General features: G+C 36.1%; 1 protein-coding gene and 1 pseudogene across 2 annotated transcripts; both read left to right on the plus strand.

The window, feature by feature from the left end:
* The first annotated feature begins 18,306 nt into the window (after nt 1-18,306).
* Nucleotides 18,307-42,232, plus strand: LOC138329065 (cytochrome P450 3A11-like). Of its 2 annotated transcripts, XM_069275789.1 has the most exons (14): nt 18,307-18,486; nt 21,969-22,065; nt 22,277-22,329; nt 23,424-23,520; nt 23,874-23,990; nt 24,338-24,432; nt 25,205-25,353; nt 27,085-27,209; nt 28,296-28,401; nt 35,003-35,160; nt 35,795-35,883; nt 36,305-36,442; nt 41,167-41,329; nt 41,454-42,232. In XM_069275789.1, the coding sequence occupies exons 1-14, from the start codon at nt 18,416-18,418 to the stop codon at nt 41,529-41,531; spliced, it is 1,536 nt and encodes a 511-aa protein (XP_069131890.1). In that variant the 5' UTR covers nt 18,307-18,415; the 3' UTR covers nt 41,532-42,232. The 2 variants fall into 2 exon arrangements, with proteins under 2 accessions (XP_069131890.1, XP_069131891.1); XM_069275790.1 differs by lacking the exons at nt 18,307-18,486; nt 21,969-22,065; nt 22,277-22,329 and adding an exon at nt 22,427-22,567.
* Nucleotides 42,233-45,000: 2,768 nt separating this feature from the next.
* Nucleotides 45,001-60,029, plus strand: LOC138329064 (cytochrome P450 3A5-like; annotated as a pseudogene).
* Nucleotides 60,030-62,668: the final 2,639 nt, after the last annotated feature.

Genomic DNA, 62,668 nt, shown 5'->3' on the forward strand with positions numbered 1-62,668 from the left:
AAACAAAGCCTGGTAATAGACTCAAGCTTGTTAATTTCTGAATCAAAGCCTGTAAAAGTCCTTCGTATTAATTCTGACAAAGTCCTGGTGGGGGTACCTCAAGTCCTTGGATCTTCTGAACAAAGCCTGGTGACAGAATACCTCTAGTAATTGGATCTTCTGAACAAAGCCTGGTAATACCTCAAGTTCTTGAATCTTACTGAAAAAGTACCTGGTGGTACCCTCATGTGTTGGATCTAGTGAACAAAGTCCTGTGGTACTGACAAGTCCAATCTTCTGAACAAAGCCTGTGATAATACCTCAATTCTATAAACTTGGATCTTCTGAACAAAGTCCTGGTGGTAATCAAGTCTTGTTGAATGAAAAAGCCTCTATAACACCTCAAGTTTTGGATCTTCTGAACAAAGCCTGGTAATACCTCATGTTCTTGGATCTTCTGACAACAAAAGTAAAATGTCAGAATCCATGTCAATCTTCTGAACAAAGCCTGTAATAGACAAATCTTCTATAAGTTCTTCTGAACAAAACCTGGAATACCACTTCTATCCTTGGATCTTCTGAACAAAGCCTGGTAATAGACTTACCAATTCTTGATCTTCTAACAAAGTCCTGGTGGTACCTCAAGTCCTTTGGATCTTCTGGCAAAACAAAGCCTGGTAATACCTCTGTACCTTCTCTTGAACTTGTTCAAGAACAAAGCCTGGTAGGTACCTCATGTCCTTAATCTTAGTTGAACAAAGTCCTGGCAAGTACAAAGTCCTGGATCTTCTAGACAAAGCCTGGTAATACCTCAAGTCCTTTCTATCTTCTGAACAAACAAAGCCTGGTGGTACCTCACCCAGTCCTTGAATCTTCTGAACAAAGCATTCTAGTACCTCAAGCAATTGGATGTTCTGAAAAAAGACCTGTGGTAACCTCATGTCCTTGAATCTCTTCTGAAACTAAGTACAGGTGGTACCTCAAGTCATGTCCTGGGATCTTCTGACTCAAATGCCTGATGGTAACCGAACATGATCTTTAGATCTTCCTGATCAAAGCATGGTTAAGACCTCAATTTCTTGAATCTTCTGGGTAAAAGTTACTGGTGGGTATCTCATGTTCTTGGGATCTTCGTAACAAAGTCCTGGCGGTGTCCTCCAAGTCCTGGGAGATCTATCTGAACAATGTCCCTAGTGGTATCCACATGGTCCTTGGATCTATGAAAAAGTCTGCCGGTACCTCAGTCCTTGGATCTCTAACAAAGTCCTGATGGGTTCCACTTGTCCAAGGATTCTTCGTAACAAAAGCCTGATAATTCCTCCAAGTCTTTAGGATCTGATGAACAAAGCCTGGTAATACCCTCAAGTTCTTGAAATCTTCTGAACTAAAGTCCCTGGTTTGGTAACACATGTCCTTGGTTCTTTCGGTAACTAAGTCCGGGTGGTACCACAAAGTCCCTTGGAGATCCCCTCTGAAACAAAAATCCTGTTGTTATACCTCAATGTCCCTTGTATCTTCTGAAAAAAAGCGCTGTGGTATACCGTCAAGTTCTTGGATCTTCTGAAACAACGTCCTCCTGGTGGGTCACCTCATTGTCCCTTGGATCTTCATGAACAAGAAGTCTGGTCGGTACAACAAGTTCTTGGTTTCCTATGACAAAAGTCTTGGTGGTATACTTCATGTCCTTCTGGATCTTCGTAACAAAAGCCTGTGGGAGTAACCTCAAGACCTAGGCATCTTCTGACAAGCATGAAAATTACCTCAAGGTTTTGGATCTACTGAACAAAGCCTGGTAATATTTGGATCATCTGAAAAATCTTCCGAAAAGTACTGGTGGTCCCTCATGTTTTTTGAATCTTCGTTACAACACAGCCTGTGGGTACCTCAAGTCTTTTAGATCTTCTGATACAAGTACTCAGTGGTTAGGTCAAGTCTTAATTTCCATAGAACTTCTATAATAGGTACCTCAGGTTCTTAAAAGACCTGAAAAAAAGTCCAGTGGTACCTCATGTCCTTGGATCTTTGAACAAAGCCTGGTGGTAACTTCAACTAGTTGGATCTTCTGAACAAAGCCTGGTAATACCTCATGTTTTGGATCTTCTGAACAAAGCCTGGTGGTAGACATCCTTATAATCTTCTTGAAAACAAAGTCCTGTGGTACCTCAATGACTTGGATCTTCTGTAAAAGTCCAGAATGGTGGCCACTCTATTGTCCTTGGATCTTCTGAACAAAGCCTGTGGTAATCAGTACCACTTCTTGGATCTTCTGAACAAAGCCTGGTAATATACAGAATACCCTCAAGTCTTGGATGTTCTGAAAAAGACCTGTAATACTCAAGTTCTGAATTCTTGGCAATACAAAGCCTGGTGGTAGACAGAATGTCCCTTGGATCTATTCTGGCAAACAAAGTCCTGTGGTACCTCAAGTCCTTAGACTGAATAATACCACAAGTACCTGAGTCTGGATCTTCTGGCAAAAAAGTCCTGGTAATGACAGAACCTTCATCTATCTTGGGCTGAAAAAGTCCTGGTGGTACCTTCAAAGTCCCTTCTGGATCTTCTGAACAAAGGTGGTACCCAAGTTTTGTTAATAGAACAGAATACTACCACTTCTATCCTGAACAAAGCCTGGTGGTACTCAAGTCCTTGGTCTATCTGAACAAAGCCTGGTAATACCTCAGTCCTTGGATCTTCTATAACAAAGTCCTGGCAAGTCAAAGCCTGGTATAAGATCACAAGTTGTTGGATCTTCTGAACAAAGCCTGGTGGTACAGAAATCAAGTCCTTCTTACTTAATCTTCCCTGGCAATACAAAGCCTTGAGACAGAATACCCACTTCTGATAATTAGGTTGGCAAGACAAAGCCTGTAATACTGTAGAATACCCACTTCTATAAGTCCTTGGTTCAAGACAAAGCCTGTAATAGACAGAATACCCTGTAACTAGTTGGCCCAGATAAAAAATTGACTTGGATCAAGAACAAAGCCTGGAAAAGATTCAGAATAAGCCTGGACTAATACAACCTTCTAGTCTTTGGATTTCTGAACAAAGCCTGGTAATAGACCACTTTTCTTGAATTAATTACTGAACAAAGTCTGATAATCAGAATGTCCTTGGATCTTCTGAGAACAAAGCCTGGTAGACAGAATACTCCATTTCTTGGATTAAGTCTGCAAGACAAAGCCTGGTAATAGACAGAATAGTCCTAGTTGGGTACCTCAAAGTCCTTGATGAAAAAAAATACCTGCGGTACCTTCAAGTCTTGGATCTTCTGCCAAACAAAGTCCTGTGGTGACAAATACCTATAATACTGTTAAATAAGTCCTTGATCTTAGCTAAGAACAAAGCCTGGTAATAGATATTCCCACTTCTATAATACCTGGCAAGACAAAGCCTGGTAATAGACAGTCCCACTTCTAAAAAAGTCCAAAGCCTGGTAATATACCTCAAGTCCTTATAATAGTCTGTAACAAGCCTGTCCTAGTGAATACCTCACTTGTCCTTGGATCTTCGTAACAAAGTCCTGGTAATAGACAGAATCAAGTCCTCTGGATCTTCTGCAAGACAAAGTCCTGGTAATAGACAAATACCATCTTCTATAACAAGTTGTGGACCAAGTCCTTGGTCTTCTGAACAAAGTACCTGGGTACCTCAAGTTGGATCAAGACAAAGCCTGGTAATACTCAACTTCTTAATTTTCTGACCAGACAAAGCCTGGTAATACCTCAGAATAACCACTTGTTATAAAATATGTTGGCTTCTGAACAAAGCCTGGTGGTAACCTCAAACTTCTTGGATTAGTTGGCTGGAAACAAAGCCTGGTAATAGACAGAATAACCTCAAGTCCTTATATCTTAGTTAGACAAAGCCTGGCATAGACAAAGCCTGGTGGTACTATGACAGAATCTTCTATAATAAAGACCTGTGGTACCTCAAGTCCTTGGATAATAGACAAATACCCTACTTCTATAACCTCATGTTGATCTTCTGAACAAAGCCTGGTAATAGACAGAATACCCTCAAGTTCTTGGATCTTCTGAACAAAGCCTGGTGGTAGACAGAAGTACCACTGGTAATTAGTTGGGCTCAGAAACAAAGAATATTCTAGTTGGCCAGACAAAGCCTGGTAATAGACAGGAATCCTTGGATCTTCTGCAACAAAGCCTGGTGGTAATAGACAGAATTAGCCACTTCTATAAACAAAGCCTGGTAATAGACAGAATAGCCCTCAATAACATAGCCACTTCTATGCAACTTCAAACAAAGTGTAATGACAGAATACCTCAAGTTCTTAATTTGTGAACAAAGCCTGGATAATAGAGTCCCAGAATACTTCTGAACTTCTGATAATACTCAAGTTTTGGATCAGAAACAAAGCCTGGTAATAGACTCAACTTCCTATGGCCATTAGTTCTGTAAACAGAAACTTCTATAATTTTGGGAACACAAAGCCTGGTAATAGACAGAATACCCAAATAATTTCTGACAAGACAAAGGCCCTGGTAATAACAAATACCCAACTTCTATATTAATCTTGGCTAGACAAAGCCTGGTAATAGACAGAATACCCACTTCTTCTAATAAGCTGGAAGAACAAAGTCCTGGTAATAGACAGAATACCCACTTCTATAATTATTCAAGACAGAAAGCCTGGTACTAAGACAGAATACCCAACTTCTATAATTAGTTGGCAAGAAAAGCCTACCAGAATACCCTTTGATCTTCTGCAACAAAGCCTGGTAAAGACCTCACAGAATAGCCCTTGAATTCTTCTGAACAAAGCCTGGTAGGTACCTCAAGTTCTTGGATCTTCTGAACAAAGCCTGGTAATAGACAGAATAAGTCCCTTATAATCTTAGCTTCTGGTAATATACATTAGTTCCCACTTCTAAGAAAGCTGGAGGTGTTCAAAGCCTGGTAATGACAGAATCAACTTCTGGAATTTCTGGAACAAAGCCTGTAATGACAGAATATTCCATAAGTCCTTGATCTTCTGAACAAAGCCTGATGGTACCTCAAATCATTTGGATCTTCTAGAGTTGGCAAACAAAGCCTGGTAGACAGAATACCTTCATAATTCTTGGAATCTTTAGTTCTGGCAAGACAAAGCCTGGTAATAGACAGAATACCCACTTCTAAATTAGTTGGGCAAGACAAAGCCTGTAATATGACAGAATACCCACTTCTATAATTGGATCTTCTGAACAAAGCCTGGTAATAGACAGAATACCTTAGGAACTTCTCTGGATCTTTGAACAAAGTCCAGTACCAAGTCCTTGGATCTTCTGATCAACAGAATACCCACTTCCACAAGTCCTATAATTTCTGAACAAACAAGCCTGGTGGTAGAAAGTCCTCAGAATAACTTCCTGGCAAGACATAATGAGACAGAAAACCCACTTCTAATTAGTCAAAGCCTAATAGATCTTCTGAACAAAGCCTGGATAATAGACAGAATACCCACTTCTATAACTATAGTTGGAAAGACAAGCCTGGTAATAGACAGAATACCCACTTCTGTACTAGTTGGCCTAGACAAAGCCTGTGGTAATAGTAGACAGAATACCAACTTCTATAGACAAGCTCTGAACTTACCAGAATAACCACTTCTAATCTTCTGCAACAAAGTCCTGGTAATAGACAAAAAATACCCCTTTATAATTAGTTCTGAACAAAGCCTGATAATAGACAGAATACCCACTTCTTAAGATTACTTCTATAATTAGTTGCCTCCTAGGATTTCTGGTAATTGACAGGATCTTCTGAGTTGGCAAGACAAAGCCTGGTAATAGACAGAATCCTTGGACTTCTACTAAAGTGCCCTGTTGGCCAGACAAAGCCTGGATCCTTATGAACAGAACAGCCTTATTCTATATTCCTTGGATCTTCTGACAAAGCCTGGTAATACCTCAGAAACCAACTTTCTATAATTTGGTTGACCAGACAATAAGCTGGTAGAATAGACAGAATAGACCAATTCGTATAATTAGCAAGACAGAAAGCCTGAGTAAATAAAGACAGAGTAAACGCAGTTTATCTATAAGTTTGTTGAGCAAGAGACAAAGCTGGTAATAGAGACAGAAAGGCAGACTTTCTATAACTAGTGGCCCGTACAATCCCTGGTATTAGGACAGTGGATTACCTACTCTTTGTTAGCTGGCGATAGTCAAAGTCCTTGTTATAGAACAGAAGTACCAAACTTCATGATAATTAGTTGGCATGACAAGGGCCGGTGTAATAGCACAGAATACAAACTTCTATTACTTTGTTGACAGGACAACAGCTGGTACAAGACAGATTAAAACCACCTCTATAATTTAATAGTGCCAGACATAGCCTGGTAATAGACAGAATACACCAAATTCGTATAATTAGTTGGCAAGAGACCAAAGCCATTGTAAATAAACTGATTGTATAACCAATTTCTATAGATTTGTTGGCAAGACAAGGCCTGGTAATAAATACAGTATTAATCCATTTTCTATAATTAGCGTGGCATAGGGTCAAAGTCGTCGATATATACTGACAGATATAACATACTTCTATAACCTATGTTTGGCCCAGACAAAGCCGGGTAATAGAACAGAATAGCTCAACTTCTCTATACTTAGCTAACATGTCGCAAAGCCCTGTTAATTAGATAGGATATCCCACTTTCTATAAATAATGTTGCTAGACTCAATAGCCTGGTATTAGGACATGAATTTACCCACTTCTTTTATTTGAGTTGGACACAATAACACAGAGGCCCTTGGTAAGTAGACAGGAATACCGCAATTCTGTGTATTTATTTGTGGGCAAGACAGAAAGCCTTTGATAGTAGAACTAGAATAACCCATTTCGATTATAATTTGTTGGCAAGTACTCAAAGCCTGGTAATAGACAGAGAATTCCACTTCATGTAACTAGTTGGCCAGACATATAGCCTTTGGGTAATAGAACAGAATTCCAGCACTTCTTATACATTAGTAACAAGCTTAAGCCTGGTTATAAGTCAGAACCCACCGTGTCTTTTATAATAAGCTGGCTATAGTCACGATAGCCTGGGTAATAGGGAGCGACTAACCTCACACTTCTATGTATTTGTTGGTTTATAGTCAAAGGTATGATAAAATAGACCAGTGATATCCACCCATTTCCATAACTCTGTTTGGCTAGACAAATGCCGCGGATAATTGACAGAATAAAGCCAATTCTATATTTTAGCTGGCAAGGTCATGAGCCTGGTAAATAGACACAGAATAGCCACGTTCTTTATAAGTTGTTGGATAGGACAAAGCCATGGGTTTTAGACAGAGAACAGCCACTCTCTATAATCCCTAGCTGGCAAGTCAACAGCCTGTGTAAATGATGATACATGTAGGCGCCCACTTCACTTATTAAAATGTTGGAAGCAGAATCAGACAGCGCTGGGTAATAGGACAAGGAATACCCTCTTCTGTACATGAGCTAGCTAAGTCAAGAGAAGCCTGATTATCAGACAGAATAGCCTCTTCTATGAAATGGTTGACCAGACCATAGCCTGCGTACAAGCGTCAGAATAGCGCACTTTCATATGTAATGCGAGTTGGCATAGACAAAGCCTGAGATAATAGCACATGGAATAAATCAATTCTGTAATTTGTATGGCAGAGACAAAGCCTGATTAGATAGACTAGATATACCATCTTCTAATAAACTAGTTGGCCGAGTTACCAATAAGCCTGGTAATGTAGACTGAATCGTACCTCCCATTCTTTAACTAGTTGGCCACAGCAATAACCAACTTCTATTAAATTTGTGGTCCAGTCGTCATGCCTGGTTAATAGACAGAGAATACCAACTTCTGATTAATTAAGGGGGAGGGGGGGGGGGGGAGGGGGGGGTGGGGAGTTGGCATAGATACAAAGACCTGTGTAATAGATCCAGAACTGTGCCTTCTTCTATAATTTGTTGACAAGACCAGCAGCAGCCTGGTAATAGACATAGAATAGCTATTTCTTATAATTAGATGGCGCAAGACAAAAGCTTCTTGGTTACATTGACGGGTAATTACCTCCAAATTCTGTAATTTGGTGACTCCAGACAAAGCTTGCTGGCTATTTTGACAGTAGACACAATTCTATTAAACTTGTTGGCCCAGGACAATAAGGCTTGTTAATAGTCAGGAATACCCAATTCTATAATTTGTTGACATGATCCAACGTCTTGGTTTATATGACAGAATAGCTCTACGCTTCTATAATTTGTTGAACAAGCACAGAGCATTGAGTAATTGACAGAGAATCGAGCCACTTGTCTATACATTAGGTTGGGGAAGGATTCAAAGCCTGGTATGTAGACAGAATAGGCACTTCTACTAATTCTCGTTAGGCTCAGACAAAAGCCTGGTAACATGGAAGAATACACAATTTCTTGTATTTGTTGGCAAGACAAAGCTGATAATAGACAGATAGGCACTTTCTATGATATTAGTTTGCAAGACAAAGCCTGGTAATAGACAGAAAAGACCCAATTCACGCGTAATTTGTTGGAGCAAGACAATAAGCCTGATAATGAGACAGAACATACCCACTTCTATAACTAGTTGGACAGACAAAGCCCTGGGTATTACGCACAGCAATACCAACTCTACCTATTAACTTGCTGAAACAAGACAAAAGTGGTAATAGACAGAATACACCTACTTCTTATTGATTTGCTGGCAAGTCAAAGCTGGTAACTAGACCAGCTAGATAAGCCACTTGCTATAATTAGTTGGCCAGACAAAGCACTGGTAGTAGACTAGAATAGCAACGTCTCTAATTAGCTGGCATGTCATAAGCCTGGTTAATAGACAGAATAGCCCACGTTCTATAATTAGTTGGGGGGGAACCCCTGACTCAGGAAACCTTGCGTAGATGAGACAGAGATAGAACCACTTTCCATAGATTAATGTTGGCCAGCACAAAGCTGGTCGGTAGTATAGACATGAATACCAGACTTCTTTGTATTAGTTGGCAAAGGACACAAAGGCCTTGTTTAATGTTAACTAGTATAGACCCATTTATTATAAGACTTGTTGCCCGCAAGACAAGAAGCATGGTTATAATAGACATATATACCTACAACTTCTTGAGTTTTATAGCTGGCCAGTCACTCTCTCACACTGTTATAGACAGAATAGCTCACTTGTTCCATGTTATTTGTTGGCCAGTAAAAGTGTCCTTAGGTAATAGACAGAATAGCCAGACTTTTGATACTTAGTTAACAAGACAAAGCCTGGTAATAGAACAGCAATACCTACTTCTATAATTAGCTGGCAAGTCAAAGCTGGGTAATAGACAGAATACCACTTCCTATAATCTTGTTTGCACAGACAAAGCTGGTAATCAGTGGACAGAATGTCACTGTTCTATAATTAGTTGCAAGACAAAGCATGGTAAGAGACCGAATACCCAATTTCTGTAATTTGTTGGCAAGACAGAAGCTGATAATTTAGTTGGGGCCAAGGACAAGCCTTTAGGTAATGTAGAACAGAATACCCAATTTCTGTAACTTGTTGCACAGGACAAAGCATGATAAATAGACAGAATACGCCGCCACTTATATTAACTTAGCCGCCGTAGCCAGACAAAGCCTTCGGTAATGAGACAGATTACCCACTTCTGTAACTAGTTGGCCAGGACTAAAAACCTGGTAATAGTGACTGATACCCAACTTCGTATACTTAGTTAACTAGATATTAACTCCGCTTGCGCTAAAAGGACAGTAATATGTCTACTTCGATAAAAATAATTGGTCTTGGACATAGCCTGTTATGTATATGACCAGCAATAACCCTCTTCTATTATTTAGTTGGGAAGGACAAGTGCCTGGTAAATAGGACAGATTATACCCAACTTATTTGAATTAGTTGGCAAAGACTCATAAGCTCTGGTTAAATAGTCTGACATGAGTTACCCAATTTCTATGAAATTATGTTGGGCCAATGCCCCTCAAAGCATCGGCTAATAGACAGGGAATTACCCATTTCTTTAATTAGTAGCCTAGACAAAATTTCTGGTAATAGTGACAGGTATTACCACTTCTACTATTTTAGTGTGGCCTAAGGACAATAGGCACTGGTAATTAGATCAGAATAGCTTACTTCGCTGTATAGATTCGTTGGCATAGGAACAAAAGCGCTGGTTTATGGACAGAATTTACACACTTGTCTTTTAATTATGCTGGCTATGACAATGCCTTGGGTAATGAGACAGCAGAGATTACGCGCAGCTTCTATAATTAGTTGGCAAGACTAAAAGCACTTTGTTTGGTAAACTAGACTGATCATACCCGCTCTTTTCTATAACGTTAGTTAGCACTGAAGATAAAGCCTTAGGTTGGTGTGCACAGGTGAATACACCCACTTCTATTTTTTAGTTCTCGCGCGCCGACAAGATCAAGCCTGGGTGAGTAATAGCTATCGAGAATACCTCACTGACTAATATTTTTAGTTTAGCAAGCCAATTGCCTGAGTACTTAGATAGGCCCTCTCCCGCTCTGCCATTGGCAAGACAAAGCATGGTTATGTGACTAGAATTTACTCACTTCTTGTAATCAATTAGGATGGCAAGGACTCAAAGTCCTCGGTAAAAGGACAGGAGATACCCACTTCTATAATTAGTTGGCAAGACATAGCGCTGGTAGATAGGACCAGAATACCAACATTATATATTTTAGTTTGCTAAGACCAAAGCCTGTTGTATTAGGACTTCTAGAATACCCACTTCTATAATTAGGTGTGTCATTACAAAGGCTGCGGTAATAGACTAGAATACCCGCTTGTCTATATTTGATCCGTATGGCGGCTTCCAGTGGTAAGTATCGTCGCTACGGTGGCGTCTGATTCTTATCTGGTATGTGTTTGAGTTGTCTTTTATACTGTGAATGTTTTGAATATAGAATTTCTGCATGTATGAATTGTGCTGATTTGTAGTGAATTGAAGTTTCCTTACTCTGTTTATCGATACTATGCCGCTCTTTTGATATTGTAGATTATCGAACGCAGTTGATTAGAAACTGTATAGGTGGTATCCTCGTTGAACTTTGATCGCCTCACCAATCACTGCACACTGAGTCGAAAAGTTTTACAGCGTGCGGACCTCACGACACCTAATCGTTCTACGCTTACTGGACGCTGCTGCTATCTACTCGAATATGGCTGAATAAACAGACTCATCTAATGTTATCACGGCTCGATGCCCATACAGGTTTTGTTGTGGAGGGAGGAACTTTCAAGATTGAGTAGTCACGTGTGTGATTGTAATATTGGACATTGCTTACGTTTATGGCACGAATAGAAAATAGACTCTGAAGCACAATGTAGGAACAGAAGTTCGATAGAAAATAGAACAAAGTAGTTCAAAACATGACTCTTCCCTCATTATTTTCATCCCGCGCGTGCGTGATATTGAAGAGAAAGAAAGTTTGGGAACTTTAAGTTTGGTAGAAAACTCTGAGTTCGTAGAGCACAGTGTCTTGAAGCGATTGGGTCAAAATGTTATGTAGATTCTAGTGTAGGGCTAGGGACGGATTAGAAGCTCATAGTAATGATCATTTCAGTGTTGCTCAATAATACAGAAGTAGAGATGGTCGGATTCTGTGGTCCAATGGCTTTTGTATTAGACAAGGAGGTGCATTGATAAGTGAGGAGAATGAACTGAGGTCAATAGTAACGGACCTCAATGTCGCTCCAATTTGGAAGGCCTACCTCGTCTTCACCGGATTGTTTTAGGGGAGTTGCCTCCATTAGCTCCCTGCTATTCTTCCCCACGCATAAGCTTATATCGCTAATGTTATTGTTCTATGATGTACTAACACCACTGATGTACATGGGGGCGGATGGGATGTGAACCTAATAAAAACCTACACTAGGTTATAGACCGCACAATGTTACAAACAACAACCACCGGGACAATGAGAGGAAGGATCCGAGGAGAAACGTGCATGAGGACACTAGTACGGCACACTAATTCGATCGTGTCTGTATAATGAAACTTGTGTTGTGTCGAAGATGTTGGTTTTGGGAAATGGTCAATCGCTTTGGTATAACGAAAAACATGGACAGGGCCCCCGTTCTTATTCGCGTGTAGCCAGATATTTTTCTCTATCCCGCGAGTCAGCATTGTCTTTTGTCTTATTGCCTCGTTGACTTACACTCACTTAGAGGTCACTTCGATACGGGCGTTAAATGGAGCAGTTTTCCGTCCGCTTGTCGGAGAAAATCCGAGACAAGAAAAACTCTTTTCAGTTGTGCATAGAGCGTGGCCCTTCGTAGGCTCAGAACTCACATAGAGTTAAATTTGTTGAGAGATTTAAATTTGTATGTGGATGAGTTCATTTACATTGGTGAAGAGCCGGAGGGTAGTCCAGCATGATTCAAACCTAGTGTCGTAGGTACACTTCTATAGCTGACCGACGCCAGTTACGCCAAGCGACGTCAGAGCAATCCTCCACGTCTCGCGCTCGCCAGGTTGCCCTTAAGGCAAAGTTTCCGACACGAGATCGCCCCAAGGACAAGCATGTTGCATGGTGGCAGTGTCAAGACTAGGGCGAGAACAAATGTCTTGCAGAAGGGTTCTACGTAGTCAGCAGCCGTCATGGATGCGCCCAATGCCGTAATCATGGATCAATCATCATGTGTCGCGATGAGACTCGCTCGTTACATCTCGAGTCGATTTAGCGGTTTCGTAGGAGGCCAATACCTATATTCGTCTGTGTTGTTGGAACGCGGCCAGTGAGGGTTGAAAAATAAAGTCGAGAAACATGTGATTTTCATGGCAAGTACATTTGGGAGAAGCAGGTATTTTTTTGTCTAACAGAAGATTGGTTTAGTGACGTTTGAGCGGAATGAGTGTATATTGAAACGCGGTGTTTAATTGGCTTATAACCAGAGTTGATTAGAGCAAAATTGTTAAAGGGTGTGGTGAGTGGTATGTTTATATAGTCTTTGGCTGCTGGACGTATTATAAGTTCTCTAGAGTCTGAGCTTTTAAGATAAGTATTGTTATGTGGTCTCCAATAATTCTAATGGTAAACTATTTCCTGACGATCTCGATAAACGAGATTTATTGTTCGCCCGCGCGGATATCTACCCAACTCGAACGGTTCTGTATTTGTTCGTTCGTACGAAAGTAGGATTATATGCGCTGGTATCTTGTGTAAGACAGCATCTGGCCTCTTATAGTTTATTTAGGAAAGGTGTTTATGGTAATGTGGGCAGCGTATCCTTAACAGTAGAGACCGGTCACAGATCCGGACTTTATACCTATTGAATTCGTTGCATGATAGCATTCTCACGGTGAGGTCTTGATGGGTTTTTCATTTAGTTATCCGCGCGTGACTCGCCTGTACAGCAAGCTACACCGTAGTTCCAGAGGGACCAGAACAAGTATATTACTTTTTGGTCGGGTATCACTATATGTACGCATTCATCTATTGTAAGAACAGCATACGGGAGTTCAAATTTCTCTAAATGGTACGTTTCCACACTGCGGGCGCGCGTTCTGGGATGGTTATGATTTATCATTTTTAGGATTCACGTTGGGATTGTTCGGCTTATTGATTATGCATTGACACGATGTGATGGTTACGATGTCAAATTCCTATTAAAAGTTTTGAAGTATGGTCGTTTTTGAAAATATACTGCTGAAGCAGATGCTCTGAATATTCCTTGCTTTTAGATGTTTGTATCATCAGATAATAGTATCTCAATGTAAACTGTTTCTCAGGGCCGGGGGGTAATGATAACGCGTTTATACTCCACTTGTGTCAAATGTGCCAGTGGTCAATATGATGCCAGTATGTTATCGTTTCGAGCATGACTATATATGACGCGCCCACGCTCGATTTTTAAGACATAGCTGTTGTTGATAATCCGACCGCTGTGTAACTCAAGAGAATCAGGGTTGCGATATATGTCTGGACTAACTTTTATTTCAAGTTTCATCGAAAAATTGTTTGATAAATCTTGTATTTCCAACAGAGATAGTTATTAAATTGGTGTGCATGTCCCTGTCATATCCGTTACTTCACGGTTAAAATATGAGACCAGATAAAGCCCATGGTTTTTTGACAGCAAGTTGCAGAGAGTTTGTAGTAAAATTTATCAAGAAAGAGCTGTTTATCTGTAGTTTCAGACAGACTGCAGGATCGGTTGTGTGTCTATTGTGTACTCTAACCTGAAATATGCTCTATATTCATGTCGCAAGAAAACCAGCAATATTAAAAGTCTATGAGAGAATAGATCCAATCACGCACTCTTATAATAGTATGCGAGAGGCCAAATACTGCTTAGATGTTTTGGAAAACGTAATAACTCCTGTGGAATTTTTTTGTAAGAGTTGCAAGACGTAAGACCTCAAAGACTGGAAATAGTAATCTATTTAACTAGTTTTTTTCAATTATTTTCAAGAAAGAATCATGGCGAGTGGTGGTGTAAGCAGTATACTGAGTAACATTCATCTAAATAGGGATGAATGGTGAGTGTGTATTTCCCAGAGTTAGATGTAGATTTTAGTCTCTGAGGAAAGGGATCATAGCTGATCGCTAATTAAGGAGCTCTGCCTAAGGGCAAAGCTCGCTGTGCATTCCGATCATGAGTTCTTTACGAATCCGCTCATTCGTATGTATAAAAATAAGGCTGATTTACCATGATTTGTTATAAAATTATTTGTGAATAACCTGAGATGTTGACTAGAAATGGTTGGTTTTCAAGAGGTCATGGGCCAAGGTTGTTCTCATGTAAGATTCCGTTCTGCCACTAATATGTAAGGGGGATATTAATAAGGTTAATCAAATAATGTAGAGGGTTATATACATGATATTAGTCATTTAGCGTAAATTTATTACCTCTGTGTTAACTAATAAGTGCGCTGTTTTAAATGATGGAAGTGCTGTCGCGTTGAAGATATTGTTCACGTAATGAGCACAAGTTTGGTTTTTTCTTATAAGCCTGGGATTTGGGTACTAAGTGATTGCTTATGCTTTGCGTTGGCCAAGTGTTTTAGATGTATTTATTCTATTAGAAGCTCAAAACAATACGGATTACTTTGTATTGTGCTTTAATTTATTTGATTACGCAAGTAAAGGCTTTTGATCTATGTATTCAATCATCGGTTATTTATGGCGCATAAAACTTTGGATAAAAGTGGAGGAAAACGTGGTGATTAGAGGGCGAGACAAATAATGTCGCCGATTTACTTACATGTAAATTTCACGTCTCCAAAATTCTAGATAATGTAATACAGTTTCAGTGCGTTGTTGCAATAGACCGACCCATAAGAATGGTTTAAAACTTATCCAGCCATGTGCGTTTAGTGCAATGTCTCGGTTGATTGTTAAGCAAGAGGCCCGGAATGTCCAATTTTCTGCGCCCTTCTATATGTACCTTCATGCTTGTTATCTAAATTGAATTTGGTGAGAAATTTTGATAATGATCATGGGAAAGATCGCCGCGCACGGCTTGTATTTATTATAACTTGGGGATTCCGTCAAAGGTTACTCACCTCCTCGACAGTTATACTCATTAATCTTTTTATTTCATGCTATTAGTATAGCTAGCTTTCGATGCAGTGCTTATTTTCCGAAGAAGAAGACGCTATGGACCTTCACAGCATATGTTCCCATGCTCCACTACTCGACGCAATGCACACTAAAGATCTACTACACAGTTAAATGGAAACCTTTATAAGTAAGTATAACCCAGATTTAAACAACCAATATTTGCTCCTATAATTTTCAGGAAAAAGGTTGAACTAAGTGACAGAATGAAGAGATAGAAAGAAAGAAGTAATTAGTGTTGTACCAGTGGCTCGAAACATGGACTTTCAATGATAAATCTATGCAAAATTGTTGATAAGTTTTCGTGTTAACCCACTGGTTTGGTCTTGTATTTAAAGTTAATGGAATAAGAACAGATTTGCGTCTATTTGTTTAGCACAAGTTATAGGCAAGAATGATCTCATAGTGTCCTTGAGATTATCGTATAAAGTCCGGACGTTCACGGACGTTATCAATGAAGATAGTTTCTAAGGAAAAGAAATCAACGGACCTCTGACTCTTGTTCATTATGTTGATTTTTAAATGACGTCTTTTCGAAGGAAGATGAGGTACATTTTGTGTTCTTCTCTTGTCGGGTTGATTCTGACTTAGAGTATAAATACCTATTAAACAGTTATTTTTTTTCGTATTAGACCATGCGTTGCTTTGCGGATCGCATAAAGATATTATATATAGAATTTTTTCTCTAGTCATTGATGTTTTTTATTTTTGTTAAAAATTTTGAATGATATGGTTGGCGTAACTTTTTGTTGTTTTGTTGGGCTGTTTAATTAGTTGGCAATACAAAGCCTGGTAATAGACAGAATACCCACTTCTATAATTAGTTGGTAAGACAAAGCCTGGTAATAGACTAGAATACCCACTTATATAATTAGTTAGCAAGACAAAGCCTGGTAATAGACAGAATACCCACTTTATATAATTAGTTAGCAAGACAAAGCCTGGTAATAGACAGAATACCCACTTCTATAATTAGTTAGCAAGACAAAGCCTGGTAATAGACAGAATACCCACTTCTATAATTAGTTGGCAAGACAAAGCCTGGTAATAGACAGAATACCCACTTCTATAATTAGTTGGCAGACAAGCTGGTAATAACAGAATACCCACTTCTATAATTAGTGCAGAAAAGCCAGTAATAGACAGAATAGCCATGGCCAAAGCTGGTAATAGACAGAATACCCAATTCTATAATTAGTTGGCAAGACAAAGCCTGGTAATAGACAGAATACCCACTTCTATAATTAGTTGGCAAGACAAAGCCTGGTAATAGACAGAATACCCACTTATATAATTAGTTAGCAAGACAAAGCCTGGTAATAGACAGAATACCCAATTCTATAATTAGTTGGCAAGACAAAGCCTGGTAATAGACAGAATACCAACTTCTATAATTAGTTGGCAAGACAAAGCCTGGTAATAGACAGAATCACGTAAGCGATAAAATAAACTGTAATTAATAAAATTATTTCTAAACACACTGAGTATTATTGATCAAAGGTGATCACGTATGGCAAATGTAACGGTACAGTTCCGAATGATATTATAATTTTGAATGTCTGCACTATCTTCATGACTCTGCTTGGCACATCTGTTGCCGATAGTATTTTCATCACTAGCTGTTATATCAAAGATAAGATAGTGAAACAAGACACATTTCTTGGAGTTACAAGTCGAACGGGATAAAGTGAGTTATGTATGTAAAGCATATAGACATTGAAATTATCTCGAATATGATATATCGAGTAAACCAAAGCTTGCCAAAAGTCAACTGAAAGACAGTGTCCTCTTTTCTTTATTTTTTGTTGATATATATCCCTGGTTTAAAGACCTGCTGATCGTTGTGTTATATTGATGTAGGTGTTATAGATATAAGGTCTCAGGAACCTGATGTTTAATCAGTATTTGTGTACGAGATGATCGGGGAAGTAATGTTAACCCGCTCGTGTCATAGAGGCCGTAAGGCTTTCTCTTGATGATATCTAAATATCTAAAGATTTAACATAACGATTGAAAGAAGACCAGACATTTGTGTGTGTCTCGTTTTTGTGTGAATTGTATATTCACTTTGAATTTAAATAGTGTTATTACATTTCATCGTAATATATTTATCCAGATAGAAGTAGGAAATGGATTTGGTTTGGTCCGATCATTACAATTGGGTCACTGCTGCGTGGTCCCCTGTGAAAATGAATACGAACTTAAATTCACAAAGATTAAAACTTTATTTTCCAAACATTAAATACCAGTGAATACCCGCTCTGCTACTCTTCTATCTCTCAGTGTCTCTTGCCTTAACACAAGTATTTATGTACGACAAGATAAGAGACAGTTTGTATTATGTAGGCTACGTCTGTGGATGTATTACATCAAGGCTAACGCCGATCTATTTATAACCCAGTTATTGTGACTCGTTAGTCTAGACACACTGCATGCTTCCTCTACTTATTTATTTAGAGGCATATGTCTATTTGACGACAAAAGCAACACTTTATAAACAAACATTATTTGTGTCATCTCAACATCAATGTTTAATTAGTCTATTACTTCATGATTATGTTGCAAAAATTAGTTTTTCCTTAATTATCTTAAAATCAACAGAATTTTTAATTCTATTTCATAGTGTGTACTGGGGGTAATCTGTATTACTAAAGGTCACCTGTCATTTTTACAACAGTGGACAGATTAAGTTGTGTAAATGTACTGTTAAACACCATTGTCTGTACTAACTTGTCTCAGTAAGCCAAATTCAGAATTTACATAAAAATGAGTTTGGCAACATTCCAATGAAGCTTCCCGTCCATACAGGTCGAAATCTAGCACGCTTTCAATCAAACTTGCTCGGGACTGTCACTAAAACTGCCACGACAAAATGGAGATCCTCGGCATGGACCTACCAGTGTGGGTTATTCTGTTGGTGATACTTTGTGTCCTCTACACAGTGTAAGTATGGTATATATTGATCAATGATAATTCCAAATACATAATGGCAACAGTGACTGAAGTGTTATACAATGTGGCTCTTACGTTGGAACTTGAACAAAAAATAAGAATAGCGACGTCGATTCTTTTATTCATTTCTTTTAAATTTGGTTATATTGCGTGTCTTCATTAAAAGATATTGTTTCGACATAAGATCTGTAACTATTTTTTTAAATACGTATAACCATTTCATAACCTATGCATTTACGCTTATATATTTTCAAAAAGAATGTTAAGCTTGGATGCCTACTATGCGTGAAGGTAATGACACACATATATAGATATACAGGCGTAATTCTGTACCTAACCAATGTGCATTGCAGACAACATTTTAACAATGACTATGAATCACTGACAAGATGTTTTTATGATCAACCAGACTTAAACTGCGTCTTACTTTTGACAATGTCCTAGATGTTTAGTAATCATATGACATAGCGCGTGGAAGTAAACATGTATATGTGTACTATTGCACTTGGTATCGCTGTTATTCTAGGTTGTTCATAAGAGTAGAATGTCACCTGTGACAAATAATGGGTTTAATGGTTTAAGACCCTTTTTAAACTAGTGATTTTTTGTATCGCTTCTTAGGCGTAGTTGAACATAACTTAGTTACTAAAAAGTGTCTACTGAAAAGTATACATTCGTCCCAACCTTACATAATACTGAAGCGAATGATTGTAATATAAGATATTTTGATTAGAGTTATTCCCCTTGATTTCCGGAAGTTTATAATGATTCTTTAATTAATTAATGACTAATCAATGTGCAGGTCTGGAATATTGTAAATAGTTTCTAATTTTACAGTTACATGTAGGAAAGATATATATAGCAAATTAAAAGTTGATTACAGTTGAAATAAATAAGTATTTAATTATTGAAATTCTGTATACCAGGAATAATTTACTGATTCTAAGTTAAGTAGCTCAGAATGATTGTCAATGGAGAGCACGATGTAAGAGGCGAATCTCTGCTTCGGCAAGGTTCTGTCAGTGACCAAGCTGAATAAGTTTGGGCCCAGCTGAGTAAGTTGGGGTTCCACTGTTGCTACCACTATGGGGTATACGTTGCAGGGTACTGCAGTACAGGGTGACGGGGTGTCAGTTCGATACCAGGTGTTCAGTAACACAGGGCGGCGTGTTGCTTGAACAATGAGACAAGGTTTGCCAAAGCTCTAGGTGCCGCGGTAAAAGGGTGACTCGGTATTGTAGTCACAGGTGTCTCGGTATTGGTGTCGTGATAATGTGTACTTTGTACACGAGGAACTGACTGTCATAGTGAAGCAGCCTCTTTACTTAGACCTGTGGTATTGAAGATACAGGGTGCTCAAGGTGATTCAGTTGTTGTATTTACCAGGTGTAAATGAATTGGATCATGGTTGTTAACATGTGATTATGAGTCAAGTAGACTAGCCATTTATTTGTATATATTGTTGGCAGTATTTAGTTTGTTGTGGTTAACAGTGCCTGGGTCCAAGATAGAACTTGGTAACGGACCGTACTACAGTTGTAGTTGCAGTACAGAGTAGCAACAGGCATAGTCGGTCACGCGACCGTTACAATACTGTTACTGTATATATTTGCATATTATAATCTATAGCCGCCATTTTCCCAGCAAAGAAAAAAAGACTCGATGTGTCTGCCTTTAGAAAGTCGGATCCAGACAAACCAGCGCTCCCACTATGCTATAAACACACGTAAACACAATTGCATGGAACCCTGTGGACTTGCAAAAGTAAAATGTACCATTTTGTTTTGCATATTTTGCCAATATTTACAACCAATACAACAATATACCAGTCAACAATAATATCGAAGGTTAAAACAGATCAAAAGACACATTATATCAACTGAGTTATCTTCAATAGGCATACACAAACCGTGAGTTTAAACGGCGTCTTAAACCTTATTAGTACGTTACGTGACAGAATACTGGATTCTGATTGGCTACACACATGGTTACTATTTGCAATAGTGCCCGTGCAAGTGGACACTTTTGTAGTGACGCGAAATTGAACGTGAATGCATGGTGATGGCACCATAACATGACCTCATTATAACGTTGCGCTTCGACCAAGACGTCAAGATGGCGGACAGGCTGTTGTGTGTATGGATGGAAGCAAATGTTGCTTTTCTACAGAAGACAGTTCACTCTCGTTGTATATTGATCTACCTTTAATCTTCATGAAACTGAATTCCGTTTAATAGAAACACAGATTTCTGCGATAATGCATATGTTGTACTTTTAATGTGTGTGGAAATGAGAATGGCGTTGCGAAGTGAAGCTTGACGTGCTTCTGTTACGATTACATGAAAACGGGTCTCATGTGAAGATGATGTACGAAGCACATTATGGCCTGGTTGAGAGGGCACTATTGCAGCATAGTATTGTCTCGTAATGGGATAGTGCCCTCGCCTTCGGCGCGGGCATTATTCTATTCCTCGACAATACTATGAGGCAATAATGCCCTCTCAACCAGGCCATAATAGATAAACAGAAAGTGATCGGAACCAAAGTAATATATTGAGGCAGGTTAACTATAGATATAAGGAGCTAATTAGCATTGGATACGGCAATTATGCTAGTTTACTATATATGCGGATATTTTTCGACAGCAATAAGAATAAATCTATAAGGTCTTAATTTTGTTTTTTTTATATGAGATTTTATGAAACCAGTCACAAAAGTTTTTTTAACATTATTTTTGCGAGGCCTGGCAACATGAAGCTGTGTTTAATAAAAGCACATATGGATGAACACACATTTAAGATTATTTTTATCACATACCTAAATTTTAAAGAGCCACTGCTTTGTCATTACGTCCTCTCACCACGAATACAAGTCATCGTTTAAAATCATATTTATTTATGACGTCACATTGGATTTCCAACCGATAAAAAGCGACTGGAAATAAAAATATTACACGGTTATCAGGCGGAATATGTAATACATAGAGGTTACAGAACGAGTATTCTGAATATAGAATCTATTCCGAACGAGTGAATTTTTTTTCAAAAAATACTAATTAGATACCAATTACATGTATATAAAGCTCGTGTATTTTGTAACTTACGAATTGAATTCCATATCCAATTACCCCGTATTGTGGGACCTGTTTCTACAACAATTAAATCATCTACAACAAGGTCAGAATCATTATCAATGCTAAATACCAATGAACCCATAAATAATGTTAAATACTCATTACTATTCAAATGTCAAATACCAATCAATAATGTCAAGTAGATATTATAATGTCACATGAGATATTCCATTCACAATATCAAATAACCGCTATCAATGTCAAATGTTCATTATAAAATAATTATAATAATTTCAACTTCGTTTAAAAATGAGAACAACCCCCCCCCCACACACACACACACACAATTCTACCATCAATATCATACGTATTTACGTTGTTTTACATGTTATTTTTGTAGTTTGATGAGTCGAAGCTTCTTCACATTCAAACGGATGGGAATACCTGGACCAACACCTGTTCCAATTCTAGGCAATTTACCGGCCATGGTTATGCAGGTAACGATTTCAATGATTTAAAAAATAAAAGCAATCACAGTTCTGATGTTTTGATATACATGTAATTATATCTTATTTTCTGTGTGTTTTGTTATGTTTTTGTTTTTAATTGTTTGAATTTGTAACTAAATGCCATCTGATTATAATACAATTACGAACCTTCAATGACACTAGTAGCATTGTATACGATTCTGTGTTTTTTTACCATTAGGGTATCCGTGCTTTTGACCAAAATGGAATACGAAGATATGGGAAGGTATTTGGGTATGTTAAATTCCTATAATCATTACGGAGAAAATATTATTTTGCGTTTGCATATTTCAGAGTTGTCTACACTTACGAGTAGGTATTGGATGTGACGTCATGTGTCTGCGAGCGTCATAATTTTCGGAGAAAATGACGTACATTGCGCTCACAAAATAACGAAGTCATAATGAATACCTACCCACAAGGGAGCTAACTCTGTACTATGTACAGACGGGATATATGGGCAATTGATTATGTATGTATGTATGCAGTTTCATCCATTTACTTTTAAAGGGCCACTACCTTTCCGAAACGGCATTTAATTTTTAAAATAGGAATGTAAAACGAGATCAATAATTTTGTAGAGTTGCAGAAGTTATTAACTATACGTTTACTAGCACACTTATCATCACCTTCATAACTATTTAATTAGAATAAATAAAATGTTAATTTTCATAACGCGGGTCGTTTTATGTTTCCCGCCGTCGTCCTAATTGCCGCGCGGTAGTTGACTTTCACTGCGTCAGACGGCAAAACAGCGAAATGAATCTCCACTGTTATCGTACATTAGACAGGAAATCATGCATATGTTTGATGTTGTAACCTCATCTTAAGCCATCGATATATATTTTCTTTTGTTATTAATATTTTTAAGAAACCTTTATATTTTGCCCAGTTTCATCCATTTACTTTTAAGTAAAGTCGTTGATAGGGCAGTGATAGACCGATGTCACTTAAATTTCCGTTTGGGTTACGGGGTCCGATGCTTTGTATTATTGAAACAAGGATATAGCTACCAATTACCATATCAGTCCCTAGAGAATGTACTGGCACCTACTGTTGTCATCGCCTTCTTTCGATATTTCACCTTTAGTTTTGGATAAGCTGTGCTGACGTCATTCGTTATCTTGACTTAACAATAATGTGTTCATAGTTTTGGTTACCGTCTCCGAAACGCAAATGCATTTCGTTGTTGTTGGTTTTTTTCTTTATCAATATCATTGCCCTGAACATTTTATCATCGCATTTATTTCATATGTTACGATATTGTTAAATATATAGCAATTGGAACTAAGCGATTTGCTTTATATCTATACTTCTATTTCTTTTAGTCATTACGATATGATCGCTTCCAACCTAGTTGTAGCTGACAAAGAGATGCTGAAGGAAATCTTGGTGAAACAGTTTAACAATTTCCCTGATAGAATGGTTTGTATTATGAATATCTTTAAAACTTTCACTGCATACGGAATTCTGTGTCATGTTCCATTCTTCAACCCAAATTACAATTGGGAGGTCATTATACAGTTAACCTACCTTAGCAACCGCCTCTGTATTAATATCACTGACACAATAAGCGGCCGTTTATAACACATATGACCTGTGTACAAAGACTACTTGACTATAGAGACGGCTTCACTGGTCGTTATAGACAGATTTGACTGTATATCAATTTTAGTGCTACGCACAAGTACACAAATTATGAATTGTAATGTATCTTTAGTTTAGTACAAGTGATACGTTTTTGGGCATCATGACAAACTGTCTTCCTATTGTTTCAGACGATTCCAGAATTCAACGGCGATTTGGAGTACAACCTACTGAATACAAAAGGAGACTATTGGAAGCATGATAGAAGTGTTATTACTCCTACGTTTTCATCAGGGAAACTACGGAAGGTAGAAACTGGTCAAGTTCTATACACTATGTCAGGGCCCGGTTTCATTAGCATTCCATTACTTTAAGGGATTTCTTAATGAATAAAATAACCCGAAATTGAATTTCTGGGATTCTTTGAAGTTAAGTTATAATGATAAAGTTGGGCCCATGAGACTTTACTGAGGCAATATATTCGGAAAGATATTAAAAGATGTTGCTTTTCGAAAACCAGAGTGTTGTCTGAAAGTAATAAAAAAGTAAGAAAGCATGTTAATATGTATAACCATTATCATATACTAAGTAAAACATTTGTGAATACATTTGTGATTTTTTTTCCATAATCCGTTATCATTATTTTATATCTAAGATGGTACCGCTAGTCCAAGAAGCCTGCGACACACTGATCAAAACATGTCGGGACGCTGTAAAGGACGGAGACGATGGCCAAGTTGAAATGAGAAGGTTTGTTTCAATAGCTCAGTAGATATATATTAAACCATAAAATCTGTCTCGGAGTAAGAAGCAGTAAAGCAACACGAATTTCATTATGATTATCACCCGCAAAATGATAATACTAATAAAAGCTATGAAAAATATAAAAGTATTAAAGATACACGCCTACAATGTCATTGATTCCGCAATGTATAATAGGTATATCTATATGTGTTGTCTGAAAGTAATAAAAAAGTAAGAAAGCATGTTAATATGTATAACCATTATCATATACTAAGTAAAACATTTGTGAATACATTTGTGATTTTTTTCCCACATCTATATTAAGTATCCTTTATAGTTAAATTATCTTCAAGGTGACTTCATAGGCACCGGTTCACAGTTGGTCATTGGGAGAAAGGCACTTGTTCCTGTCCCCAGCCATAGTCTATATAAGTGGTAATTTCTATTCCCGCTTAACGCTCGACAATGGAATGGGAATGGAACGACTGGTTTGCCAGTTGTCAGTATAATGTACGGAATGTGATTTTTTGTTGTCGTTGGAAGCATGCTTCTGTGATATAGCACTATAAAAAGGGGAAGAGTGGATCCACTATATACACTGTATTATAAAGATACCTCACACATCTCCACAAATCACTCATGTACTTCAGTAACGAAAAACATACGCAAAATGTAGTCTTAAATGACCCTAGCTATCAATAGATAGTTAATCTAGTAAACCAACCAACCATCGAAACATCCTAAAACGTTATCTGTTTTACGTTCATACATCTGATAGATTGTTTGGGGGATACACCATGGATGTGATCAGCTCTACGGCCTTTGGTATCCACGTGGACTCCCAAGGAAATCCCAACGATCTTTTCGTATCTCATGCTAAAAAGTTGCTCGATATCAGCCTGACTTCGCCGTGGATATTTACAATATGTGAGTATAATAGTTATTGTGATTTCTAAGAATTCAGCAAAGACACTTGATAACTGTTTCCATTTTTGTTCTCTCTTAACGAAATGGAATTTAGCCATGACGTTGTATGTTTATAAATAATCACTTATCATTTCGGGTATCGAACCACGACCACGTCGATGACCAGTGAAATTGCGAAAATAATATTTACAAAAAACTTACCGACTGTAAAGCACTGCCATAAACAGTTAAGGTAAAGTGTACAAATGTACACTTCAGGGCAACGAGAGTTCCAATCTCACGGTTACTTAAAATGTTTAGAGTGAGCTCCCTTCTTTGCTGATGGACGATCGTATTTTATGCAATGTTACCTTTGACAGCCTATAGGATCGAAGAAACATTTGACGTATCCCCTTTTTTGTATGAAATGGCAATTTTTAGGCAAAATGGTTGTTTTTTGCACAAATTTGTTTGCTATTGCATTGTAAAATGCTCTTTGAAAAACTTGTATACGATTATAACTCCATAGCTTTATCAGACACTGTTTTCATGTTTCACTCAGATTGCAGATACATATAATGAAATGACTTTTCTTTACATGGAGTTGGAAGGCTTGATGTTGCTTGTGATGTTCATGTCGATGTAGTTGAATGATAATGGAGGCGTTGACTTTTAGTTGCATAGTTTTTATTTGTTTCCATATGCATATTTTAGTATAGTGGACTAAGGACTGTATAGTCCTATACATCCTGACGGGAATTACAATCATAACTTCTCCGTCTACTAAAATACATGTTCCTACAATTAATTTCCATGCTTCCTAATGTTGGTATCTTCAGAGGTGTCCTGGTGTGAAGTGTGTCATGTCTGTAGTGTATGTTGTGTCCGGAGTATGCTTCCTAGTGTTGGTATCTTCAGAGGTGTCCTGGTGTGAAGTGTGTCATGTCTGTAGTGTATGTTGTGTCCGGGGTGTCTATGGAGTGTCTATGGAGTGTGTTTAAAGAATATCTCGAGTCTCATATGTATTCGATACCAGGAAGCAGGAATGGCGTAAAGGTCACGATTTCCTAAAATTATGTCAGGCAATGATTGAATAACAACTTCCTAGTTATGAACTGACTTCCTATATGGACTTAGACGATGTTCCTAAATCAACTGCCTGATGATATATTCAAATTGGTCAATCAAATTATCAAGTTATATATAGCTTACTTTAACTTAAATCTTTAAATTAAATTTCCATTTCAAGGCATCGTTATACTACATACAGGTACCTTTTCGTGTCAGATCTGTGATTATTTAAAGCTGATCTATCCTAAATGATATTAGATATTTTAACGATCTTTTAATTAGGCGATATCATTTGAATTTGTTTGGCCTTCTTTCATGATCAAGTGTCGTTTAAAAACAATATTTCGTCTTTGAATATTATTGAGTTATCTGCTATGAGGTACTGATTGTGTCGTTATATGTTTGATAGTGTAACGTCATATTGTTCAGAGAAACCGACATACGTTTCGCTTTTGAAATAATATATATTACACAATCGTTAGATACAAAAACGGACTGGGTTGAATTGGTTGCCGAAAGATGGCGTCCCCAAAACACCACATTACTGGAAGCGCTGGCATCAATCCCGCATATGTTTCGAACTAAGTCCAGAAGTAGAAGGTATACTGTATCAGGGCATCATTCACTGATGTATATACCGGTTATGAGCAGATTAATCCACATCTAATAATTACGTTTCAGTGCTGTTTCCATCATTAAAGCCATTGTTCAAACAAATGGGAGCTACGATTTTCCCGAAGGATAGTATGGCATACTTCCGTAAACTTACGACACGGCTGGTGGAGGAAAGGAAACAGAACAAAGAGGTATAAATAGGTCATAAGTCACGTGGTTGTCAGTGTCGTCCTGGTTACTTACTCTCTATATATTATACTGTGTTATTGAAATGTCTAGATTATTAAACATATTTTTCTTGTTAACATCAAGCATACCTTGATATATCACAGGTACACCTATTCACATTAATATGATATTGCAATATATGACAGTATTTTAAATATTGTATATGATAAACGTAAACAAGGATAGAGGGAGAGAGTAGATTTTTTATGATACTGGTAAATAATTACAAAGCAAAAGAGGGAGAGGGTATTATATTTTATCAGTCTGATAATATCACACTTACAATGGTAATAAATTTAAATAATCTTTTTTTTCTTATGCCAACGATTGAGATTGCAATCAACATATTCCATAGCCTTGCTTAGTCTGCCCTGCAGGTAGGGCGTTAGAATTGTACCTGCTGCCCCTATTGCATGATCGTAAAAGACGACTAAATTTAGGATCTTATCTTTTCTCTTCTTCCTAACTGACTCTCTCTTTCCTAATGCCTCCCGTTCGCCCCTGTGAGGAAGGCTCTGGGTTCTGTCCCCTGGCCGAGACACACCAAAGTCTATAAAAGTGGTAGTTTCTGCTCCTGCTTAGCGCTCAGCATACAGAGAGTGGGACGACTGGTTCGCCCGTTGTCAGTATAATGTGACCGGGTGGGGTGTGTTGCTTGGTGTCTTTGGCGGCATGCTTCAGTGATATAGCACTATAAAAAGGGCAACAGTTCCACTATACAAGAAGACACAACATGAATACACCGCAGTCTCCCAAAACACGCACCTCGCACAACATACACGCAGCACACCGCATACATGGGAGGCCGTCCTTACATGACCATAGCTGTTAATAGGACGTTAATTAATCAAACAAACAAACAAACAAACCTTGGTTAGTTGCCATTCTCTTTTCACTCCTTTACACAACCACGACTTTGATGTATTGCATGCACATAATTCTGCGTACTTGATTGCACCACATATGTACCCTCCTTATCCATTGGGTGTCGAAAGTAAATGATGCCGTGCAAATAAACTTCGACGTGTATTTCTCCTTTTTTATACTAGGTTGGCCGTACAGATTTCCTACAGCTGATGGTAGATTCCCAGGAGGACAGAAATCTGTCAGACGAGAGCAATGGTACAACACATCACGTAAACACTAAACAGAAAGGTACGTCACTATCTCTAGCTTAAACTAAAATGTGTGCTGGTTGGTTTACAGATCCAGACATTGTTTAATTACCTTGATTAATGATACAATCAGTTTGAAAGCAAAACTTGTCAAGACATTGCGTGCGATTATGAATGTCGTCAATTTCGGGGGCAATACGAAACAGCAAATACTCATCACCGCAAGATATGGCTCGAACCTGTAACATTCATGTATTATACTTTTTGTTAATGTCATAAGCGTCTAGCGGATCTAGATGTGGTAAGCGACAATAAACTACTTCCGGTTAGTCAGTCATTAACCATGTTTGTTGTGTTATATTACACGGTGTCAGAATCGGGATCCATCGCCGATATACGTCACTGACAGTATCAGAGACAATATGAAATGTAAACATCGAACATCGGTTTAAACAAATCGACTCAAGTTTTGTCGATCTGCAATTTTACTTCGTGTAAAATCTGTAACAAACGTCGTGCCTTGTCAAACAGCATGACGTCGAATTTTGAACAGCCCTCACTGGATTGGGATGCGAAAGATATTAACAGTTAATATCAACGATTCCAACCACATGTTTCATTCATATTTAAAGGACCGTTAGCAAAATCGGAAGCTAAGGACCGCGCTGGCTGGATCGGAATGTGGATAGGGAAACAGGGCCGGGAGGTATACAAAACCCTAACGTGGGCTGAGGGAGATGAGGACAACACTGAGGTAATTCTCACAAAGTTAGGAGAATACATCAAGCCCAGAAAAAACAAAAGAGTGGCTGGGTGGCTAGATTTAAGGTCAAACAACGACGTCAACTTGAAGGTGAGAATTTCGATAACTTTGTCAAAGATCTCCGTATAATTCTGATGGATTGTGAGTACACTGACCCAGATGATGTTTTGATTGATGCTATCATTGACGGTGTTAAACAACCCAAGGTTCAAGAGAGACTGTTAGACCAAGGTCAGAATCTCACACTCGCTAAGGCCATAGAAATCGGTAGACAATACGAACTCTCACAAAATCAACTTAAAATGTTGCGAGGCGAGGGGGTAGTTGGATTGAACAGTGTAAAGTCGTTCAAGCGTGACAAGAACCCTAAAAAGTTTAGACAGAAAAAGAACAAGGAGTTTCAGGAGAATGGTAAATGGTAAAGTCAGACAGTCAGGCAAAATACTCCGAACATTTTCCAATCATCAAATTCACCCATTGTTTACTGTCTCACTACCAGTAGCTCACTCCAGATCTGATGGCATTGAACATGTTGACTTTGAAATTGTGGACATAATTCAGGAGAATGTTCTTAGTGGTGATACTGCTGAAAAGTTGGGACTCATATCGAGAGTAGCCACAGTCGAAAAACTCCAAGAGTTTCCGGATGCTACTAAAACGACTGGAACTCTACCTGGTTTCTACACCATAAAGATTGAGCCCAATGCCCAGGGAGTAGTACATGCACCACGGAAACAACAAACTGCACTTAAGCCTAAGATAATTGAAAAATTAAAGGAAATGGAGAAGGACAACTTCATCACAAAGGTCAATCAACCTACTGAATGGGTAAATTCTATGGTTGTGTCTATGAGAAATGGGAAGGTCAGAGTCTTCCCTGACCCTAAGGACTACAACAAGGTCATAAAACGTGAACACCACCCAATGAAAACTGTGGAGGAAGTGGTCGCAAATATCCCAGGTGCTACAGTGTTCTCAACACTAGATGCCAAATCTGGATTCCTTCAGATAAAGTTAGATGAAGATTCGTCTTACTTGACAACGTTCAACACTCCAATCGGTCGGTATCGATGGCTACGCCTACCCTTCGGTATTAAATGTGCCCCTGAAATCTATCGACGCATCATGGATCAAATGCTGGAAGGGATCGACGGATCTGTCGCCATAATGGATGATATACTGATCGCGGGAAAAAACCGAGAGGAGCATGACGTCATTCTAAAACGTGTAATTGGAAGTGCAACTGAATACAATCTTAGACTGAACTTTGACAAGTGTCAAATCAGGCAACCTAAAGTTAGCTATGTAGGGCATATTATTAGCGCTGAAGGCCTAAGCCCTAATCCAGACAAGATACGCGCCATCGTCGATATGCCAGCTCCTGAAGACTAAGACGGCGTTAGACGATTTCTAGGCTAGGTACAATATCTCGCCAAGTTCATACCAAACATGAGTCAAATAGATGTTCCAATACGGACATTACTCAGAGATGATGTAGCATTGAAATGGGAACATGAACAGAAATCCAGTTTTGATCACCTGAAACGCCTGTGTAGTACACCACCAGTTCTAGCATTCTATGACGTCAATAAGGATGTGGAGATTCAGTGTGACGCATCAAACGACGGCCTCGGAACAGTCCTAATTCAAGATGGCCGCATCATAGCGTACTCCTCAAGATCTCTCACGAGCATTGAAAAAAAAACTATGCTCAAATAGAAAAAGAAATGCTCTCCATTGTACATGGTGTCACAAAATTCCACTGCTATATACTAGGGAAAGAATGCACAGTGTACAACGACCACAAACCATTAGAGGCAATACACAAGAAGCCACTGCAATCAGCTCCAATGCGATTACAGAAGATGCTGATGCTGATGAAACTACAGTGGTCTGACCTCAAAATTGTGTACAGAAAAGGGAAAGACATGGTAGTAGCCGATGCTTTGTCAAGAGCACATTTACAAGATACCAGTACACCAGAGACAGATGACTTCGAGAATAAATACGCATTCGATCTTGTGTCTGTTACTCGCGTCAAGTATCTCGATATCGTGAAACGTACTCAAAGTGAACTACGAACACTGTGTGAAGTTATCATGGAAGGGTGGCCTGACAATAGAAGTGACACTCCTCTTGGAGCGAGACCCTATTGGGACTCTCGTGTTGAGCTGTCTGTCGCAGACGGCATCATCTTCAAAGGTCGAAGAATAGTAATCCCAAAGAGCATGCAACAGCATATGTTAGAGCGGATACATGAATCACACTTGGGTATCGCAAAATGTAACCAACGCGCTCGAGAAGTCATGTACTGGCCAGGAATGAGCTCGGAAATTGAAACGTTGGTACAAAACTGCAGTAAGTGTGCTGAGGTCCAAAACAGGCAACAGTCCGAACCACTTCGACCAACTGAAGCGCCAGAGTTACCCTACAGTGAGGTAGGATGTGATCTATTTGACTTTGAAGGCAAAAAACACCTCATTCTAGTAGACTTCTACTCGCAATACATTGATGTATTAGCCTTACATTCCACAACGTGTCAGTCGGTAATGACAGCCATGAAATCCGTGTTTAGCTGCCATGGAATACCGAAAAAATTGAGATCGGACAATGGACCCCCGTTCCAGTCTGCTGAATTTAAGTCGTTCTGTAATTCATATGGAATACAACATGTGACCTCTAGTCCATATTACCCGATTTCGAATGGAGAGGCAGAACGCGCTGTACAAACAGCAAAAAAACTATGGCGAAAGAGTGAGGATAAAGGTCTAGCACTGCTTAACTATCGTACTACACCTCTGCAAGGTGTGAAACTTTCTGCATCGCAGTTACTCATGGGAAGGAGACCGCGAAACACATTACCCACATCTCGCGACCTGCTGAAACCAACAGCATACAACCAGCAAGAAGTAAAACGCCATTTTGAGATAAAGAAAGCGCGTCAGAAATTATATTATGATTCGCGCAGAGGAGTAAAAGTATCACCAAGTCTCAAACCTGGACAACATATAAGGTTGGAACCAACCCCAGGATCCAATTCAGAGACCTGGATACCAGGGACTGTAGTAAAGCACTATCAACACCCTAGATCCTATGTAGTTAGATCTAGCAACAAGCTATATAGGCGCAGTCGTAAACATCTCCGCGCTTCGAACGCAGTCGCGAATGCTGGAGAACACATGGAATCCGATTCGGAGGAATCGCCCTCTCCAGACTTAAAATGTGAGGACAATAAGGAAGGCAACTCTGTTTCTTTGGAGGAACCACATCTGGCACCCACTTCCGGTCCATCACCAGAGGTTACTAGGTCAGGGAGGAGAGTGACCCCACCAAAGAAAATGGACCTTTGAACTTTTCGCGGCCTTTCTAGTTCGAATTGGTGTAGTTTCTAGTTATGTTAATTAGTTCTAGTTAAGTGTTATCAGTTTTAGTCCAGTAAAATTACGAAAAATAGAGGCTTAACCTCCAAATAATTGCAACAGAATTTGTTTTCTGCTTTGTGGGTTGGAGGATCTTAGTATTTTACCATGAAAAAAGTCGCCAAAAATCATATGTTCGGAAAGTCGTTTTTTCAACACCCGAAAAATAAGAAAATATATAAAGAAATCACACTTTTGACCACTTTTAAAGTACAATATCTGCTATTTTTGCAATACTTGAAATATGAAATCGGGTATATAGTAAGACAAGCTTTAGATAAGTACAAATAAGTTGAAATGATACAATAATTTCAGTCAATCCAAGAAATAAAGAAGGATGAAAACGGTTAAAAACCTTTGAATTTAGTTGGCAATACCGTTTTTGTTCTTTTTAGATGCAAACATTTATAAAATTTTACCCTGAACAATATCAGTTAATGTTTTATGTCTTAAAGGAATACTTTTTCTTTGATATTAAAGCATGATAGATAATACATTAGCTAGAAATTAACTAAATATCAACCCGTCAAGTTGACTGATCGTGCCAATTTGAAGTGTTTTTATAACTTTATAATTTTGGCAAAACTCCCATTTTGGTAGTTAATATTTCGGAAAATAAAAAAGCAAATGCTTCCAAATATGTGATATCCTCTTTTGTATATTTTGTACTTGTTATTTTGATCATTTATTGTAAAAACGATATAAATATGCACATCTTATTTAGTAGTAAAAACTTCCTATAACGTTAATTTGGCTGAATATCAAAATATGTCTAAGTCCATAAATTTGCAATACAAATATCTTAATTTTGCGAATATGCTTTATTCGTTTGTCATAACATTTTGTCAGTAAATAAATCAGAACTGTGATGATTTTCAGCTATAAAATTGAAATTGAACTTTTATTTTATTCCTTTATCTCATTGAAAATTATGTAACCCCCATACGGTTCCATTATGGAAAAATGAAAAACTGACCTATTCAAATATTTGATCAAAAAGAAACTTCGATTTCAATTTATAAAGAACGTTCCATTATGGTGGTAATATCTGCCAAAGGATTTTGCAATCTGATTAGTCACAGAATAGATATTCACATTTTTGATATTTCAACTTAAGGACTTAGCCAATTAGAGAAGTTTAGTCAAATTGGCACTAAATGGGGATTTGATCGACCTCACGTCTTTTATTTTTGGGGATATCTTAATATAGTTGTCTCTTTTAGGTGAGTTTAACCTACATATAATCTGAATTATTAACTATCTAAACACTTGAGACGGTACTTACTGAATAATTCTTGAATAAAAAAGACATATTATTCAATTTGGACTTCAAAATATCCTTGGAAAAGGCCAAAATACCAACTTTTAGCAACCATGTTATCTCTGGTAGTAAAAGTAAAATGTTTTACTTTTAAAGCCTTTAATCAACAAGTTTTATTTAAAAAGATTCCACCAAAATGAGTATCAATGGTATTGTTGATAATAACAATTTTTTATCTTAACAATCCAACAAAAGCATATTTGGCTGTTACAAGGACATACTTATGCAATTTTCATGCTGTCATACTTTTTCCCTGTGTTGATTTCAACTTAGATTTTTGGCAATCTGTGCTGTCCTTATAACATTCTTGCCATACAGTAATTTTCTAGTATCTCATGATAACCATGTAAGTTTATATTTGGCTTCAAAGTTGGCAAATTATGCAAATATCCCTATTTTTCAGATTTTTTGGGGGTCAAGAAAAACACTTTCCCAAATTTTTATTTGTGGCGACTTTTTTCCTGTATAAAACAAAGTCAGATCTGTATGAAAAACAAAGAAAAAATTCTGTTGCAATTATTTTGGGGTAACACCCTATCTTTACTGGACTATTTACAGACTTTAAAGTGTAGTTATCTTTGAATGATAATAATTCATCATCATGGCACAATGATTACTTTATTCATTAATGGAATCATCTGAAGTATTGACTGTGCTCTAAACTCTATTATAGTGCCAAAGACTGTGCTAATACTCATTAATAAGCATTCTAGTCATTTAACAATAATTACCCATCTTGTGGATATCTGTCTGTTGTGCCATTAGTACAGTTAGCTTCAATTTTAAGTATTATACGTTTTGTTAATGTCATAAGCGTCTAGCGGATCTAGATGTGGTAAGCGACAATAAACTACTTCCGGTTAGTCAGCCATTAACCATGTTTGTTGTGTTATATTACAGAACCTGGTAAAATTATCGTTTTGACTCTTTTCTGAAACAAAAATAAACATCTTTTCAAAACCTATAAGCCACCTAATCACAGAGCAATATCTCAAGAAACATGACTATGGGACTAAACTTCGTAATGCATTTACCATATGTTCCGATATTTTATAATCTTCTGAGAAGTTTTATTAGCAGGCTAAAATACATTGTAATGGCATATTCTTAACTCATTTGTGTGCATCCTATGTCTAAGGTATAACGTTTGACGGGATCTTAGCAAATGCCGAAATATTCTTTGCTGCGGGATACGAAACTACGTCTATCACACTTACAATGACTGCGTACAACCTCGCTTTGAATCCAGACTGCCAGGACAAGTTACGTAGGGAAATTGAGAAAGAGATAGGGTCGGTAGGTATAAGATATTGATGAATGTAGAGACATGCTATTACTAAAGTTAATGTCACTTAGCATTGTTTAAATACTTATTTAGATAATTTAGATATTTAGACATACATGTATCAATACATTTGAACGGATGTACTGTGTCATCCTATGATAACTTAGGACGTTGTTTTAAAATATCCTGATCATGCTTTGGACAAACTAGTTCTTTTATCTGACGAATAAAGTTACCGAAGTTAATACCCACATTGAAGTAACATTTGCATTGATGTGCATGACAGTATACTTAAAAAGATACATCTGTTGAGTCTAATATTATTTTGGAACCCCCTTTTCCGAAGGTATAACAGCATTAAACTTGGATGATTTCAATTACCGACTAAAATCCTAATCATAGGGGCTATATAAACAGTATAAACTGAATATTGAACCATAAGTTCTTGGTATCTGTCAAAACTAGTATCATCGTGATATTAATAACTGTACTTTGTATATCGGGTTATCATTATCAACTACCAGCACTCAATGTTTGACATGTAACTATATTATTAAAGGGAGGTAACTCGTTTTGAATGTGCATAATTAGACAACCTTGATATTTAGATACCAACATTTACAAAGACATCATCATATTCTGTAGGACAACGTCGACTACGAGAATGTTCAGAAGCTACAGTACCTGGATATGTGTATCAATGAGACTCTAAGGATGTATCCGCCAGCGATGAGGTGAGGTTCAATAATCACATCCTTAAATTCGTTTATTATTGGTTGATTAAATTATCGCCTAATTAATAGCCATGGTCATTTAAGCCCGATCGCCTGTGTAAGCGGTGGGTTCCGTGTGTGAGTGTTTTGATTGAAGTGCGCTTGTGTTGTGACAGTGGAACCTCGGCCTTTTATATAGTATGCCGCCAGGGATAAGATCACATCATACTGAAAACTGGCAAACTATTGAACGCTAAGCAGGAACAGAACACTTTTATAAACTATGATGTGTCTCGGTCAGGAGACAGAACCAAGGACCTTCCTCGCAGGGGGAGCACTAAACACCTTGGCAGAAGTGAGGCGATAGGACATTATCTATTTAAACCACATTGAAAACAATCTTACATTTATATTAACCACATTGAATACAATTTTGTTGTAGATTTGACAGGACGTGTGTGAAAACAACAAAGGTCAAGGACATCACTTTAAAACCAGGAATGGTTGTGACTGTACCGGTTTATGCACTGCACCACGATCCTGATGTTTGGGAAAAGCCAGAGGTGTTCAACCCGGCAAGGTAGTATTCAACTAAACAATATTTGAGAAATAACGTATGTTTAGTTTAGTAAAGAAATAATATTGTTTGTTTAGTTTAGTAAAGAAATAATGTATGTTTAGTTTAGTAAAGAAATAAAGTATGTTTAGTTCAGTAAAGAAATAATGTATGTTTAGTTTAGTAACGAAATAAAGTACGTTTAGTTCAGTAATGAAATAATGAATTTTTGGTTCAGTAAAGAAAAAATGTATGTTTAGTTTAGTAAAGAAAAATGCATGCTTAGTTAAGTAAAGAAATAATGTATGTTTAGTTTAGTAAAGAAATAATGCATGCTTAGTTAAGTAAAGAAATAATGTATGTTTAGTTTAGTAAAGAAATAATGTATGTTTAGTTCAGTAAAGAAATAATAAATTTTTTGTTCAGTAAAGAAAAAATGTATGTTTAGTTTAGCAAAGAAATATTGTTTGTTTTGTTTAGTAACGAAATAATATATGTTTAGTTTAGCGAAGAAATAATGTTTGTTTAGTTTAGTAAAGAAATAATGAAGGTTTAGTTTAGCAAAGAAATAATGTTTGTTTAGTTTAGTAAAGAAAACATGTATGTTTAGTTAAGTAAAGAAAATAAAGTATGTTTAGTTTAGCAAAGAAATAATGTTTGTTTAGTTTAGCGAAGAAATAATGTTTGTCTAGTTTAGTAAAGAAATAATGTATGTTCAGTTTAGGAAAGAAATAATGTTTGTTTAGTTTAGCAAAGAAATAATGTATGTTCAGTTTAGTAAAGAAATAATGTATGTTTAGCTTAGTAAAGAAAACATGTATGTTTAGTTAAGTAAAGATATAATGAATGTTTACTTAAGTAAAGATATAATGTATGTTTAGTTTAGTAAATAAATAATGTATGTATAGTTAGTAAAGAAATAATGTTTGTTTAGTTTAGTAAAGAAATAATGCATGTTTAGTTAAGCAAAGAAATAATGTTTGTTTAGTTTAGTAAAGAAATAATGCATGTTTAGTTAAGCACAGAAATAATGTTTGTTTAGTTTAGTAAAGAAAATAAAGTATGTTTAGTATGTTTATGTAAAAAAAATAATGTATGCTTAGTTTAGTAAAGAAATAATGTATGTTTAGTTTAGTAAATAAATAATGTATGGTTAATTTAATAAAGAAATAATGTATGTTCAGTTTAGCAAAGAAAAATGTTTGTTTAGTTTAGTAAAGAAAAAATGTTTGTTTAGTTTAGTAAAGAAAATTAAGTATGTTTAGTTTAGTAAAAAAATAATGTATGCTTAGTTTAGTAAATAAATAATGTATGTTTAGTTTAGTAAATAAATAATGTATGGTTAATTTAATAAAGAAATAATGTATGTTCAGTTTAGCAAAGAAAAATGTTTGTTTAGTTTAGTAAAGAAATAATGTATGTTTAGTTTAGTAACGAAATAATGTATGTTTAGTTTAGTAAAGAAATAATGTATGTTTAGTTTAGTAAAGAAATAATGTATGTTTAGTTTAGTAAAGAAATAATGTTTGTTTAGTTTAGTAAAGAAAATAATGTATGTTTAGTTTAGTAAAGAAATAATGTATGTTTAGTTTAGTAAAGAAATAATGTATGTTTAGTTTAGTAAATAAATAATGTATGGTTAATTTAATAAGAAATAATGTATGTTTAGTTTAGTAAAGAAAAATGTTTGTTTAGTTTAGTAAAGAAAAAATGTTGTTTAGTTTAGTAAAGAAAAATTATGTATGTTTAGTTTAGTAAAAAAATAATGTATGTTTAGTTTAGTAAAAGAAATAATGTATGTTTAGTTTAGTTAAATAAAAAAAATAATGTATGTTCAGTTTATGTTTGTTTAGTTTATAAAGAAATAATGTATGTTTAGTTTAGTAAAGAAATAATGTATGTTTAGTTTAGTAAAGAAATAATGTATGTTTAGTTTAGTAAAGAAATAATGTTTGTTTAGTTTAGTAAAGAATAAAAGATGTGTTTAGTAAAAATAATGTTTGTTTAGTTTAGTAAAGAAATAATGCATGTTTAGTTAAGTACAGAAATAATGTTTGTTTAGTTTAGTAAAGAAAATAATGTATGTTTAGTTTAGTAAAGAAATAATGTATGTTTAGTTTAGTAAAGAAAATAAAGTATGTTTAGTTTAGTAAAGAAATAATGTATGTTTAGTTTAGTAAAGAAATAATGTATGTTTAGTTTAGTAAAGAAATAATGTATGTTTAGTTTAGTAAAGAAATAATGTATGTTTAGTTTAGTAAAGAAATAATGTATGTTTAGTTTAGTAAAGAAATAATGTATGTTTAGTTTAGTAACGAAATAATGTATGTTTAGTTTAGTAAAGAAATAATGTTTGTTTAGTTTAGTAAAGAAATAATGTATGTTTAGTTTAGTAAAGAAATAATGTATGTTTAGTTTAGTAAAGAAATAATGTTTGTTTAGTTTAGTAAAGAAAATAAAGTATGTTTAGTTTAGTAAAGAAATAATGTATGTTTAGTTTATTAAAGAAATAATGTATGTTTAGTTTAGTAAAGAAATAATGTATGTTTAGTTTAGTAAAGAAATAATGTATGTTTAGTTTAGTAAAGAAATAATGTATGTTTAGTTTAGTAAAGAAATAAAGTATGTTTAGTTTAGTAAAGAAATAATGTATGTTTAGTTTAGTAAAGAAATAATGTATGTTTAGTTTAGTAAAGAAATAATGTATGTTTAGTTTAGTAAAGAAATAATGTATGTTTAGTTTAGTAAAGAAATAATGTATGTTTAGTTTAGTAAAGAAATAATGTATGTTTAGTTTAGTAAAAAAATAATGTATGTGTTTAGTTTAGTAAAGAAATAATGTATGTTTAGTTTAGTAGCAAAAAATGTTGTTTAGTTTAGTAAAGAAATAATGTATGTTATGTTTAGTTTAGTAAAGAAATAATGTATGTTTAGTTTAGTAAAGAAATAATGTATGTTTAGTTTAGTAAAGAAATAATGTATGTTTAGTTTAGTAAAGAAATAATGTATGTTTAGTTTAGTAAAGAAATAAAGTATGTTTAGTTTAGTAAAGAAATAATGTATGTTTAGTTTAGTAAAGAAATAATGTATGTTTAGTTTAGTAAAGAAAAATAATGTATGTTTAGTTTAGTAAAGAAATAATGTATGTTTAGTTTAGTAAAGAAATAATGTATGTTTAGTTTAGTAAAGAAATAATGTATGTTTAGTTTAGTAAAGAAATAATGTATGTTTAGTTTAGTAAAGAAATAATGTATGTTTAGTTTAGTAAAGAAATAATGTATGTTTAGTTTAGTAAAGAAATAATGTATGTTTAGTTTAGTAAAGAAATAAATGTTATTTGTAAAGAAATTATGTTTAGTTTAGTAAGAAATAATGTATGTTTAGTTTAGTAAAGAAATAATGTATGTTATAAGTTTATGTTTAGTTAGTAAAGAAATAATGTATGTTTAGTTTAGTAAAGAAATAATGTATGTTTAGTTTAGTAAAGAAATAATGTATGTTTAGTTTAGTAAGAAATAATGTATTTGTTTAGTAAAGAAATAATGTATGTTTAGTTTAGTAAAGAAATAATGTATGTTTAGTTTAGTAAAGAAATAATGTATGTTAGTTTTATGTTAGTTTAGTAAGAAATAATGTATGTTTAGTTTAGTAAAGAAATAATGTATGTTTAGTTAGTAAAGAAATAATGTATGTTTAAGTTTAGTAAAGAAATAATGTATGTTTAGTTTAGTAAAGAAATAATGTATGTTTAGTTTAGTAAAGAAATAATGTATGTTTAGTTTAGTAAAGAAATAATGTATGTTTAGTTTAGTAAAGAAATAATGTATGTTTAGTTTAGTAAAGAAATAATGTATGTTTAGTTTAGTAAAGAAATAATGTATGTTTAGTTTAGTAAAGAAATAATGTATGTTTAGTTTAGTAAAGAAATAATGTATGTTTAGTTTAGTAAAGAAATAATGTATGTTTAGTTTAGTAAAGAAATAATGTATGTTTAGTTTAGTAAAGAAATAATGTATGTTTAGTTTAGTAAAGAAATAATGTTGTTTAGTTTAGTAAGAATAATAGATGAAATAATTATGTTTAGTTAGTAAAGAAATAATGTATGTTTAGTTTAGTAAAGAAATAATGTATGTTAGTTAGTAAAGAAATAATGTATGTTTAGTTAGTAAAAAATAATGTATGTTTAGTTTAGAAAGAAATAATGTTTGTTTAGTTTAGTAAAGAAATAATGTATGTTTAGTTAAGTAAAGTCTTTTAACGTCTTTGAAAGACATACGGAGTAGTATGTCTTTCCATGACGTTAGATACTAATGGGGGTAAAATGGCAGCTCCTCCGTACGTTGTGTGATACTGATTTCGGATTTTTGAAAGACTGCGGTATGTAATTTTGTGTCATAATAACGACTCTTTTCGACATTGAATGCTATTCAATCTTTAGATGAAAAGGGGCAGAGATTTAATGATATTTAATTTTCATCTACAACTATCCTTTCAGTAATATGTTAGCAAATTACTTTTCAAAAATGATAAAGATTTGTGCTTTATTTATGACAGTTTTTGATATGTTGAATATACTATTTGATATCTCAATTGAAACTGCTACAACCGCTACATGCATTAATACTTTTTTCCTTTATTTCGTAAGACTGGGACTCTTTTTGTATGTGGTGTTAAATCAGACGAAATGTTCAGATACAATGTATTATGAATGGCTACAGCTACTTATGCTATCTGTTGATCTATTCCAGATTTTCCCCTACTGAGAAGGCGAACCATGACCCTATGGATTTCATGCCATTCGGACACGGCCCCCGTAACTGTGTTGGTATGCGATTGGCTTTACTAGAGGCCAAAATGGCAGCTGCTGAAATGATACGCAATTTCAGGCTTAGCGTCGGCAAGAAAACGGATGTAAGCAATTTCCTTTGCTTGTCTATCGAAATATCATTTTGCGTTTATATTCAGTTTTTTTTAAACAAAATATTGTATATATCTTTCATTTTGAAATATAATATGCAGTTCCTATCTGTAACAGATCCCGCCAAAAATGGATGACGCGGCGATTCTGAAGCCAAGGTTTCTGTGGCTGAAAGTGGAAGACATCAAACATTAGTAAAGAAGCATCGAGAGATTCTGAAGAAGGTCTGGTGTTGCCTAAATCATTTCTATTATAAAACATTCTCATACGGATTTTGTTAATCATTGTAATTGTATGTACACGTACGTGGATATTTAGTGTATGATCCAGACTGACGACAAATCATCAGTTTAAAATCATTATAATACAGCCCAATAGCCATGCAGAATACAAAAGATATAGTGGAGCTGTCAACTGTAAAATGTGTTAATACCAACAGTTTTCATGTCGCTTTGTTTGTTTCTAAAGATAATAATGTGAATACAGTTACACTTCGTGTTTGACTGTTAGACAGTACAAGACACAAGGATATGTATTTAACGTCGCATATTGAGTAATAAACAACAAAGAAGGGAGTGTTTGAATTGCTTCAAAACCTTCATAAAGAATCAGTCGTAATAAATTTTCCGATATAACCGAATACTATAACGGAAAATATTTAAAAAAAAACAACAGAAAAAAGATATCAACGCAACTATATCTCCTTCGATTGCTGGTGACAATAGTCTGTAATGGTACTTCATATTCATATTATTAAATCAAGATGTGTATTTGAGCATTACGTCATATGTTCGTGGACGTTGTATTTTCTACGTCATATTTGTAGATTTATATTGTCCACATTCTACTATAAAGCAACAATCCATTAAGCTTTGCAATAAAGAAATTGGAAACTATTTTGTCTTTTTCTTTGTTTTCACTGGTGTTAATGCTTTGCTATACTACCATCCATCATTTTCTATAATATCTCAATCGATCTTGAATAATAACACCACCTCAATGCATTTGTACAACAGCGTTTTGTATTTTAATACCCCTTCTATAGTGCCTTAATCGTAGTATTTATGCTTATATTATGTAGTATGTCTACCATATATAGATGTGTTAAACATATTGCGTTTGGTGTGAAATAAATCCGATGGCATGACACATGGATATAAATCATACATTTACAAACACGTAGATTTATTTGAGCATTGATACGGCTAAGACAATGTTTCCCATTGTTAAATTTTCTGTATTTAAAACAAAGAAAATGGGCTATTATTTCAATGGTACATCTGGCATGGAATGGAGTTAATCCTTTCGCAATATATAGTTGGACTCTGTGTCCTGCGCTCTGGTCGATAGACACTGTATCAACATTTTTTCTGCTAAGCCCTGATTACTCAGTTGGTAGTTCTTGGCAAAGATATTCCACTGCTTGTTCAGTAAAAAGTAAGAAAACTTCATCTTGACAAAGATATTCCACTGCTTGTTTAGTAAAAAGTAAGAAAACTCCATCAATCGGTAAAGGACACAACAGGAAAATGTACTGAAAACTAACGGAGTTTTGCCGCGATATAATATCGCTTTCATACTTTTTTCACGAGTTCTTTTCACGATCTAGGCTTCTATAGTTTTTTCTTTACGCATGATACGCGAGCTTTAATTGCATAGAAGAATGAATTGGTTTACATTGTAAAAAACATATACCGGGAAAAATTAATAAAAATAAACTATAGGTGTATATATCACAAGTTATATCATATAGAAAACCCTTTCGAGATCAACCGTAACTTGTGTATGAAAGCATTTTCTAAAACGAACTTAACCAAATACATGCTGATCGTTTGTGAAACTTGTTCCATCCCGAATTCTTTTCAGTCTATACTGAATACAACAAGTGACTTACACAACATTCTAAAACCCATATAAAAATGTCGGAATCATTGTCAGTTGTAAAGGAAAATAAATTTTAACATTTGCATCCAATCCAACCTCGACGACATCGTTGACGTCAAAGCCGACATCGAAGAAATTCCATTCTGTATTTGTATATTACAGAGTTATCTCTCCTTGTGGGTAGGTATTAATTATAACGTCATGTGTTTGCAAGCGTAATGCCATACTTTTTTCAGAAAACACGACGTGAGCTGACCTCACAAAATAATGACGTAACAATCGACACCTTCCACCAAGAGAGCTAACTCTATAATATGCAAAGACAGAATAGGATTGAGGCTCTCCTCTTCGAAAGGCCCTTTTCTATAAGGTATTATTGTTGACGTGTAGATCGTTTTGTAGCTTGTAATCCTTTTGGGAAAATATTTGAAAAAATGAACATTTCAAAAGGAAGTCCTAATGGTTCGGTGTGGTACATGCTTCTGTCATCAAATAACCATGTCAGTGCAAGGAGTGCTTGTTTTATCGGATTCACATTTACTACATCGAATCCCCTTTACGTTGTCATGGGCACGTTTTATCATTTAGTAATGTTCAACTACACCTGTGAGGTGAAACAAGATATGAAGACTAGTTTTGAGAACACAATGTTAACTGCTCTATTTGGGGCACTTAAACTATGACATTAAACAGTCATGTTTTCTTAAAGGCATAATTCCCGCTATGTTCAGATGATATCATAGCATTAAATATGTATATAGATATCAATTGGAACGTCCCATCACCATCTACAGCCGCCATTTTAATGACAAGGTCAAAAAAGGACTCGATGTGTATGCCTTAGTGTAGTCAAATCCGTTAAAACCAACGCTCCTACAACATAAACACTAGTACACATAATGACATGGTTATTTTGTGACAAAAAATATGTTCTGAATCATGTGGAGTTCCAAACTGAAATATACAACTTTTATGCATATTTTACCTAACAAACAACACAACAATCTACAAGTTAACACTACAATGTAATATCTAAGGTTAGGATGGATACATAGACTTTTTATATCAACTAAGTTTTGTTCAAATACACCTAAGAAGTGATATATAGGTATACTTCCCTTGTTCTTGCCTTGTTTAAATACTTCTTATATAGGAGTTTTTTCATCTTCATTGAAATATTCAGACGATATATATATAGGCCCTACATATATCATGTTTTAAGAGTATAGCACATATATCAAAGCAAAGGTATTATCCACTCGAACGTCATTGATGTTAAGGTACACTGTACATTTAATCTCACGTACCTAGCCATATCTCCCACTTCAGTCACAGCTATGTTACGTGTCTGTCCGGGAATAATCTACCTGTTGGACTGTATATCACATAGATACACAATGTACATTATTCTCATGGCTGTCAGTCTGATCTCTTTTCTTGTTGGTTCGACTTCAATTTAGGACCTAAGTCCACCAGTAACGAACCCACCCCTGGTCGTTCAATTGTAAATCAAACTACAAAGCGAAGGTATCTTTTTGACACAACATGACCTGCAAAAAGTAAATTATGCTAATATCTAGACCGTCTATTGCAGTGATGTGAATTGTAGTATACCACTGTCTAAACACTTCTGTGCTACCTCCTTTTATTCGGTGTAAAGCCTATCGATGGATATTGGCGACATACCATTGAAGCCTATATTTCAGCAAGGTCACAGGGACTTGTAACGTAGGTTGTGAGAAAGTCTGCTGTGTAAACATGTGTACTATATACTATATAAAAGGTCCTTTTATATAGTATATAGTACACATGTATACCCAGCAGACTTTCTCACAACCTACGTTACAAGTCCCTGTGAGCAAGGTGTAAATGTAGGTCGCTACGTACGAAACTATCACTACAAAGTACCGACAAAATGGAGATCCTGAGTGTGGCTGTACCGGTATGGGCCGTGCTGTTGGTGATTCTCTGTGTGTGCTACACAGTGTAAGTATTCTATGTGTTAAGCTTTAGTCAATAATATCAAACAAACATTGCAACAATTTTAACATTTGCATCCAACCCAACCTCCACGACAATGTTGACGTCAAAGCCAACATCGACGTGTACGATCAGGACGTGATTTGATCAGAATCAGAAAATCACCCCAGTCTTATTCCTACATTAAAGGGAGAAGATTTTCATATAACTTTCAATCCAATTGCATGCCCTTATTCTGAAATATGCTATAGTCATGTTAGACCTATGATGCATTTTGTGATACTGCCATTTCAAAACACATGAATGCATAAATTTAATCGTAGACACACATGTGTACTAAAAAGGAAGATGCCAATCGCACAATTCAAATGTGCATTAAAACGAAGTGTATTTGATACAATTGGCTACATTGAGACTATTTTTATGTAATATTCAGCGTCATTAACAGCACCCGGTGAAAGTTGCCTTGATATTCTGCAGTACACTAGTAGAACTATATTACCCACAAAGCACTGCGTTTTAGTCTCATTGTAGCATTAATAAATTACAAAATCAACATTGCGTTGAAAGAAGGTCCTAATCCCTAAAGTATTCTTGTTGAAATCTTGGCAATATCGACTTGTTGTATAGGGAATTTAAAGATACGACATATTGCATCTATGTTTGGCACTGAATCATGTGACAGAAGAAAAGTATTAAGTTCCCATGTGGTGAATGTTACTTGTGGTGAGTACCAATGCACGGTCACACGTCCTGTAATGAAACAAGCCAGATCATCAGTATATCTTAATTTGATAAAAAAGAATACCTTACGCAAGAAGCTAATAAAGGATGGTGGGAGAGAAAACTTAAATTTTGTAATAATTATAATACCATGACCATTGGTTTTTCTGTAAATCATATTGTCTTCTTACGAATTTCATTAAAATCCGTTCACCCGTTAGAAAATCAGTAAAGAGAAAGTAAATTAATGACGAAAAAAATGGTTTTGAAGAAAATTCCGGATGATTTTCAAAAATATGAGAGAATATCTTTTTACTTTTTCACCGCAACCTCAAGTGCTCGGTAATCTTAACAAATGGAGTTGGCGTTGTTCGGTGCATGGACTGCCATCTTCTTGTAATGTCATCATCATTGTGACATCACAAGTTGTCGTGCCAGCGACCACGGAATTTGCTGTTAAAATGGCTGTTTCGCCAAACACGATTATGAATTGTTTATTTATTAAAGATGCAGAATTTATTGCGATTTTATTATAACATTGTTATCAGTCACAGGACTGAATTCAATTATGGGGGATGAATGTCAATTAGTAAAGACAAATCCAACATGCTAACTCCCTCTATTGCCATTGCTCAGTGGGCATCTATCCTGCCAAAACTGCCAACTGAAATCATTGCACTCTTGTATAATAACAATAATGTGCTTGTTGATCAAGCATTGGTATTGGTCCAAGCATTGATAATGACCTAGTATTGTTAGTGACCTAGCATTGGTAGTGATTCGAGCATTGGTAGTGACTGGCCATTGGTAGTGACCAGCCATTGGTAGTGACCTAGCATTGGTAGTGACCTAACATTGGTAGTGATCTAGCATTGGTAGTGACCGGCCATTGGTAGTGACCGGCCATTGGAAGTGACCGGCCATTGGTAGTGACCTAACATTGGTAGTGACCTAACATTGGTAGTGACCTAACATTGATAGTGACCGGCCATTGATAGTGACCGGCCATTGATAGTGACCTAACATTGGTGGTGACCAAGTATTTGTAGCAGCCGAGTATTGGTAGTGAACGAGTGTTGATATTGACCGAAAATTGGTATTGACTGGGCATCGTTAGTGACCGAGCATTGGTATTGACTGGGTATTGGTATTGACTGGGCATTGGTAGTGACCGAGCATTGGTAATGACCGAGCATTGGTAGTGACCGAGCATTGGTATTGACTGGGCATTGGTATTGACTGATCATTGGTATTGACTGGGCATTTGTATTGACTGGGCATTGTTAGTGACCGAGCATTGGTATTGACCGATCATTGGTATTGACTGGGCATTGGTATTGACTGGGTATTGGTATTGACCGAGCATTGGTATTGACCGATCATTGGTATTGACTGGGCATTGGTATTGACTGGGTATTGGTATTGACCGAGCATTGGTATTGACCGATCATTGGTATTGACTGGGTATTGGTATTGACTGGGTATTGGTATTGACTGGGTATTGGTATTGACAGGGTATTGGTGGCATTGTATTGACTGGGCATTGGTATTGACTGGGCATTGGTATTGACTGGGCATTGGTATTGACTGGGCATTGGTATTGACCGAGCATTGGTATTGACCGATCATTGGTATTGACTGGGCATTGGTATTGACTGGGTATTGGTATTGACTGGGTATTGGTATTGACTGGGTATGGGTATTGGTATTGACTGGGTATTGGTATTGACCGAGCATTGGTATTGACTGGGCATTGGTATTGACTGGGCATTGGTATTAGTAGTGACCGATCATTGGTATTGACTCGGCATTTGTATTGACTGGGCATTGTATTGACTGGGCATTGGTATTGACGTCATTGGTATTGACTGGGCATTGGTATTGACTGGATGCATTGGTATTGACCGATCATTGGTATTGACTGGGCATTGGTATTGACCAAGCATTGGTATTGACCAAGCATTGGTATTGACCGGGCATTGGTATTGACTGGGCATTGGTATTGACTGGGCATTGGTATTGACCGAGCATTGGTATTGACTGGGCATTGGTATTGACTGGGCATTGGTATTGACCGATCATTGGTATTGACTGGGCATTGGTATTGACTGGGCATTGGTATTGACTGGGCATTGGTATTGACTGGGCATTGGTATTGACTGGGCATTGGTATTGACTGGGCATTGGTATTGACCGGGCATTGGTATTGACTGGGCATTGGTATTGACTGGGCATTGGTATTGACTGGGCATTGGTATTGACTGATCATTGGTATTGACTGGGTATTGGTATTGACTGGGTATTGGTATTGACTGGGCATTGGTATTGACTGGGCATTGGTATTGACCGAGCATTGGTATTGACTGGGCATTGGTATTGACTGGGCATTGGTAGTGACCGATCATTGGTATTGACTCGGCATTGGTATTGACTGGGCATTGGTATTGACTGCATTTGGTATTGACGCATTGGTATTGACTGGGCATTGGTATTGACTGGGCATTGGTATTGACTGGGTATTGGTATTGACTGGGCATTGGTATTGACTGGGCATTGGTATTGACTGGGCATTGGTATTGACCGATCATTGGTATTGACTGGGCATTGGTATTGACTGGGCATTGGTAGTGACCGAGCATTGGTATTGACTGGGCATTGGTATTGACTGGGCATTGGTATTGACTGGGTATTGGTATTGACTGGGCATTGGTATTGACTGGGTATTGGTATTGACTGGGTATTGGTATTGACTGGGTATTGGTATTGACTGGGTATTGGTATTGACTGGGCATTGGTATTGACTGGGCATTGGTATTGACTGGGCATTGGTATTGACTGGGCATTGGTATTGACTGGGCATTGGTAATTGACTGGGCATTGGTATTGACTGGGCATTGGTATTGACTGGGCATTGGTATTGACTGGGTATTGGTATTGACTGGGCATTGGTATTGACTGGGTATTGGTATTGACTGGGCATTGGTATTGACTGGGTATTGGTATTGACTGGGCATTGGTATTGACTGGGCATTGGTATTGACTGGGCATTGGTATTGACTGGGCATTGGTATTGACTGGGCATTGGTATTGACTGGGCATTGGTATTGACTGGGCATTGGTATTGACTGGGTATTGGTATTGACTGGGCATTGGTATTGACTGGGTATTGGTATTGACTGGGTATTGGTATTGACTGGGTATTGGTATTGACTGGGCATTGGTATTGACTGGGCATTGGTATTGACTGGGCATTGGTAACTTCTCAATGTTCAATCTGGTAATGCTTATTATATATTCGCATTTAGTTTTCAGACATTTTTGTTATACCAGCCATACTAATAAACCAAATTCTAAACTCATTTCTGCTGTGAATTGATGTACAGAATTTATCAATTTCTTGATTGATGAGTCGATCATTCCTGACGTTCAAACTGATGGGGATACCAGGTCCAATGCCTCTTCCAATTCTGGGAAATTTACCAGCCTTGGTCTCTCAGGTGATATAAATACTTGACTTTTAATTATTTTGAAATAACGTGATCTACTGTATGCATATAAGAATAATGACAAAAAAATATAACATCTACATCTACCTAGTGATCGACCGTTTTTTCATTGTACCGAAAATCATGCTGATAAATAGTGGATATGTTGTTAATGTGAGAATCCAATTTTTAAATCGTGTTGGATAGTTACGCGCAGGCATCTTGCCTTGTAATCATATCCTTAATTGTGACCATGAAAATCATGCTACACTGTCTATTGTCGTTAAAAGGGCTATTTACAATAGCCATCTCCCATTTTGCCCTACACGGATAACGGACACCGACTACGACACGGCTTCCAAAATTTGGGGGTTGTCTCAAAAAACAAATTTAACAAATTAAACTCGCCTTACTTTACATGTTCATTCTATGTTTATCCGAACATATATGTACATAGAATAGAATAATGGTTATAATTTATTTCAGATAACTCAATCAGGTACTAATAAGGCATACATTTCAGAGATTTTACTTACTTTTAACAATTAAATATCGAGTTATGGCTCATTCCTATCTTATGCAATACTACACAAATATTGACTGTTTGTAGGTTAATACGAAGAATTGTTAAACCTGAGAAAGGTAATATTCCCCGAGGCCGAAGGACGAGGGAAATATCACCTTTCTAAGGTTTAACAATTCCTCGTATTAACCTACAAAATGTCAATAATTGTTTTGTTATTTGAAACGATACAATGAAACAAGGTTTGCTACTTGGAACAATTTTGAAGCAAGGACAGCGCAATGACTAAACAAACGAAAAAAAAAGAAACTTTTCATCTACGTATCCTCAGTAGGTACTTTTAGTACTTCTGCTGTACTTCTTCACAATAGAACTTTCGAACATATAGCTACATTTAAAATGTGTTAAAATATCTTTTCTTCTCCTTCGTAACTGTTGTCTGCTATGATGGCTATTGTTCGATGATCGGTAATGCTTTGTTTGGATTGGTCAAAAATGTGAAAGAGACAGGGAATTCCCTGTGTCTATTTATAGCCAGGTTACCGGATTTGCAATGTCAACCTCTGAACAGGTGTTCATCAGTCTCAGGTTGACATTGCAATTTGTAAAGACCTGTTCAAGACCAATCAGAAAACGACAAAACTCACAGTCATATAACAATTCAGTTTGGCCAATGACTCTGCCGCTTTTAAAATTCATCGCAAAAGTGTTCTGAATTATGACGTCACAAAACTTGACGTACAATTCTTTCGGTCAATGGAAAAATAATCTCCATGTTCTAACCAATAGAAATGAGTGTAACATATGAAATTAAATTATAAGGAAATGAACAAGTAAATGTGTATAATGTGTTATGTGTTCAATCATTTCTTTTAGTTCCGGATAAGTCATTAAATAATTGATAAATTTGTCAGTATAACCTGACATTATAAAATGAAGGACAATCATTTCGCAATTGAATACCGCTTAGATTTAAACTACTTTTAGCAATAATTTTTGTCTTTCAAAGGTACGACACGACAAGTATATATTCTATTTATAACGTATTTATTACAATTTTGCCTTTTTTACATTTCGTGACGGCCTCCAAATTTCGGAAGTCCGTGTCGGTGTCGGTGTCGGTGTCGGTGTCCGTACTCAGTGTCATGCAAAATGGTGAGCTGTCTAATAAGCGGTATATTTATACGCATACGTATACGGATATGTATTTGAAGGGGAACAATCATTATTTATGATGTAATGCAGTTATCATATTTTCGAGTTTAAAGATAGTAAATCTTATATCATACAAATATGTACAAATATATATTGAACGATTCTGTGAGTGTCTTGGTCATAAATGTACATTTGCACTCAAAATGCTTTCCCGTTTGGTCATAAATATATGCTGCTTTCTCTGTATATGGGTAAATATACTCATAATAATGTACGCAAGTCGTTAGTATGGCGGCTGATTTCGGCGACAATGCGACAATTCGCCATGCCACAATGTGAGACTATGTTTGTCGCATGGTGCATTGCCGCACGGTTACATTGTCGCATTTTCGCTCATTACTTGGCCCTTTGTCGGTCTTCTTTTGGAGCACTGTCACATTGTCGCTCTTTGCTTGAAATTGTCGCATTGCAGCATGACGGGGTCGCGACTGGCGACAATGCTTCGTGCGACAGTGCTCCAAGGTAAAAGTGACAATGCGCAATACGACAATATATTTGTATTAATTGCTTTATCTTATTCTTTAGGGTATGCGTGCTTTCGACCGAAATGGAATCCGAAAATACGGGAAGGTTTTTGGGTATGGTGCATTAAAAATCCCATATTTTATTAATACTATAACTGCGCTATGGCCTTCTTAATAACACGAAAGAACCTCTTTAATAAACAATGACTGAGAATATTCAATAAATAACACAACATTTCTAGTCAATTATTATAAGCTGTATTACAAAACATTACACTTAATTTTACGTTACTATCTCAGTCATTACAACATGGTTGGTACAAACCTAGTGGTAGCTGACAAGGAGATGTTGAGAGAAATCCTGGTGAAACAGTTTCACAACTTCACAGATAGGCTGGTGTGTATTGATACTTCTTTTGTATTTTGTCTACATATATATGGTTTTAAACGAGATGATTTCATATTAGATTTTATAAACCAATGCATCGCTGGCTGTGGTATTTCAGCGTTCTGACTTCACAGTTTTGTGACATCTGTGTTAATAAAGTATAAACAGTGTCAATTTAAACATAAACAAACCAGCGAGAAAGAGAGAACTCTACAATTAGGAAGGTACAATGTATAACATTTTCCAAATTAAATATATATATATATATATATATATATATATATTAAAAATAAACTAGGAATTTGGAATAAATTATCTTTAGTAATTGAATCATAAGGATTAATCTGAATACATTTTTATGGAGAGATAACACAAAATTTGAGTGTACTTTTAAATAAACTGCGAAGTAGTTTATGATGAGAGTACGATTGAAACTTGTGTATGACACACAAACAAGTCTTTTTAAATGCCATAGTATTTATCAGTTATTACATAAAGATGCCGATTTCTATTATGATTTAGCACTTAATCTAATTACTATTTTCTTATTCAAGTTAATTGATGGTTTCAACGGTGATTTGGAATACAGCTGTTTGCAATGGAAAGGGAAAAGCTATTGGAAAGCAAGGGGATGGGGGGGGGGGGTGATAGAAGTGTTATTACTCCTGCGATTTTCATCTGGGATAACTACGGAGGGTATGCGCGTGTGATGTTTCATCCACTTTAATTACAATACAGAAGTTTATTGTTTGTTTTTGATTTTCGTACACGTTTGTAATACACCAATCATTTAATTAAAAAAAAAAAAAGATTACTAGGATCTTCTTACATTTGTTATAAGTTTGTGATAGATGTACCGACCCAAGCATTCCTATCTATTATCGTGTATACCCACGTAAATGTGAACAATCATCCGGTACAAATCCATACATTTTAGTTATTTATATGTTTTTTTTTAATAAGAAACGAATAAAATGCTCGTTTTATCATTTAAGATGGTACCGCTAATTCAGGAAGCGTGCGATACCTTGATAAAAACATGTCGGGATGCCATGAAGGACGGGGAGGGTGGCCAGGTAGAAATGAAAAGGTATGTCTCAAAAGTTCTGTAGAACGATAGATTTGACTGGTAACGATATATTCAATAAATATTTTACGAATAATGTTAAGAAAGATTTGAAAATTCTCCGAAGTATGTTGTTTACATATTAACCGAAATCATTTGAGTAAGGTATGATGGTATGTTTATAAACAATAAAAACCCCAATATCACCAATACGAGAATGTCCTTGTAATATATTTTAGGTAATCACATACCATAAAACAATAGATGTTCATTCATCCGACAGGTTGTTTGGGGGATACACCATGGACGTCATTAGCTCCACGGCCTTTGGTATCCACGTGGACTCCCAAGGTAACACAAACGATCTTTTTGTATCTCATGCTAAAAAGATGCTCGATATCGGCTGGGCTTCAACATGGGTATTGGCAATTTGTAAGAAAACTTTATCTCTTTTTTAAAAAACATTTCTTAGATACAATTTCTGTCAGACAGAATGCATTGACGACGATTTCTTTAGGTTGTTACAAGTACTTTTTGATGGTTTACGACGGTTTAAGATAACGAACTAGAGTTCTTTTCAAATATATCAAGATGTATTTATTTACCTCTCAGTTAAGGAATTACCATGTTTGGTAAATTGGAACAACCTCCAGAATAACCTCCATTCTAATTACACGTAGGACTTGGTTACACCCCACATAGGTGTCAAACTCTCAATCCAAAAGTAAAGGACTGAACCCCGTATAGGGTATGACAGATTGCGATCGCAAACCTTTTCACCCGAATACAATGTTACGTGATGTCTTGACTTCATACGGTATAACCGTAGTGTGCATTGTCGATGACGTCATCAATATTTGCGTGGAGTCGAAGAAACCGGAATCATGCTCATGTCACGGTGAAATTGTTTCTTTTCCGGTAACTATGTCATCTTCTTCTTTTGTATACAGTATGGGAGAAAAAGAATCGTTCCCTACCTATTAGGGTTTGGCAATGAAATAACAAACCTCGGGGCAATTCCTGAATGTCCAACCCTCGACAACCCTAGGGTTGGACGTTCATGAATTACCCCTCGGGTTGTGATGATTTGTTGTCACCGCCGTTAGTTAGAAAAAAGATTCATTTAATCATCTTAATCACCTGACTATCACTGATTTGTGTATTGAAATAAACCTTTCATACACCCACTTAATTTCCCGTTTCATGCCTAAAATTTGATTCTCGCCGATTTCATTTTGCGATTTAGACTCCGGCTGTTTTAATGTGTCTATGCTTTGCTTACTTTTTGCGATTTGCGATCTCCCACAAAATAGGCAAGAATAAACACACAGAAATACGCACACAGAAATATGCACATAGAAATACACACACAAGAATACACACACAGAAATACGCACACAGAAATACGCAAACAAGAACACGCACACAGAAATACACACACAGAAATATGCACATAGAAATACACACACAAGAATACACACACAGAAATACGCACACAGAAATACGCAAACAAGAACACGCACACAGAAATACACACACAGAAATACGCACACAAGCATACGCACACAAAAATACGTAAACAGAAATACACAAACAAGAACACGCTTACAGAAATACGCACACAGAAATACACACACAGAAATACACACACAGAAATATGCACACAAACACTAACAGTAATCAGGTTTAAATTACAGTGCTGTTTCCGTCATTAAAGCCATTGTTTAAGCAAATGGGAGCTTGTTTTTACCCGAAGGACAGTATGACGTACTTCCGGAAACTCACCACACAGCTGTTAGAGGAGAGTAAGGAGACAGAGTAAAGAGGTAACGGCGATCATATTATTGAACATTTCTCTACCTTTTTACATTGCATCTGTTATTGCATATTAAAAACATTAGAACTTGTGTTCCTCGATGTAATTGATAAGACAGCGATTATCATTTCCCCTATTGATGCCATTATGCAAGATGTAAATTTTGCATGGACCGTATTTATGTTACACGTGACATTACCAGAAAGGTATGTAGCATTAACAGAGCCTAATACCAAAATTATAGTCAACTCGGATAAGGCTTATTTTCACAAGATATTATTCCTTATCCCGCCTTAGACATGAATGTTGTATTCCTATTCCTATGACATCACGTGATATCCAAGATATAGTCGTATCAGATAATAGTTCTTTGTTTTTAACGTCATTAGCAACAAGATGGCGATTACGTTAACGCTTCACGACGACGGCACTCAAAGAGACAAAATGTTTGAATGATAGCGCTAATGACCATTTTCAAAGCAAACCGAAATCGGTAACAATTATTTAGGATTATTTAACAGAAATGGACCATGACAGCGCATTCGAGTCTTCAGTGAGGTGAAAATTGTTTTAAGTTTTGAGTCGTTTTGGTTTCCATACTCAGTACATAATGCATTTTGCAATTACTTCATTGAAAGGGTCTTGGACGGGATAAATTCGTTACAGTTTGTTAGTGACCTAATAAGGAAAAAATATTGGGTCTAAAATAACCATGCATCAGGCTCGGCTTCGCCTCGCCCGATACAAGTTTATTTTAGATCCAATATTTTCCGTATTAGTTCACTAACGAACTGTGTAACTAATAGTATCCGTATTAGTTCACTAACAAACTGTGTAACGAATAGTATCCGTGTCAGTCCACTAACGAACTGTGTAACTAATAGTATCCGTATCAGTTCACTAACAAACTGTGTAACTAATAGTATCCGTGTCAGTCCACTAACGAACTGTGTAACTCATAGTATCCGTATCAGTTCACTAACAAACTGTGTAACGAATAGTATCCGTATCAGTTCACTAACAAACTGTGTAACGAATAGTATCCGTATCAGTTCACTAACAAACTGTGTAACTAATATTATCCGTGTCAGTTCACTAACAAACTGTGTAACTAATAGTATCCGTATCAGTTCACTAACAAACTGTGTAACGAATAGTATCCGTATCAGTTCACTAACAAACTGTGTAACTAATAGTATCCGTGTCAGTCCACTAACGAACTGTGTAACTCATAGTATCCGTATCAGTTCACTAACAAACTGTGTAACGAATAGTATCCGTATCAGTTCACTAACAAACTGTGTAACGAATAGTATCCGTATCAGTTCACTAACAAACTGTGTAACTAATAGTATCCGTGTCAGTTCACTAACAAACTGTGTAACTAATAGTATCCGTATCAGTTCACTAACAAACTGTGTAACTAATAGTATCCGTGTCAGTTCACTAACAAACTGTGTAACTATTAGTATCCGTATCAGTTCACTAACAAACTGTGTAACTAATAGTATCCGTAATTCATTCACTCGCACTTTTTACAAAAGTCAAACATAAATGTATAGGGACGTTCTTACATCTACATTTAGGTTTTATATTTTAGGTAGGTCGTGCAGATTTCCTGCAGCTGATGGTAGATTCTCAGGAGAACAAACACCCGTCAGACGACAGTAATACACAGCACCCTAAACAGCCAGGTAGACTTTCCTTGAACATCAAACTCGCATGCGTAAAGACATTTTGTGTTAACACGGTTAACGATGATTTAGAAGTTGAAACCTTTTGTAATACGGAATCCGGGACGGATGTCGCCCAGCTTCACATATCAATACACACATTGAGTACATGTTGTCGAACTACTTTATTACACCAGTGACATGACTATATTCATGCGCGAGGCGTGACTAATATCAAGAACCAGTAAGGTCCGGAGTATTGATTTATCATTTAGGTAAATACATAACAGCAAATACATAACAGTAGCAATAAGTAAATTGTTTATAATTCATAATGACATATTTTTATGAGAATGTTTACTCAGATATTCTTTGACGTGAAGCTCCTGTATAACGACAGTGTAATTTATATTAACAAATGTATTAACTTTTATCCTGCAACTGTCCCACATACTAACCGATAACTACTGCCGGATAAACTTGTGCTTTATCCGTCAATACAAAATGCTTTATCCGTCAATACGATCACGTTGATTTGTTCCATATCTGTCGGATATTTTTTACGTGAACCAGAACTTGTCCTTTTCTTGGCTCATGGCAAAGGTATGTATTGTAAAGTAATTCTTTAATTGTTATTTATTGGTTTTTTTTAGTATTTTCATTTTGTTTCAGTGATATATCACATTGAATAGAATTGCGGATACTGTTAAAGAATGCGCTTATTTATTTCCCACGGCAGTAAAAAGGAGTACTCTCTCATTCGGTTTAATAAATAAATCTTTACCTCCGCATTAAAGAACCGTCTCGCTTCGAGCGAAACCAAGTAAATAACTGTCAATTTGCTTTCGTTCTGAATGTCATAATGGTTGCAGGATAAACAGAATACACAGTTAGTATCTTACAATGCAAGTTTTATTTTGGTGCTCGACATCTCGGCTTTCCTAAGTCTTGCACCAAAATAAACCTTGTATTGTAAAATACTAACCCTGTATTCTCTATGTACACCATATGCTACTGGCAAGATATTACCTCCAAAAACGATTATGGGAAGCATTGTGTAACCAAGGATTTATGTAATGTTCGACTATTTCAATCATGTTTCATTCTTTGGAGGAGTTATATTATCAGCTATCGCCTATTATTAACACAATTATATGCATTTCGTTTTAAGGTATACCATTTGTTGGAATATTGGGCAATGCTGAATTATTCTTCGCTGCGGGATACGAAACTACGTCTGTCACCCTAACAATGTTTGCTTACAACCTCGCTCTGAATCCAGACTGCCAGGACAAGTTACGAATGGAAATTGAGAAAGAGATTGGATCGGTAGGTTGTCTTATATTGATATCGTAGGTCCTGTATATTGATCAGTGAATTATCAAAGCGAATTGCTGAAATATTCAAAATTCCCCTTACCCTGGACAGAGAAACTCACAAATTTGTATGGTGATATTCTTTTTTCATTTTTTTCAAGAATAAGATGTCCGGACGATCATGTACTGAAATATTGATATTATTAGATTAATTACTGTTTCCGTGAATTATATTTGAATCAAAACAAAATAAATCACATCATTGACTATATAACGAAAAAAATGTAAATTTAAGTTTTTTTAAATCTTTTAAATGAGTAACAGGGTAAATGTAAATGCAGAATTCCTTTTTTTTTTGCTTAATTACATGGCAGGAATGACTAATACATTCATGTTAAAGTAGTTAATTGAGTTTAATTTCTGCTAATAAAAGTTGGCAAGTCATTTCCCTTTCTTAATTTTACTTCAATGACGCCATCGTCGACTGACATCTTTCAGTGTTCAAACTTAGTAATAAATATTTACGTTAAAATTGGTTGTTTTGTACACAAGAAAAATCAGCGAGAAAAACAAAATCCGAAAATTGAGAGGTGATATAATATCACTTTCATTGGGTGGCATCACCCGGGCTAATATCAACATATGGTATTTTGAGATTTTTCGTTTTTTATATTACAAAAGGGCTGATATCAGTGGTAAACATATGATAAAATATCATACAGCATATCTATCCAATTTTTAGCATACACATTAACATAGCATAACAAACCCTGTATAAGAACAGTAACGAAGTAAATAACAAAATAAATTCAATCCCAAAATGACATTTACATAAAATTAAAACAAAAACATGTCTGGGTTTTGCGAAACTCCTCCAAAAAATATCTGAGTAAAACATGTAGGTTTCTTAACAAAATACATCATATCAATCTGACGAACATTAAAAATAACAAATATTTTTCTAAAGGAAAATGTCGACTACGAGAATGTTCAGAAGCTACAGTACCTGGATATGTGTATAAACGAAACACTTAGAATGTACACGCCGTTGATGAGGTAAGTTTCTGTTTTTGTTTGGGTTGTTTTGAGAAAAATACTTAACATTTCGATAAATATTTTAACAACCTTACCCTGTGATACGTACAATTTCAAATATTTGTGTATCGCACAATGCGGTATCAGTTATATTGATTCTGAATTTATTAAAATATAATCCAGGTTTGAAAGAATGTGTGTAAAAACTACAAAAGTAAAGGACATCACCATACCCGCAGGCATGGCTGTGACTGTACCGGCATATGCATTGCATCATGATCCGGATGTCTGGGAAAATCCAGATGTGTTCAACCCAAACAGGTAATATTTTGCTAAGAAATTATTATAATTAATGTCAATTACTAAGAAAATTGGATGACTTAACATTTTGTTAAGAAAATACATATTTTATAATACCTCACACAATTGAGAATTTTTCTTCTGAGCTGACAAACGAATATTTATAGATGTCTTCGCGTAAATCGAATTGTGAGAATGTGCATGGTTTCCAATAAATCTACCTCCGTCATCAATTCAATACAGATGTAGCTTTTTAATACCAAACTTCATCTAACGTATATCTAGGCTATCTAATTGTGTTTTTCTAGATTTTCTCCTGCAGAAAAAGCGAAACACGACCCCATGGATTTTTTACCATTCGGATATGGCCCACGGAGCTGTATCGGTATGAGATTGGCTCAGCTGGAAGCTAAAATGGCAATGGCTGATATCATTCGGAAATTCCGGTTTGTTGTCGGCAACAAAACTGATGTAAGTTACGTTTACGTTTGGCTCTGATATATTAGTTGATATTCCATAGGACTTTGCACTATCGGTTATATTTCATTTATAAATCTTGATATAAAGACATCTTTGTTGCAGATTCCACCAGACATTGACGATTCCGGACTTTTGAAGCCGAAACATTTGTGGCTAAAGGTAGAAGAAATCGACGAATAGGAAACACATCTCAAAATCGCCTCCATGCCTGTACGATAATGATAACAAGAACTATTCATTCAGAACGTACCGGTACATATCTTCACTCAAGTCCTGCCTCTACATCAGTGCTCTGTTTATCGAACATGTGATACTTGATTGCTCCCCAATAAATGTGTTATTTATTTTCACTGTTCTATTTAATTTAAACCACTATATTAGTTCAAGCTTAATGTATTGAAACGGTCACTGTAAAATGTATTTTATTTAGAAGAAGCACTATATCAATCCTATGGCCTCCTATCGCCTATTTAAGGAATAGATTTTTATTTTGTTGAGGTTATGAAAGTATAATGATAATGGAGCACGTGTAAATTATGTAATATAAAATTTACACGTGCTCAATTATCATTATAACCTCATATCCTCAAAAAAATCTGTTCCTTATATTTATGTTTTTCACGTAAATGAATATTATCTATTCTCGCGACAGTTGCATATTTTTTTTTATTAAAATACCCATATTTTGTTCTCTGATATAATGCTACATCCTCGGTTATCCAGTGATAGAAATACATCATTTACTGATTTAATGCTATATCCTCGATAACCCAGTGATACATGTAGACATACATCATTTACTGATATAAGTCTACATCCTCGGTAACCCAGTGTCAGAAATACATAATTTACTGATATAATGCTACATCCTCGGTAACCCAGTGTCAGAAATACATCATTTACTGATTAAATTATACACCATCGGTAACCCAGTGTCAAAATACATTATTAACTGATATAATGCTACATTATCAGTAACCCAGTGTCATAAATCAATCATTTCTGATATAATGCTACATTTACATCCTCGGTAACCCAGTGTCATAAATAAATAATTTACTGATATAAGACTACATCCTTGGTAACCCAGTGTCAGAAATACACAATTTACTGATATGATGCTACATCCTCGGTTACCAAGTGATAGAAATACATCATTTACTAATATAAATATACATCCTCGCTAACCAAGTGTCAGAAATACATCATTTACTGATAAATGCTACATCATCGGTAACCCAGTGTCAGAAATACATTATTAACTGATATAATCCTACATCCTCTCGGTATTCTTGTGATAGACATACATCATTTACTGATATAATGCTTCATACTCGGTAACCCAGTGTCAGAAATACATCATTTAATGATATAAGACTACATAATCGGCAACCTAGTGTCAGAAATACATTATTTATTTACTGATATAATGCTACATCATCGGTAACCCAGTGTCATAAATACATCATATACTGATTTAATTATACATCCTCGGTAACCCAGTGTCAGAAATACATCATTTACTGATATAATGCTACATCTTCGGTTACTCTGTGTCAGAAATAAATCATTTTCTGATATAATGCTACATTTACATTCTCGGTAACCCAGTGTCAGAAATACATCATTTACTGATATAAAGCTACATCCTCAGTAAGCCAGTGTTATTGATATAATGCTACATCCTCGGTTCTTCATCCGGGTACGTACGTGTGATGAGGAAGGCCGTCCTATAGAGTGACGGGTCACCTTGACCTGTATGTGGTGAATGATACTGTAGCAACCCATACTATGCAGCAGTGGTCATGGTAAGGTTCGGGATGCTGATGCTGGATACTGACGAGCATTATGGTGGAATATGCTTATTGGGTGGACTTCAGCCCGCTCAACGGTGCCATGCGATTAGTGGTACATAGTATATATAGACTGAGTGGAACACAGCCTACTCTTATAAACGTCTTTGACATATAGGACAGTTGGGGAACACAGTCAATCCTTGCTATGTTTAGTTGTATTATTGTATAAATTATGTCTATTTCTTTCAATATATTTTTTAAAGGTGTGCAAGTGAGTGAGATCGATATACTTCTGTCTACTACGTCTATATTCATTTAAATGGTTTTGTACATTTGTATATATTGTAAATAGCCGGTGTCTATTGTTCTTTGGATACTTCAATCGCTCATCCCGTTACACTCGTTAACCCAGTGTCAGAAATACACAATTACTGATATAATGCTACATCCTGGGTAACCCAATGTCAGATATAAACCATTTACTGATATAATGCTACATCCTCGGTAACCCAGTGTCAGAAATACACCATTTACTGATATAATGCTACATCCTGGGTAACCCAGTGTCAGATATAAACCATTTACTGATATAATGCTACATCCTGGGTAACCCAGTGTCAGATATAAACCATTTACTGATATAATGCTACATCCTGGGTAACCCAATGTCAGATATAAACCATTTACTGGTATAATGCTACATCCTGGGTAACCCAATGTCAGATATAAACCATTTACTGGTATAATGCTACATCCTGGGTAACCCAATGTCAGATATAAACCATTTACTGATATAATGCTACATCCTGGGTAACTCAGTGATAGAAATACATCATTTACTGGTATAATGCTACATCCTGGGTAACCCAATGTCAGATATAAACCATTTACTGATATAATGCTACATCCTCGGTAACCCAGTGATAGAAATACATCATTTACTGGTATAATGCTACATCCTCGGTAACCCAGTGATAGAAATACATCATTTACTGATATAATGCTACATCCTCGGTAACCCAGTGTCAGAAATACATCATTTACTGATAAAATGCTGCATCCTCGGTAACCCAGTGATAGAAATACACAATTTACTGATATAATGCTACATTCTCGGTAACCCAATGATAGAAATACATCATTTACTGGTATAATGCTACATTCTCGGTAACCCAGTGAGTGAAATAC

Source organism: Argopecten irradians, chromosome 8 (assembly GCF_041381155.1).
Source record: "Argopecten irradians isolate NY chromosome 8, Ai_NY, whole genome shotgun sequence".
NCBI classification, from domain to species: domain Eukaryota; kingdom Metazoa; phylum Mollusca; class Bivalvia; order Pectinida; family Pectinidae; genus Argopecten; species Argopecten irradians.

Bases quoted from the DNA above. Each gene is read 5' to 3' on its own strand.
- LOC138329065 (XM_069275789.1), top strand. From the start codon at position 18,416: ATGGAGATCCTCGGCATGGACCTACCAGTGTGGGTTATTCTGTTGGTG. The intron at 22,066-22,276 runs GTAACGATTTCA...TTTTACCATTAG, and splicing joins TACCGGCCATGGTTATGCAG to GGTATCCGTGCTTTTGACCA. The intron at 23,991-24,337 runs GTAGAAACTGGT...TTTATATCTAAG, and splicing joins CATCAGGGAAACTACGGAAG to ATGGTACCGCTAGTCCAAGA.